Source organism: Carassius gibelio, chromosome B2 (genome assembly GCF_023724105.1).
Source record: "Carassius gibelio isolate Cgi1373 ecotype wild population from Czech Republic chromosome B2, carGib1.2-hapl.c, whole genome shotgun sequence".
In the NCBI taxonomy this organism is placed as follows: domain Eukaryota; kingdom Metazoa; phylum Chordata; class Actinopteri; order Cypriniformes; family Cyprinidae; genus Carassius; species Carassius gibelio.
In genome coordinates, this window is record NC_068397.1 from 20,712,749 (window position 1) to 20,784,837 (window position 72,089).

At 37.1% G+C, this 72,089-nt stretch overlaps 4 protein-coding genes across 6 annotated transcripts in view; 2 read left to right on the forward strand and 2 right to left on the reverse strand.

The window, feature by feature from the left end:
• Positions 1–2,556: 2,556 nt before the first annotated feature.
• On the reverse strand, positions 2,557–36,825 carry LOC127951467 (translation initiation factor eIF-2B subunit gamma-like). Its single transcript, XM_052549343.1, has 12 exons — positions 36,527–36,825; positions 36,146–36,302; positions 32,310–32,467; positions 23,524–23,683; positions 23,138–23,249; positions 14,109–14,198; positions 12,063–12,196; positions 11,752–11,942; positions 11,586–11,648; positions 11,335–11,483; positions 6,516–6,619; positions 2,557–2,733 (listed from the first exon to the last, which is right to left on the reverse strand). The coding sequence occupies exons 2-12, from the start codon at positions 36,291–36,293 to the stop codon at positions 2,681–2,683; spliced, it is 1,362 nt and encodes a 453-aa protein (XP_052405303.1). The 5' UTR covers positions 36,294–36,302; positions 36,527–36,825; the 3' UTR covers positions 2,557–2,680.
• A 16,374-nt stretch (positions 36,826–53,199) lies between these two features.
• On the forward strand, positions 53,200–61,125 carry LOC127951135 (kelch-like protein 20). 3 transcript variants are annotated; one of them, XM_052548806.1, is made up of 12 exons: positions 53,200–53,351; positions 54,376–54,742; positions 54,823–55,029; positions 55,793–55,951; positions 56,383–56,477; positions 57,112–57,227; positions 57,329–57,512; positions 57,676–57,831; positions 57,924–58,057; positions 59,179–59,387; positions 59,466–59,572; positions 59,936–61,125. In XM_052548806.1, the coding sequence occupies exons 1-12, from the start codon at positions 53,257–53,259 to the stop codon at positions 60,018–60,020; spliced, it is 1,914 nt and encodes a 637-aa protein (XP_052404766.1). In that variant the 5' UTR covers positions 53,200–53,256; the 3' UTR covers positions 60,021–61,125. The 3 variants fall into 3 exon arrangements, with proteins under 3 accessions (XP_052404766.1, XP_052404767.1, XP_052404765.1); XM_052548807.1 differs by having other exon boundaries at positions 57,676–57,819; XM_052548805.1 differs by having other exon boundaries at positions 57,676–57,819; positions 59,179–59,572.
• A 363-nt stretch (positions 61,126–61,488) lies between these two features.
• Positions 61,489–64,659, reverse strand: LOC127951136 (centromere protein L). Its single transcript, XM_052548808.1, has 5 exons — positions 64,560–64,659; positions 64,055–64,214; positions 63,716–63,967; positions 62,475–63,026; positions 61,489–62,387 (listed from the first exon to the last, which is right to left on the reverse strand). Exons 1-5 carry the CDS (start codon positions 64,574–64,576, stop codon positions 62,313–62,315), a joined length of 1,056 nt encoding a protein of 351 aa, XP_052404768.1. The 5' UTR covers positions 64,577–64,659; the 3' UTR covers positions 61,489–62,312.
• A 194-nt stretch (positions 64,660–64,853) lies between these two features.
• LOC127951685 (aspartate--tRNA ligase, mitochondrial-like) overlaps positions 64,854–72,089 on the forward strand; it is a 16,100-nt gene continuing 8,864 nt past the window's right edge. Inside the window, exons 1-11 of the mRNA XM_052549705.1 lie at positions 64,854–65,386; positions 65,483–65,582; positions 65,668–65,734; positions 65,874–65,975; positions 66,062–66,157; positions 66,939–67,062; positions 67,152–67,198; positions 68,542–68,648; positions 70,321–70,390; positions 70,857–71,036; positions 71,645–71,752. Of these exons, the coding sequence (XP_052405665.1) occupies positions 65,209–65,386; positions 65,483–65,582; positions 65,668–65,734; positions 65,874–65,975; positions 66,062–66,157; positions 66,939–67,062; positions 67,152–67,198; positions 68,542–68,648; positions 70,321–70,390; positions 70,857–71,036; positions 71,645–71,752 (1,179 nt within the window). The 5' untranslated portion in view covers positions 64,854–65,208. The remainder of the gene's footprint in view (positions 65,387–65,482; positions 65,583–65,667; positions 65,735–65,873; positions 65,976–66,061; positions 66,158–66,938; positions 67,063–67,151; positions 67,199–68,541; positions 68,649–70,320; positions 70,391–70,856; positions 71,037–71,644; positions 71,753–72,089) is intronic.

Consider the following 72,089-nt stretch of genomic DNA (forward strand, 5'->3'; position numbering starts at 1 on the left):
TATAATAAGTACATAGTATGTAGATGAGGAACAGGACTGTAAAATAAAGTGCTACCAGAAAAGTTATAAAAGTTACTTTTTGGTTGGCAAATCTCAAAGCTCTTCTCACATATAAGCAGGCCTAGAAAACCGGGCTGGAAGCTACACAGAGACAGTGAGGTGGGCCTGATATACGATCTGCCAGTTGACATCTGATCCCAGGCCCAGGAAAACACAAGCATCTGTCACATTTGGCCCAAAGGCTGGGGAATGACACTGAACACAGCTCTGCACAGCTCCAAACCAACACAGCCATGGGGACTCCAACTCTGAGAGGCTTTGTCTAAATATACAAACCTTTGAAAAACAACGGCTGCCACATCTCCCGAGCCAGGTCTGGTGGTCCGAGCGTGGACACTGCAGCGAGAGGGGCCAAAGGCCACGACATCTGATTAGTTATCACACTGACAAAATGGAGGACACATGTTTCATATTAGTAGACGACAGGCATTCAGAAAGGTCCTGGGGCATTTGGGGATTTTAATCATTTCATTTCTACTTAACGTGTGCAATGCATCATAGCACCAAACAATTTAATGAACATTATCCGTCTCCAGGGAACAATTCATTATTTAAAAAAGTTATTATTAAGCCATTTGGGAAGAAATCCCAGCACTACCGCGGATCCCAATGAGCTTAATCTGCCAAAAGTCTTGAAACATAATGAAGAAAAAAAAAAAGGGAGGCCGAATGGAGCAGTGACAATCTCATAAATACACAAATTATTTTATGGATTCAAAGACAGAGAGGGGAAACACGAAAGAGATGTCACTATAAAATATTTCATTACGCCCAAAAACAAAACGTACAATCATTCCACCGCTGACACTAAATGACTTGGATTGGCCCTAAAAACAATCAGTTGGAACAGTTATAAATCACACAGAGCATCTTCCTCAGGCTCTGAATCCATCGTCACCAGGGAACCGGGGACCTGTAATTTAAGAGATGCACAAGTGCTGGAATGCTATAAATCGTTGACAGCAAAGAGGAAAATCTTTAGGAAGTATTCCTTTTAGGCATTTTGTGAAAGCCTGTAAGTATGGGAGAGAAAAAGAGACTGTTAGTAGTCGCTGTCTGACTGGGTGGTCCATTTCTTTCAGTCTTTTTGTGTACAAATAAACTTCTCCCCATTGTGGTTATCTGTTCCTTTCAGCACCAGAGCATGCAGTCCCAGTCATGGTGGTCACGCAGATGGGTGATGGGATATCCACTGGACAAACAACCAAACTGCAAACTACACAGACACCCACCAAGATCAACACCTGCAACCAAACACACTTTATGAACTTGGTTTCAATACATCAAACACTTTATACCCATGTTTCCCACATGATAGTGCCTTATATAAATCAAATCCCTAGAGGAAGTGATGGTATCAGAGCGTTCTTTGATGTATGCGTGTGCCTATACACAGCAGTATCACAATCCATCTACCATGCTATCATTTTTAGGGCTGATAATCGATTTACAATTAAGGTGATTTTCTTTTATATCGCTTTTCAAAGGGTGTTTATATTTGCATAATATTAAATTGAGTTAAAACTAATTATTCGCAATAATAACATTTGCATATTAATAACAAAATCATAATACTACTAAATTGATTTAAAAATAGGGGAAACAAATCTTTATATGTATTTTTTATATCGCTTAAAATATTTTCATATTTTAATAATTCTAAAGTTAAAAGTGTAATAAAAGTGTAATTATTATTCACATTAATAATTATTTTCCCTAGTTTAAAATCAGTTTATTATTATTATTAATGCTAATGTTCATTTTAATTTGAATAATAATTATACTTTTAATCTAATTTACTCTTATTAAAATATAGGTATTTATTATAAATGTGGTAAGTTGATAACTTGCATACAGATATTAGCCTGTTTACTTTTATCTCACAAAAAAAAAAAAAAAAATATATATACATTTATATATATATATATATATATATATATATATATATATATATATATATATATATATATATATATATATATATATATATATATATATATAATTTATAAATAAATGTTATTATTAATAAACTATTAATATAAATAATACTAAAATAGGTTAAACCTATAATTATTATTCTTATTAAAAGTAACATTAGAATTAATAATAATAAAATAACGTTTCATTATTAAAGATTTAAAAAAATTACATTTACGTTAGTGTTAACGATAATTACATTTTTAAAGCTCAGTATTAACTGTATTATTAACAACATTATTATTATAATTAATTAGTTAATACATACACATGACTATTAATATTATTTATTAATGCCAAGTTAAAGTTAATAATAATAACACTTACATTTGTATTCATGATTACATCATTACATAATAAAAATGGCATTTATATTATTAATATATATATATATAAAAACTAAATCTATTGAATTATTTGTATTTCAAATGGTAAAAACACCATGGCACTTTTTGAAAAAGTGGCTGCAACCTACTAAACTGATGACATACAAAACACACACACACACAAAAACAGAAGTCTTGAGATAAATAAATCCATTTTTATTTGGACACATAAAAAATGGATCCTGTGTAGGGGTTATGCACATGGAAGCAGGTTGATCTGAGCATCTTCGGCTCTGTGTTCCATCTCCACCAAAGTTCTAGATCTCCATGAGTTGGTCTGATCCAACGATGACCTCATTGGTTCTTTCAGCTGTGAGGAGAGAGAACAAGATTCTCACAAAGAGCTGTCAGGCATCTGGCGATGACCTGTGTGTCCTGTTAAGATTCTAATGGTTGTTTCTATCAATTAAAAACAGGAATATACTTTTATTTTTATTTTTTTTAAATCTGGAGTTTACCTTTGTGGGCCACTCCATCAAATACTGACAAGCAAACAGTTTACAAATGTGTCAGGCTTATACACACTCGCTTTGGAAGGATGATATCCTCTTGCCGAATCTGACTATTCCAAACTAAACGTTTGAGAACAAGATTAATGATCCATAAAGACATATTTTAGTGTGAAGGAATCTGCACAAAAGCCTGTTTTTGTGTTCTGAGTTTGGGGAAAGACAAATAGAGCGTGCTATGCCAGAGAGAGAGAGAAAGAGAGAGCGAGAGGGATGAACACAAAGAGAGAAGGTTGGAACAAGGGTGTCTAAACAGTCTGAGGAAAGGTACACGTCCTCAGCCTCCAAAACACCTGCAAAACTACTGCACCTTACAACACTGTGCCGAGTGGCAGGCTGGGTGGTCCTGGACGTACAACCCATCTCCAGGGCCTGGGATGCTTTTAGCAGCCATAACCCAACACACTCAATCCCCTGAGGACAAGGATGCTGGGAACACAGAACCTTATAGAGAAAGCGTTCAGCTAGAGTTTATGAGATGTCTATCACTCCTTTGTGGCTAACACACGCCAACAAGCCAGTAGCAGTAAACAGACTGGGAACAGAAAGAGTGCGAGTGAATGAGAGAAAGACACTGAGAGGATGGAGAAAGAGAGTGTGTGTGGAGTTGACTGTATTAGACCACCATGGTGGAACAGCTATAAAGTCTACTAAGAGTTGTCTAATCACTCAGCAGCTGTCTAAAGAGATTAAAAGAGTACCAGAGTCCAATGTGGGGGTAACCTATAAGCTACAAGTGGACACAAATCTTGGCATGTAATAATTAGGGCCAATACTGGCATTTTTCCCATATATATTATGCTACAGCTGACAATATTTTGATGGATATATCAACACTGATATTTTAAAATTAAAATGTTAAATTTAAAATTAATTAGTTTTACTCAAAAACCAGGCATCAAAGTGAGAATAACAGAATAGATATATGTCCAGATACTGATTATTACTTAAAGGTTCATTTCAATAAATTAGAATGTCGTGAAAATATACATTTCAGTAATTCAACTCAAATTGTGAAATTTGTGTATTAAATAAATTCAATGCACACAGACTGAAGTAGTTTGTATTCTGAAGTCTTTGGATCTTTTAATTGTGTTTATTTGGGCTCACATTTAACAAAAAATCCACCAATTCACTATCTCAACAAACTAGAATACTTCATTAAAAAAAAAAAAAGCCTTCTGTAAATTATGCTAATTTACTGTACATTTACTCAATATTTGGTAGGGGCTCCTTTTGGTTTAATTACTGCCTCAATTCGGCGTGGCACGGAGGTGATCAGTTTGTGGCATGGCTGAGGTAGTATTGAAGCCCAGGTTTCTTTGACAGTGGCCTTCAGCTCATCTGCATTTTTTGGTCTCTTGTTTCTCATCTTCCTCTTGACAATATCCCATAGATTCTCTCTGGGGTTCAGGTGTGGTGAGTTTACTGGGCAGTCAAGCACACCAACACCATGGTCATTTAACCAACTTTTGGTGCTTTTGGCAATGTGGGCAGGTGCCAAATCCTGCTGGAAAATGAAATCAGCATCTTTAAAAAGCAGGTCAGCTGAAGAAAGCATGAAGTGCTCCAAGATTTCTTGGTAAACGGTTGCAGTGACTTTTTAAGTGGTGAGTGGTTTTCAAAACCAAACACCAGCAGATGACATTGCACCCCAAATCATCACAGATGGTGGAAACTTAACACTGGACTTCAAGCAACTTGGACTTTGAGCTTCTCCACCCTTCCTCCAGACTCTTGGACCTTGGTTTCCAAATGAAATACAAAACTTGCTCTCATCTGAAAAGAGGACTTTGGACCACTGGGCAACAGTCCAGTTCTTCTTCTCCTTAGCCCAGGTAAGACTCCTTTGACATTGTCTGTGGTTCAGGAGTGGCTTAACAAGAGGAATACAACAACTGTAACCAAATTCCTTGATTCGTCTGTGTGTGGTGGCTCTTGATGCCCCAGCCTCAGACCATTCCTTGTGAAGTTCACTCAAATTCTTGAATCGATTTTGCTTGACAATCCTCATAAGGCTGCGGTTCTCTCGGTTGGTTGTGCATCTTTTTCTTCCAAACTTTTTCCTTCCACTTTCTGTTAACATGCTTGGATACAGCACTCTGTGAACAGCCAGCTTCTTTGGGAATTAATGTTTGTGGCTTACCCTCCTCGTGAAGGGTGTCAATGATTGTCTTCTGGACAACTGTCAGATCAGCATTCTTCCCCATGATTGTGTAACCTAGTGAACCAAGGCTCAGGAAACCTTTGCAGGTGTTTTGAGTTGATTAGCTGATTGGCATGTCACCATATTCTAATTTGTTGAGATAGTGAATTGGTAGGTTTTTGTTTAATGTGAGCCAAAATCTTCACAATTAAAAGAACCAAAGACTTAAACTAAACTACACGAGTTTCACAATTTGAGTTGAATTACTGAAATAAACTTTTCCACGCCATTCTAATTTATTGAGATGCACCTATATATTTATATATATATATATATACACACATGCATACGCAGACACACACAAAGTAGAATAGTTCAAATAGGTCACATTCATAAAATTAAATTAAAGGAAATAAAAATTCTGTAATACCAAGATTGTTTCCAAACATTGCCATCTATATCAGTGCACAAATTTTTAATCCAGCATTACATTTAAGCTGAATAACCATCTTTTGTGCGTCTCGAAATCTTTCAATTTTCTAGCTCAACCTCAAAGGACAATCAGCCTTTTTATTTCAGGAGGGTACACATCAAAACCAAGCAGCGACTCTTTAATGAACTTAATTTCTCTCTTTGACTTCACTGTAAATTTGTGCATCTGTGAGCAAGTGTCAACCTCAAGGGTACAGAAGTGGATTTATTGCAGTTATTATAAGCAATGCTTTTTAAATAATAGGTTACATTAACCTCTGTTCTGGGTTTTTCTGAGATAACTTTGAATCGTGGTTTCTTGCTGCGCTGAAGCCGGAGGAGCGGGTGTACGTCGGGGGAAGTACAGGGGGTCTAGCTTGTAATTTGGGATTTCTGGGAGCACTTCAATAAGCCTCAGCATTTTTAGAGGTTATGGCCAACTAATCGAGTCCAGCTCGAGAGTGATGACAGAGAGGTGGGGGGTGGAGACGTAGAAAAGGTTTTTTTTTTTAGGGGGGGTGAGAGGGGGTCAGTCGACGCAGCAACACCCTGTTGTTCAGTCAATTAGACTGTGCAGCCTCTGGACATCCTAGGGCCGCCTTAAGGCACTGTCATTGATGGAGAGGTTAGAGACCAGGCACGGACCACCCGGAATACAAGAGCCTGAAGCCACACACACACAAACCTTGCAGTGATCTAAGACTGCGAGGATTAAGCATATTAAAAAATAAAGCTCAATTGTACACACAAGCTTAGGTTTTAATACGCTATTAAAACAGATTAAAACGCACATACACACACAAGATCACACAAACGAAAAGGCAGACATGGGCGTGAGAGTGCACACATAAACACAAACACAAAAGGCTGGATTTATTACGAACACTGCGGAACTACAGAAGTGTTGAGTGTGTGTTTCTGTGCGTGTAGTGTAACCCGCAGAGCGCTGGACCACAGCGTTCTTACCCTCTGGCTCTATGCGCTGGCCGCTCCCCACAAGACAGTACTTCATGTCGGCTCCACGTCCAATCACTGCATTGTTGCAGATCACGCTACCTTGAATGTTACACCTGGGGAAAGAGAGAAATTTTGTAGTGTTTTAGTGTTGTTTTCATGCGCATACAAAAAATGCATGCCATAAAATGTTTGGGGTCGGTAAGAAGTCTCACCAATGCTGCATATATTTGATAAAAAATACAATAAAAACAATAATAACATGAAATATTATTTTTGAATTTAAAACAACTGTTTTCTATTTAAAATACATTTTAAAATGCAATTAATTCCAGTGATGGGAAAGCTACAATTTCAGCAGTCATTACTCCAGTCTTTAGTGCCAAATTATCCTTCAGAAATGATGCTAATGTGTTGATTTAAATCATTTGTAACATTATGAATGCATTTAACTGTCACTTTTGATTCATTTACTGCATTTTTGCAGAATAACGGTATTAATTTCTTTTAAAAACAAAAATCATACTGACCACACATTTCTGAAAGGCAGTGTAAATCATGAGAGAAACAGCACTCGTTGTGTCCAAAATAGTGACAATTTGGACTAGAATTTGAGAGATGTTTTGAGACTGTCATATTGTTGACACCTAGGTCTATTTGGTCAGTAGTGTTGGCAACAAAAATCTTGCCTCTACCATGCCTCATTCAGTTCTTTTTTTAAAGAATTAAAAATATATATTTTTAAGTGAGTATTTGAATAAATACTGTATGTGACAGTGGACCAAAAAAACATTAAGTTGTATTAAGTTGCACTGGTATATTTGTAGCAATAGCCAACAATAAACTATATGGCTTATTATAAATCTATGGGCTGTATATATCTTTTATGCCAAAAATCATTAGGATATTACATAAACATGTTTCATCATGCAGATATTTTGTAAATTCCCTAATGTAAATGCACAAAAACGTAATTTTTGATTTGGAATATGCATTGCTTAGGACTTCATTCGCACCCTCAGATCCCATATTTTCAAATACTAATATCTCGACCAAATATTGTCCTATTCTAACAAACCCTGGTTTTGTGGTCCAGGGTTACATATTGTGTTAAATAACACTTTGGCTGTAATTTACTATTCAGAGATGTTTTTGATTTTGGAAGGCCCATATTGTTTGACCACTAGTCCCAAGCAAACCATTTTTATAGCTCAGTTCACATAACTGATCTCCAGCATTCGACTTGACTATTAATATCCAACTTTCTTTCATAATCCGTCATATTTCTATGTGAAACAGAATAATCAACATGAAACATACCAGAAAGAAGTCAGGCTTTGTGTGAATTTGCTAAAACAACACCCAGATAGCTAATTGCTCAAAACGAAAGTAGTCTCAGAGAAAGTTATTGCATTATGATTGAATAGCACAATGAATTCTTTGGAATAATACACCATGACCACATGACCACAGACCAATAAATCAATCAGAGATAGAAAGCAAATAGTCAATACTGATTTAGTTGCTTCTAACCGTTGGTCTGTGCACATTCACATCAAACCAGATGTCTTTTAAGACACTGAAAACATTGTTTCACATCAAAAGTAATTTAAACAGAATCAAGACTCCATTGCACTGCACTCCATCCAGCTGTTTTTGAACTCCAGAACACATCTTGTGTAAACACTCTATCCTTAACACTAGATATCAAGCAGTAAATACCTTGCTACATTAAAATAATACAGGAAGTATATAAGTAAAGAAGCACTGACAGTGCTTATATGCAACATGACTTCTTTTCAAAAAACATAGTTTATGTCTGGAATCTTTGAGCATATTAGCATAATTAAAGGCTGATATTTGTGTATGCGAAGTGCTCGGGAGCCTGGCTTTGAACTATGTGCACTTGGACGCACACAGACACAGACGCACACGCACACACACACACACATCCCTGTGCTGCTGTCTGTTTACATCATACAAAGAATAATATTTTCCTGGGATCGCTTTGGCACCATAAAACTTTATTTGCTCAGTTTTATGTTTACTTGGTTTGCCTGGGCCAACTCTTAACTTTTTCTGCACTCTCTTGCGGTGAAACATATTTACCACGAGTGTTCGGCTTTCATGTCTTTTTGCTAATTGCACAGCTGAGGGTCTTGTCCTTTCCTCACCCGACCCTATTACAACCCACCACCCCCCACCCCACACCCCCCCGCCATCACCACCATGTCAATTTGAAACCTGATACCTCAATGTGTTCCCCAGTTTTTATTTTCCTCTTGGCGACATTAGCATATATATTAAAAACAACATTGCCTTATGACGTACAGGAGCGCTTTAGTGCTACTTTTCTGTGGTTTAGTGTCCGGATGTCACAGGACCTACTGGAAGTGCCATTTCACACTTTCTCCAGCCATATAGCGATGCAGAATCTTAAACCACAACTTTTTATGAAAGATTTTCAGCTCACGGAACAGGGACAGCAGACAGGGCATCCCGTCTTCAAGATCAAGCAGCGTCGGACAGCGTGCCCCGTGTTGTAGCTGACGGAGGCAGGTTTCTATTGGCAGCTACACAGTGTGCTCTATTCAGGTGCACGGGTGTGTACAAGAGAGAGAGAGAGCGAGCGAACGAGCAAGGTTTGAAGAAAGAGAGGGAGAGGGTGAGACAGAGGGGGTAGATGGGAGATTACAAGGATTGGCGTTTTAAAAAGAGAGACCACCAAAGATGCAGTTGCTGAAATACCACTAATTACTGACACTTTGCTCCTCCTCGCTGTGATCCCCCCCTCCCTGCCCTCCACCCCCACAAGTCACCATCATGCTCCCCCCACCCTTCCCATCAACCCCAAACCTCCCGAGCTTTGTAAACAACCACTCCTACATGCAAACAAAGGGCCGAAAAATGCAAGTGGCGCTGTTAAATGCCAGGGATTTCCTAATCCCTTCTTACTTTTTTTATGTTTTGAAAGAGTTGCTGTTCCTTTCTTTCCTTCCTCTATCCTTTCTTTCAGTCCACTCTTCATGCACAGGCTAATTCGTACACGAGGGTCGCCACGTTGGCTCCAAGCTTGTTTTTTTTTTAAGGGAAAAACTGGTTTAAACCAAAGCTGTCTCCACTTAACAGGGTCCTTTTTCTTTACCACCCAGAGCTGATTTGGGACAGTTTGTGTTCAATGGCAAGCAGGATTGCCATGAACCCAAATCAGCTTACATCTAAACCGTTTAGGGTGAAGAAAAATAAAAAAAAGTGGTGGGCAAAGAAAAAAAAAAGTCTATGATCTCAGAAATAAAGCATGCAAGTTTAGAGAGGTATGAATGTTTGCTGAAGCTTCTTTGACTTGTGTGTTTAACACTTCTTTGGGAATCATTACATCTACATTCATCACTTTTCTGTTAATTTGTGGTACCGGGGGCCTGTTCGGGGTCAGCGAACACCTTTAGGGGTCTGACAACACAAGTTTCTGTTTTTGCTCAACACAACAAAAAGCAGAAGCATCAACCCCAACACCACCCGCAGGCAGAAGCTGGTCAGTCTCTCTGCGCATTATGTCTACGTCAAGCCCACTTTTAACCTAAAAGACAAAATCTGAACATTTGTTTCTACCTGCTGAACATCTGACCCAAACCACTAAATACTCTGGAGACGGTGAATCTGTCTGTCATCCTAGACTGTGGACGGTACAGGACGACAAAGGGGTGCATGAAATTGCAAAGGCTTTGTACAATACTATTTAAAATGTTGAAAAGTATACTTTGGGATACTTTGAACTGCTAAATGACAGCTAAAAACTTGGTACGAATTGAAAAATGTATTACTTAAAAGTAAATTTGTAACTATTTCCAAGATGCTTTTATCAAATAATCCCTAAAATGTTCATGGTTTCCACAAGAATATTAAGCAGCACATACATTCTTAGCATTAATAGCAGTAAGAAATCAGAATATTGGAATGATTTCCGAGGCATCATGTGACACTGAAGAGTAATGGCTGCTGAAAATCCAGATATGCAATCACAAGAATAAATGACATTTTAAAATGTATAAAAATAGAAAAGTTAGAAGTTTTCAAATGTAATAATATGTCACAACATTACAGTTTTACTGTATTTCCAATCAAACAAATGCCGCCTTAGTGAGCATTAGGAGATAAAATCCCAAAATTTTGGAACAGTTATATATAATACTTGATAAGTCAATCTTGCAGATGGGCTCTGTAAAGTCGGTTTCATTTAAGCAAATCATGTCATTTTATTAACATTTTTAAATCAAGGTTCCAAAGCTTCCAAATTCCCATGACTGTCCCGTTTTTTTCTCTTCTTCTTTTTTTTTCTAAATCATGGCAACTGCACTGAAAAATGAGTTAAGAATATGAATTGTATTCGATATTGCCATTTCCATTTTTTTAAAAAGGTTTTATTGATTCAAATGGCTTCTCTTGCTCTGAAAATCACCATTTTAAAATTCACAAATATTTCCAAGTTGTCCATGACCACTGGAAAGCTGCTAAAATAACTGGTAAAAATAAAAAATACCTTGACAGTCTGTGCTGGAAAGTGTGTTCCCAAAAGTCTGCAATGCATTTGACTTTATTTGATCTATTGCAGCAACATGATTTAGTTATTTATCTAAACTCTTTAGTTAAATATTGCGGTTTATTAGTGTGTTTTTAAATATTATTACATTTAACCACTCAAAGAATGCAAATGATGTTATTCTGGTCAAACATCCTGTCTGGGTTTGATTTACAAATAAATTACCCATAAAAAGACTCTTTCTGAATCATATTCTCATAAACATTTAGAACTCACTTGAGTAAGATCACATACCCTTCTTCAATAGTGACTCCATTCATGATGATGGAGTTGGTGATCTTCACCTTCTCCTTGATTATAGATGATGTGCCAACATTTGAACGCTTGATGGATGTCTTGTCTGATATCTGACAAAATGGCCCAATAATGCTGTCACTTCCAACCTAAATAAAAGAGACCGCATTACTTAATTTGAGGCGTAATGTATTTCAATGCACATTTTCAATATGCAACATGCATATTTTTGACACATCTATGGGACTCACCAAGGAGCGTTCTGAGATCGCAGCAGTCGGATGGATTGGAGGCTCCTCAAACAGCTTTGGAACCTAAGGGATAAAGGAAACCATAATTCAGTGCAGCCATAGCAGTGTCTCAAACGACTGTCCACTGTAAAGAAAAATGGGCCATGTTCTTTCAGTTTGTTCTCACCACACGATTGGCCTCTATATAAGCCGCGAGCGTGTTCACACGATAACACATGCCCTCCTCCATGATGTGGACATAGCAGCGTAGCTTTCCGCCATGGTAGGCCTCACTCATGTCTCCACGATGATCGTTCCAACATGACCTCTCTCGGGCGAGCTGGACCAGCGCCTCATCTTTACTAGTGCTGAGGAGCTCTGTGAAGGCATGCATGCGGTTTTTGAAAGGTCACCATTTATTATGTACACCAAACATTCTCTTAAAAGGATCGCAAATATGAACCGTGCAAATGCGAGTCATTACAAGAGGAAGCTTACCCAAATTGTGGTCAGCATCCTGTTGTTTTTGATTCCTCTCTGTATCCTCCGTTGCAGTTTTGGAGTTTAAAGACTTGGAGAATTGCTTACGCACCAAATACGGCACTAGTTCCCCTCTGATTGAGGTGACAGACCTGTAAATAAAAGCATATGGTAACAACACAGGTTTGAGCTCGGCCTTAAAGCAGGGCTGTCAGTCATTTAAGACAAAAATCATTTTCTCACCAGTAGTGTATTTGCTATTATTCTATCAATTCAAAGGCATTATAGTGGCAGAAGAGTAAAGTAACAAATATCCATTACATAAAAGTCTGTTAATCAGCACTACTTTTCAAAAGCTTAGTTTATTTTTATGCTTAATGCAAGAGACGTAAAAGCAAAGAGGAACATTTTACACATCTTAATGTCCAACTGAATAATGTATGGTCTCTTATATATAGAAGATATGAAATGTTTAATTACATGTTTAAAAAAACATGTTACTTGAGGAGCAATTCAAAATCTGCATCACTCCTTAAACTAGTCTCTCTCTCTCTCTCTCTCTCTCTCTCTCTTTATTTTCTCTTAGGCAAGATTAGAATTTCCATCTGAATGCAGAGACAGAAACAACAGTTACTATGTCCATTTTCTCCTTCAGTACTCCATGGCACTGCAGGCTCAAGGGCGACAGAGAGAGAGTGAGAGAGAGAGAGAGAGAGAGAGAGAGAGAGAGAGACGAAGGGAGGGAGGGAGGGATGGATGAGGAAAAAAGAATGCGGATGAGAGAGAGAGAGAGAAAAGGCACCATAAAAAAGTCAAACTTCTTTGATGAGGGAAAGTGGGGAGTTGGGGAGGGCTGGTGGGGGGCGGCAGATTAGATGAAATTATGTTTATATCAGGGGGAGAGTGAATTAAAATGTCAAAGCGGAGAGAAGCCTCGCGCTTTTCTGAAGTCTGTGAGAGGGAGAGGACCTAAGAGAGGCCATGCACCACACCACTTTACAGCGGGCTGCCTGGCCTCACAATGTCAGTTACAGGAGCACAAAGGGGACTGGAGGGGCAGGGGAACGGAGGGCTATTGGAGAGGATGAATGGAGAGCTGAGGGAGGAATGAAGGGGTGGACTGTAGAGGACACAGGCCCACTCCAGGATTAGAGACACTGCGAAACGACTAATTATGTGGAAGGGCTGCTGCTTAGATGCTTGCCATGAAGTACAGAAAGCTTCTTTTTTTGTTGTTTTTTTAAGTAAAACTTCTTATATTAACTTTCAAATTCAAGTGAATTTTATTATACTACAGTAAATAAAAATACAAATACAAAAAAAAAAAAAATGTATTCACTTACATTCCGCTCTCTCCCAATATAAACATAAAATATTAAATTAACTAGAACACCTATAAGTCCCACAATACAATAGAACAACAATAAATGAGCCACGTTATAAAATACATTTTCATGTTGTCTTTATGTGAGGAAAAGAAAAGTTGGAAAAGATTTTAATGACCTTCTGAAATCGGTTTGGAGGATACTAAAACCATATTTAATAGCAGGTGATGTGTTCAAAATTCACATGCGGTTCAGACACAGATTGTGCTTTCAGGTTGTACATTTTCAAACACTTTTACAGAAAAATGAATCTTTTTGATTCAATTCCTGATTCAACACAAACTTAGTTATTATAAAAAACTACCTTCATAAAAAATTGAGAGGAAAGTTGAATTGTCAGTATTTAGATTTAATAAAAGCAGCACTCAAGCAGCATGATCTCTAGAAGTTTGTGTAAAACCTTATGATCTGGATGTTATCCAGCACGATTTGAGCAAATTAATTCAATGGATGCAACATCTGACCTTGCGTTCAAAAGGAGTTCATGCGGCCAGTGTCATAAATGTGCAGACCTTATTATTTCTTCTTTTTTAGTAGTAACTTTTCCTTGTTCTAAATTCTTAAACGTTCAAAATAATCCTCATAAAGTGCATGCAAATTCTTTGGCACAGCACACACCTGGCAGACATGGACACAGAAAGCTGTGAAATTCTTCCTTCATTGGGAAATCTTCACTTACTTGTTGTGTACTAAGAAATCAACCACAGATCTCTTCAGGCAGTACAGGTGGGCATCCAGCAGGCCGGTCTTGATGAGCATTCTGGGATGTCTGGAAGAGGGATATACATATATAAAAAAAAGTGTTTGAGAAAGGGAGGGCAGTGAAGACGGGAATCTTGGAGTGCAAATAAAAAATAATCACAGTAAATGTGAGGAAGGAGGATGCGGCTGCTCCAGAATAAAACGCAGGGTAAACGTGGAACATGCTTGATGGTGAAACAAAGTAAATACATAACAGCTCTGCCTAAAAAACATTATAAGGCGCCCTGCTACCCCGGTTTCCTCAGATGTTTTATAATTAGATTATATAGCTTGCCTTTACGTCCCATGCAGTCTTTCATTTTCCTGTCTCACTCCCACTCTAATTGGTCTCTTTGAGGCACTGAGAACTATAATGACCCCCAAAATAAGAATAACAAGTGAAACACAAGTGAAGTGACATGAAAGAGAAGAATTGGAGGTTGTATCTCCATTTAATCTCAGACAAAACTGAAATAAATATAATCATTTCCATTTTTTAACATACATTTACATCACGGCCATGGCAACCTCAGCTGGATTACGCTTGCTGCCACAGCTTTTGAATTGTGAGATGTCAGAAGCACCATCGGACCCCCCAGGCAGTTTTATAGCCTGCCATTGACATGAAAATGCTCCCAGAGCCCCTCCACAGTGTCATGAGAGGCCCACAAAATGGCTGCCCCCGGGCAAGAGTGATTCACATGGAGAAAGAGTCCAGTGCATCCTGAAGAAACACACTAAGTGTTACTAAAGGTAAAGCAGACTAGAGCGCGACGCAAGTTAAGCTGTCAGATGTACGTGAGGACTTCCAGTCCCATGTTTGGAGAAAATAGTCTTTACATCAAGATTACTGGGTCAAGGTTTTGCTCAGTGGCCTCAATTCATGATGATTCAAGGCTATCAAGTGGCACAATTAGGGTAAAAATAAATAATTAAAGACTTCTCGAATGCAAAATATAAAATAAACCTTGAAATATTATTGAAGTATTTTAAGAAATGGATAAAAAAAAGTTATAACTATACAAAGAAATTATGAAATTCATTAAATTAAAAGAATTCAGTATACTGAACGTAATCATTTTAAATTAATATTTTGAATAAAATTAAACTGATAAGTTAAAAAAAATATTTATTTTTAATGAATCTTTTCACAAAAAATATAATTTGTATGTAGTATCTCAATATAATCTTATTATATTTGGTGGCGCTTAAAGAATTTCCTTTGTTTTCGCTGTAAACAAAGCAGTGCTGCACTTATGAACTTTAATATGCATTATACAGAGGCAAGATGAAAAAAACTTTTCTAAAGACAGTAAGTTTATACATTCATATAAACTCCTACCCCTAGCTGAATCGCAATTTGTTTTGCCTCTCAACCGATTTTAATCATCACATATTTGAATCGATTTTCAATCTGCTCACGGTTCATCGTTATGTCCCTATGTTTAGATACTTCAAATGTATCAAATTCAGTGTATAAAATATGATATTTGTAATTAATATTTTTAATGAAAATAAGTTAAAAAATGTACAATTAATCTTTACACAAAAAAATTGTAGATCATAAAAAAATATGTATTTTATAACATTTGTTAAAGGTGCAATAGTTGATTGTCTTCAGAAACTTTTTTTTCTTTTTTGTTAAGCTGTTTCACATCCCTAAAGCAATTATTAAGTTGAGTAGTCAATGTATATATCTGTATTTATAGATTCTGTGGAAGGCATAGAACCAATAAATGTATGTCTATTCAAAACGCTCAGTCTGAGAGTTTTTAAATGACTTTCCTACCTGCCTGTCAGTGTGTGTGTTTGCATACCTCTGCACACCCTGTTCACGCAGACAGGATATGTCATCAGCGCGTTTACACATGCTGTGCAGAAAGAGCGAGAATGGCAGATAAACATCAACAACCCAGTCTTCCTTCCTGGTATTGTTTTCGCGCTGATGAATGACACTTGATGTAGCCCAGCGGTTCACAATTCCAGTCCTCGCACACATATTTTTTCATGTCTCGCTTAACACACCCGATTCAGATCATCAACTCGTTAGAAGTGAACTATGTGAATGAACTGTGTTCTGATCGATATGATCCCTACACTGTGTTCATTGCTCCCTATTCCCTGAGCAGGGGTTTACTTCACTTCAGAACATGGACTGGAATTGGGAACCGCTGATGTAGCCTTTTGTAGTAATGTTGTCTCTGGTATTCTGGTATTTGAGTATAAATGCGTTCAGGTGATGTGGCTTTGGCCAGCGATTGCAGGGCGATTTCAGTGCTATCAGGCTAACATTTGTTAGCCTGTACACTCCCACCCATAGCGATGCACCACATGCAGGCTTCATGCCGGATGACCTCCCACCCCCCGTGACATTTACGAAGCGAGAACCTAAGAGAACCATCTCTTCTCTAGAGCTTTACTGTTTCCCTCCAGTGGATAACACACCGAGAGGCTGAAATGCTGCAGTGTTTATTCACTCAAATCTCAAAAACAGACTGGCTGTGTGTAAATCAGAGCATGTGTGCGTGTAGATACATTAGAAATAAATTATGATGACACTAAGCTGTTCCGTTAGCCAGCAGTGGCTGGATTCCTGAAAAGCAGGAAAAGTGCGTGCGGAGACAGAGGAACGTTCAGATGTTTTCAAGTACATATGGCACCAATGTGCTTGGCTCACACACGCAGACTGTAGGGAGAGATCCAGAGGAGGTGAGGAATGAACAAAGGCATGACACACTGATTTATGGGAACACCCAACATGTGACATCATGGTTTGGCACCTGCGGGCAGGAGAATGAGTGAATCACAGAGAACGATGAGTCGAATAATGGAGTGATGAGTAACAGATACAGATCCTTGCGGTTTCTGAGAAGAAATGAGTGTTAAAGACCGGGGAACAGAAGGTCAGGAGGAAGACGGGACTGCCAGACAATAAGGAACAGGTGCTGTTTATGAAGTGCAGACACTATAAGGATCACAGTGCAAAACATAACTACGAATCAACTTTTCCATCAAACTACTCACTTGAACGGGAAGTTGCTCTGAAAAAATGCTCTGAGTGGTTAAAAGATGTTGCTATGCCTTCATCAGAGCAGACTGTGCTTGCCGAAAGGAGGGGCTTTGTAGAAAATGATGTGTCTAAGAGAGGCGGGGCATAGAGAACCTACAATAATGTACAGTATTTTAAAAAATAATGTGTTTTTTTTTAACATTAAAGCAAATACACAAAATATGTGATCTTTAAAACAGCATCATATGAGTATTAAAATATATATATAAATTTAATATATAAAAATATATATATTTTTATTATTGTTTTTGTTATTATTACATAAATCTAACTCATCTATTGAACTATAAATCTAACTAAATCATATAATCTAAATTAAAATCCTAAATTGAAGATGAAAACTGACTTATTTTGGTTTTACCTAAACAATTGTTTTTTTGAAGAACGTACTATTATGGAATTCAGAACATAAATGTTTATATTCAAATAATCTAAATCTACTCAAATTGAAAACGCTAAAAATACACAAAATGAGATTGTAACCGTAATCATGTCTTTTGATTTTCTCTCAATAATGTGGTTTTATTGAAAAACATACAGTTCTGGAATACAAATTTAAAACGTTAATTTATGATCAATAATTGCAATATATCAATTTGTTTTTAAATAATAGCTTATAAAAATGAATGATAATATGTTTTAAATGTGGGACTTTTGGGTCAGAATGTTAAGAATCAATCCATTACTCACTCATCTATGGGATTGTTTTGGCAATAAAAACATTGACCTATAGAGCTCATGTGGGTGCCACAGGTTCAAATCCAACTTGCAACATTTCCCCCACTTCTAATTACTTAAGGTATTCTTGTCTGTGGGATTACAAAGAATCAGAAAAGTCAGAATTTGCTTAAATAATTGTAATCTTGAAGCAACTGTCTTAAAATGTGCTTTACTGTAATGCTCCAAGTTAAAACTCTGCCTGCAACAGTTTCCATCAATCACATTCCCTTGCTGTCTGCTTCCTCCTCAAGCTGACAAGGATGACAAAAATCTGGGAAAGGCCTCCAGGGTTGTGAGTGACTCACACTATTAATTTTAATGGCTTACTACTATAAAGCGCAGCACAAAGAGCAGCGTTACAGCGCAGTGAGGTCATACGTTACACAGTGCGCCATCGAATGAGCCCAAGCAAATTTATCCAGGCCTCTTTAAGCTCCGATGCATTGCAAGATGCGAGGCCTTTGTTCTGCGCTCACTGGTCTGAATCGACGGGTAAATAACTAACAGACTGACAGTGGAGCAGAAAGACAGGAGGATCTGATGGGTTGGTAAATCTTAGCACAGGACATATGGCTCACACCTTCCCCTCGATCATCCTCAGTCGATCTGGAGAGTGTAATGTTTGAGCAGCGTGTTTAGGAGGGGGAGCTGGATTGCGCACAATGTTAAACACTGCTCCTCATTTCGCTGTGTTAAAGCTGCAAGTGTTTAACAATGTTAGCATGCCTTTTCTCTGAGCCGTCTGAGAAAGTTTACTGCTTCCATAGCTGTCAGACTGAGATACATGCATGCTTCCTGTCCCATCTAGTCTTTCTGGATTTGTGTCTTTTAAAAAGTTGTAATGGTCTGCTATCTGTTCTGCAAACTATAACAGGTAGAGCTGTCATAAAACCAGAGAGAAAGGCTGCATGGCTAGTAACTGTATAAAAAGAAAAAAAATCTAATATTAGTATGTGAGAGACTGGTAATATCATTACATTCCTATTGGTCAGTGTAAGAGGAACTCAGCTTAGTCTGAATGTTAGCCTGATTTAGACCATAGTTTTCCAGCATAAGCTGCCACAGTGACTAAGCTTGATAGGCCTATGTTAAATTTGCTTTATGGAACCAAATCATTTGACAATAAGTCAGACTAACTGAAATAAGCCTGGCTTATTTGGTGGACTTGTTTTATGAAACATTCCTCGAGGCATTAGAAGTGATCATATTTTTTTCCGTTGCATCATATTGCGTCAAATCACATTTGAATTGAATCAAACTTTTCTTAAATCTTTTTAAAGATAACATTTTCTTTCAAGGCACTGAACCCCCAGCTGCCCCCCGGGCGCTGCAGCATAAAGGGTTGCCCACTGCTCCGGGTGTGTGTTCACAGTGTGTTTGTTCACTACTGTGTGTGTGCACTTTGGATAGGTTAAATGCAGAGCACAAATTCTGAGTATGGGTGACCATAATTGGCTGTGTGTCACGTCACTGTCACTGACACGGTCACTGTCAAATATAAAAAGTTAACTGATAAATGTTAATAAATACTATAATAGCATATAAATATTACTAAACAACACTAACACACGTTCAGAGACAATTTTAATTGAAAAAATAAAGTAAGATCAATGTGACTGAAATTAAAGGTTTCTGCTACTAGACCGCACAAAGATGGAGACACCAATCTCCAAAATGCGTTCGTCTCACATTTCAAGTCTTTGACCCTAGAAACACAAAGGACCACCAGTAAAGATGTACCACCAGTAAAGAGTACTGTTAGTGCCTCTTTTAATAATGCTACAAATGCATCAGTCATCGCAGAGTTGCCAACTCTGCCAGCTCACTTTCAAGCTCTGTCTAAGCTCTCACACTATCCGACAAAATCTCAGGCCAAATTACATCACAGCGCAAATTAAATCGCTAAATCTGCTCAAAGGATTTTCCTACCAGTGCAGGACTTGTTTGGTCTAACACAGATATTATAAATTGGACTGGTCTAAAAGAGGCAGGATTCAGCATCAATCAAATTTCTTCCAACACTTTCAAAGTGACTACTACATAGCCAGCTGTCAACAGCCGGATGGAGAACATGAAGAGTGTTTGTGTTAGTGGAAGCATTCCATTCAGCTGGTGAATTTCGCAGCGTCACGGACCAGGCAGGAGATCATTTTGTTGCGTATTAGATGAATATGTGCACTGTGGCTTGAAGATTCTCTGTCAGTAACTTTATAAAAATTATTTCATAAAATAAAAGATGCATTTAAAAATAGCAGACATCATGGAGTAAAGCACACTGAGAAACGGGCATGAACCAATTTATCTTTCACTTCAAAGGGTTCATGGATTCACTTAAAGGGATCGTTCACCCCAAAATGAAAATTTTATGTTTATCTGCTTAACCCTGCGGCATCCAAGATGTAGGTGACTTTGTTTGGGGTAAACAGATAAACATCAAAATTGGATGAACTGTCCCTTTAAATTTGAGCAACTTAACTGCTTTAACTGCTTAAACTGTGCTTTAACTGTTTAAAGCAATCAAGAGATGCTTTCCCCAACACATAACTTACATTATATTAAAATTTTGAAACAATTTGGTATAACCATGTATACAAAACTATAGCTTTAAAAATTGAAACTTATGTATGCATACTTTTCAAACAAATGTGCAACATTGAAATGAGCAACAAATTAGCTTAAAACATGCATTAAGTATAAAAGTTGATAATTCTGTCATAATTTACATACAAATGTACATTACCCTCACATTATTCCAAATTGGTATAACTTACTTGCTTCTGTGGAAAAACATCAGAAATTGAAAAGAACACTGGGGCCAAACAATTTCGGACCCCATTGACTGTCACTGTACGGATGAAAAAAAAAAAAAAAGAGAGAGATTTTTTTCCAAAGTATCTTTTGTCTTTCACGAAAAAAAAAAAAAAAAAAAAATTCACAGGTATGGAACAGCACTAAATTTGGGGTGAACTATCCCGTTAAGCCATAATAACAGAGAGAAGACAGTGTTTTTACAGGTCTGATAAATAATGAGGACTGACTTAACACATGTGGACTGCACATATAGGCTTCTCTGTGCCTGTATAAACACACATCCAGACAATGCCAAGGCTCAGAGACAACTCAAACAAACAGAGCAGTATCTGAAGTACTGTTAAACATTAGCAGACATCTTTCAAACCGCACTGAGAATTCCTGCGTCCTTCAGAAGAGCCCAAAAAAGAAATGGCCAGGTCATATTCCACCCAACATAAAAATATATATATATATATTTTGTGACATTATTATGGAAGCTTATTTTCACCACCAAATAATAATAAAAATAAAAAAATAATAATAATAATAATAATAATATACACCCCCCCCCCTCACAATTCTTAAATTTGTCTTTTCAAAATTTCAAGATATAAACTCTGAATTATGTGATATAAATGAATTATGAGACAAAAGTCACAATTACTTTTAAAAAACTTTCTTGCTTTTATATAAAATATTTTAAGTTCTTTATTTCGGGGTGCGATTTGTCTCAAAATCATTCTTTCTTGTTTATACTTTGAATACGTGCTTATATTGTGAGTATATATTTGCATTAGGCTGGTGCGATACATTACCAAACGTCAGATTAGGCAGTGTGTTTACATTCTCCCACTCACCAGACAGCATGCTAACAGCTGCCGCAACCCTTCTTTTACTGAACAGGATTTACAGTGGCAATGACTCTCCAAATTATTTATGAGCTCCCAACACAGCCGCATATGGAGCCCTATCCCACAGTCCTCCTACACCCAGACCACTGATCACCCCCCACAACCAGGAACGCCAGGACCTTTAGTCCATCTACATCGGAAGCGAATTGCATGGCAAAATATTATAAGAACCAATGATCTATAATAGAGATTCCTTATATATAGATCAGTCAATAGAACTCCTTATAATCAGTGATGCTGTCTACACTGGATGCGGCACGGCATGACACCACAAATTCCTGACAGTAAACTGCTGCCGCGTTCAGATTATGACATGCTGACACAAAATACAAATGATTTTCAACTGTCCCTTTGTCGCGTCCAGTACAGACAGTCTTTAGCTGATGCGGCGCGGTGTCACACGACAACTTTCCCGTCCGGTGTAGACAATGTGCAAGGAGAGATGACTGAGGACGATGGAGAATGATTTGCAGATCCTCAGTACCACTGAGAAACATATAATCTTGTCAAATGTGTGGTAAGTACTGTCGCTCCGTAGTATAAACAGTAGCCAACGTGCAATTGCGAATCTCGAAAGTGAAAGTGAAACTAAAAAGCGCACATTTTAAAGGGGGGGACATTGTGTCTATCGGCCATTGGTACCGTCTATCGGCCCAACTCTAGTAAAGATATTTAAATGAACACAAAATACTCTCTCTCTCTCTCTCTCTGTCTATACATACATCTAGTAAATCTAGTCGCAGTGTAATATGCATCATTAGCCAAGTATAAGCTATTAAATGATGTCGTTTGAAAAAGATAATATATCTGCACTAAAGCATGGATAAAACGTCCACAGATGAGGAGCAAATGGCTTCTGAAATTAAGTACTCAAATATTAAACACTCGTCAGATAAAATAGTCTAATAAAATGTACTTTCTCATAGTTCTGGGAAATAATACACACAGATCCAAAACCTCAGACCCAGAGAAAATCCAAAGAAAAGAGAAAGCAAGTGAGAAAACAGTAAAAGAAAGACAGAGCAGAAATATAAAAGTGGGTCGGGAAGGGGAGAAAGTTGAAAAACGCTTAGGACCAACAGTTAAGAGAGACATCAAAACAGAGTTGACAGGCAGCATTTATGACAGGCATGTGTAGAGGAGGCTCCAGTTTTATTAGCCAGCCCACATAAACAACAGGTCATCGCCCGTGAAACCACCATTGTTCTGAGGAAGCAGGACCACTCTAAAGACAGTGGCTTTAAATTCTATTTAGACCAATCAAGTCAGATTTTCAGCATAAAAAAAGATAAGCACAAGAGAACACAAAATGGACCAATGCATATCCCCTGAACACCAAGCCCAAAGTATTGGAAAGCAATGACCTATCTGTTTTCATTAAAAGGCCAGATCAACATATTTTGGTTAAAATAAAATAAAATAAAATAAAATAAAATAGACTCCAGGTTAGACCTGACTGACATTGACACTTACTTGCGCATGATGGACTTCCGGAGAACAAGGCCTTCATCCAGGTCTGCCTCATTGGCCATGAACAGAAGCCTCTTTCCCGTGACGTCCACGCCTACAAAGTCCCGCTGCTCTCCTGCCATAAGGCACAATTCCAATCTGTCATAGCCAATTCATAAAATACGACAGCGGGATATTGTAAAATACAGTCAAACTGTATTTTGGCTCAAGACAGATGGCTAGTCAACAACCTGGATGATTTGCAGGAATGCAAAATAATACAGTCCACTGGGATGCATTTTTTGTTCATTTTGGGAAAAGAGGAAATAGTCAATAAATAGGTTTTGGAAACCTATTCCAAACCACACCATCTTTTTACTGCACAATCACGTTAGTGTGAGGGATAGTACCTGCTTTCTTCTTGCCCTTTTGGCCAGGGACAGTCTCTGTGAATTCATGCACTTTGCTCATGAGCATCGACAGGGTGGCGTTGTGTGCACGAAAGAGGTCCACAACTTCATGCAGAGCCACATCTGTTATCAAATCACAGCTCACCACCAAGATGTCCGTCTGTGGAAGAAAAAAAAGTCAAATCCTATTTAAAACCAGCATCAACACGGAACAATCCAGCTTTTCCACCCACAACTTGATTATAATGTGTTCCCTACACATAATTACAATGATTACTTTCAGGTTTTGAAATCACCAGTCAATTTGTTGTTTTGTGCCAATGGGCAAGTATTTCCAAGTACTGTATTTGCTACAGACACTCAGCATCCTCCCTGTTCCTGTGAAATAAAAGAGTAAGAAATACTATACAGATATATTTGTTCACAACAACCCAGGTCCATCCAATCTAGTCATTAATTGTCATAGCTGTAATGTCACAACCAATGACAACTGCAACGATAATATTACCACCACCACCATTTATATAAAAGCAATTTAGTCTTCAGAAACTACATTTTTCATATTAATTACATATGTGACCCTGGACCACAAAACCAGTCCTAATGGTAAATATTTATTATTTTGTAATAATAATTTGGCCGAGATACAACTATTTGAAAATATGAAATCTGAGGGTGCAAAAAATTTTTGGCATAAAAGAAAAATCAACAATTTTGACTCATACAATGCATTTTTAGCTTTTGCTACAAATACACCCCAGTGATTTAAGACTGGTTTTGTGGGTCAAGGGTCACGTATTAAAGAAGCTAGCATTGTCCTAGGAAGTGAAAGAAACATGGTACCAAGCTTGGAAACTGAAGTAGTAAAAAAAAGTGGGCCAAAATTCAACAAGTGCCAGTGTTCCTGGAGCACAAACTTGTGCTGAATGGTCAAATGAAGCTTGGTAAGGTTATTTTTATGGATCGGTTTCATCTGAAACCGCTGTGATAGACTACCATCAGCATCAGGTCAATATTTCATACCTCAAACTTATTTCCTCAGCTTGTCAGGCTATTATTTTCTATTTTAGCCCTACATACAGACTACTTACTGGCATGCTGATCTCCTAAAACTGGCTGGTATATTAAATAACACCAACAACAACCAGGTTTTCATATACTCCCAAGAAAAAGAGGTTTTTGCTCATACAAAACACTGCCACAATGTTTCAGATGACATTTTCATGGCGTAATGTTCTATCTTCACTTCATGTATGAAAACTCCTGACGATGGTCAACAAAAGAAGAACATGACATGAGAATGATGTGAGAAAACGAGAGACCCAGTCTCACAAAAAAAAGCCCTGTGCTCTGCCACAGTTTGCGTGAGTGTGTGTATAAGTGAGCGCAAGCATGGAGGGGAACCCAGCGATAAATCCTGCTCTCCTTTGCCATTGTTTCTGTTTGAGTTGTCTGGTTCCCATCTGGTCTGTCCATCTCAGGCCTGTGGATAAATAAACATGGGAGCAGGAGTGGGGAACGGCCCGTTAGAGCGTGCCTGGTTCAGGCAGAGCTGCATGCCTCATTGGGGAGGCCCAGGGAGAGGCCCTGCCGTGACGCTGTGCTCTGCTCCGCTCCAATACAGTTCCGGTTCTCTTGCACTGGCCCTGGGGCAGAAGGCCCAGGAGCCACCGGAGGACACATGCTCAAAAGATAACAGGGTGCACAGCGCTGTCTGTTTAGAATGAGCTAACTGTGCTACTGAGAAAAGAAGAACAATCCCTCCCCATTGACCACTGCAAACTCAGAATGACTTCAAGCTAACAAACTCACAGCAAAGTCAGAACCACACACAATCCGCAATCATGTATACATATTCTGCACAGAACTGTGTGTGTGGGGGGGCGGGAGGATGGGTCTATGAGAAGCTGCATTTATTATTACTTAAAAGACACCCTTTGGATGACAGGACTCTCAAAATCATACAAACATTTCATAGAAAAATTACCTTTCAAAAACCAAAGAGACATCTATATTTTAAAATAACTTACTTCAAATGCAATGAATATAATTCTTTAATAAACAAAGATTTCTGTAAGATCAAATTATAAAACCTGATACACATGCAGAACTCTGATCATACATCTACTTAAATTACTACATTGCCTGCCAACCATAAACGGTCTAGAGTTAGACTAATGAACTACATTACTTGGCAGTAGAACTGTTTATTCGAATTATTTATATTGAGCATATCATAATACAGTTGCCAGTGTTTAATTAAAGTAATCAGACCCGTGGGGCTGTGCCTTTCAGCAATGTCTATCCCAGTGGTTCTCAAGCCAGTGTTATTTTACTATCATTAAAATACTATTTGAGATTTTAAAAATATATTGTAATACTATTTTAGTATTTTTCCCCCCAGTTAGTTATTTTAGTTCATCATGTTAAATGTAAAGATAATGACATTTTGCCATGAATATGTTGAGAATATTGAGATATTAAATATGGAGAGATATTGCCATGGCCACTACCTGAAATAAAAGAAAGCTCAAAAAAGTTAAAGTCCATTTTTGAAGGTCCAGGCCCCATGATTTTCCAGAGTTTCATGATAAGGAATTATAGGAATACAAAAATAAAATGTTTACCTCATAAAATATTTACATTTTTGGCATATCAACAAATAAAAATTATTAAAATGCCTCTTTTATTAAATTTACATGACTTTCGCACGTCAAGAAACCTCACTTTCAGAATGATGCTACCTCATATATAGATTTTCCAACACCATGAGAATAATGGTGTTGGAAAATCTCAAAGTCATCTCATGGACCCCTTGGAAGTTTGCAGAGGCCCCTAGGTCCCCAGTTTAAGAGCCACTAGTCTACCATGGCTTGTTTCTCTTTTTTTATGGCCCTATGAATTCTGCAAATACCTAATAAATAAATATATATATATATATATATATATATATATATATATATATATATATATATATATATATATATATATATATATACATATATTGAGCACACATTTTACACACGGTAGTTCACACAAAAACTAAAATTGTGTAATTGACTCATACTCATTATTCAAACTAACTTTCTTCTGTAGAACACAAAGCGATATTTTATAGAATGTTTTTGCTATTACTGTTTAATGAATGTCAGAGGATCCAAAACAACACAGAGGCATGCAAAAGAATAAGAAAGACAGGTTTGGAATGATTTAACTTTTTTTTTTTTTTTTATTCTTGGGTGGACTATTTCTTTTAGACTGGTCACTGCTGTGGTTCAAAGTAGCCAATAGACAGGCATTGTCTGGAAATGTGTACTCCAGTCCCAGAGTACATAAAAAGAACACAGAGCGAAAGCAAAGCAACCACATAACGGCTATCATTCAAACATCCAAACATTTACCATGACTTCACAGTCAACCAAGAATGAACACAGATGAAACGTAAAAAATGTGACCAATGCTAGCCCACCCATCGTAAACCACCCAAGTAAATCGATCAGTCGCTGCAGCTCCAACCACTTAACATTTCATAGCTGGGGTTTCTATTTTTGAGGGGACCCAAGAAGTGGCCAAATGCCTGAAGCCTGACAACGGCAGTGCCCTCTTGGCTGCTGGGAGGGGAGGGAGTTATGAAGGCTGGATCAGCGGCCTGCCTTAGCCACAGAGCCTCTGAAGGTCTGGAGTGGGCGTCAGCTGTTGGATCATCTGAGAGCCGCTGACGCTGACGCTGGGCCATTCAGTAGGCCTTGGTGCTGCACTGCACTGGAGGAGAGGCACAGGGAGGTCAGGCCACCCACAGACACTTCCAGTTCTGCTTGGCTGCCTCCTGGGTCAGCCAGGTGAGACCACCCAAGAGCAGAGCAGAGGAAGAGACAGGAAAAAGAGGGTGGAGAGAGTAGAACAGGATAAGAGGGAATAAAAAGGAAGGGAAGTAGAAATGTGGCTCATACTAGTATGCCACTACAGACACGCTTACTTGCAAACAATTAGCCTGTCAAGACTGCGTTAGGTTGTATTGAAAAACAATACACATTTACTTCTCAAATTCAACAATTTGAACTGGAAAAATAAATATATATTTTTTGGGTGGTTGAAGTTGAGATTGAGGTATTATTTCTATACAAGGAGGTATGTGACAAAAATAATAATAAAAAAAGCCAAAAAAAAGTAAAAAAAAAGTCTGCATACTACAAAAAGAAAAGAAACTGCTAGTGCAAACGAAGATGTACTGTATTAGTACATTTTTCTGGAAAAATGAGTACACAAGTTGATCGAGAACAACTTGATCCCAGTGAAGTCGGAGCCTTATTACTAACAAAAGCCAGCAGAGCACTATACAACACGAAGATTATTCAGTTTCTGTACAAACATTGACTCAATGCATTAGTATGAACTCAAACACAGGTTAATGAAAGAGAGTTTTAAGAGTCAGGCACTCTGTCAGATGCTTCCATTATGTCCACGTTGTTTGCTGAAGCAAGGGAGTAGACTACGTGTTTAGACCATACAATAAACGGGGATTTAGGGCCCCTATTGCCAGCACTCATCTCTCAACGCGTAGTGGGGCTGTTCGTGCACTGGAGGGCTCTGCAACTCAATGCTTTTAATCTCTCATTTCTCTCTAGGATTAGAAATGAACGCATCTGTGCTGTTAGCATGCTCCAGCAAGCTCTCCTCCTCAACATTCCCTTTCCACCGCATTGATATTTCTTGTCAGTTAATCTCCAGTGATAAGCGTTCGCACATGTTCAAGACATCCCTCTCTCAGAGATTTTATACTTTCATAAGTGTTTTGTGCAAAGATATGATGCACATGAACAAACACAGTAATGCATCTGATAGACAAAACATTTTGACCTTTCTGAAAGAAATTAATTAACATTTTCGCAGCTGCTTTAATCCAAAGTGAAATCCAAAGAGAGAGAGAGAGAGCGAGAGATATAATGGTAAATTTTTTCTCATCTGTCCATCAACTCAACTACTGGCTCACATATGTGAAGAATCTTGCCTTTCTATTTTTGGTGTTGACCTATTTTTGCTGTAGATTGTCAGAGCATCACCTCAGCTTTCTGGAGGCTGTTGGTGATTTTACAGACATGTATTTTAGAGTTAATTTTAACAGCTTTTATGAATTGTCTGTCATCAACTACTGTTGTTTTTCTCAGCCAATCAGGCCGTCATTAGTTGCTGATGTCGCCGGTAGTTTCCAAACTCTTGATTTCTCCATGCCTTTTGTTTTTCCCATAGTTCTAATTGACTTCCTCTTTTCTTTTCACATCTATATTGCTTGCTTTTCTTTCAGAGTCAGCTCCCTCATCTTCATCCTGGTTTGTTTGTGTCACCATCGAATGCAAGACTTAGAATGCAGAAGCAACGGATATAACTGATAAGACTGATTTTAATATCTGAAGAATTAATCCAACAGGACACAACACTTAGAAAGACCTGTTCCAATACTTATGCTCACATCAGATAGGGAGATGAAAAACATCTTTGTGTTGAATCACCCAATAATAAAATGTGTCACTCTGTAGTTTTGTCTCATATTCATCTTTTAATCAGATTTTCAGGTTTCTTGAAGAATATGAAATGTATAAAATAAATATATCAGGATTGTCCTGAATTTCTTGGGTCAAATTGTGTAGTTGTGCCAGTAAAATTGTCAGTCTAAAAATCGAGCTTTCTAGACATTTTATTGACATTGGGGATAATTGTAAGTAAACTAGCATTTTTTGTATTTATTTATTTATTTATTCAATTTAAAATATCACTCCCCAAACTGACCAAAATTTCTCCTTTTATTTAGCATCAATGCTTCTTTGTTCAAAATATTTCATAATCCAAAAAGCTTTTTATTTCCAGAAATGTCAGATTTTCAATGTGGTTTCAGACATTTTCATTCCCCACTTGTACTTTCTAAACGTGTCTTGCTCAAGGATACGAAGCTGAAAGCTCATGGATCATAGCTTGTGGGATCTGAACCTATAACCTTTTGGTTACTAGCCCAGAACTTTAACCACTGGTTTACACCACACCCAAGGAACAGAAAAATAATGTTTTTGTGACGTTTCAAACTACCTTAATTCCAACAGTGACCCTAAAAGCCCACCAGGATGTTTCCTTACCGCCCAATTCCATTTACATAACAACTCTTACACATGTCCTGCATGCCCATGAACGCCAGCAAGGGTTCTGACATCATGTGTTTGTGGAGTTAGCCGTCTCTGGCCGCTGGGCTTTCAACAGGTGAAATGAGGCACTCTGTGGAGTTAGACCCATCAATGAGGGGCTGTACAGATCAAAGATCCTTCTGTAGCACACAGGATCTGCCCCTCACATCATTCCACTGACCCCAGGCCAGCTCACATGGGAGACAGGTGAGGCTGTGTTTGCCTGCCAGGCTTTTACACGCTTCTGGGCACACGCTCATGCTTACATGAACGTGCGTGCTCAAGCTGTTATTATGTTTCTTCCATTTAGTCACCATGCTATGGTAAACTCTGAGCACAATGATTTACAGTGACGAAAATTCATCACATCATTGTGTTGCTAACTCTTTTGTGACCCTCCTTCATCACTGAGCACTTCTTGCATGTCAAATCAGTTGCTACATCATTACTGGCTACAAACCAGTCCACAAATATTATTCAGGCAGTTCTATGAAACAGTGAAATGCTGAAATTCATCATTAGATGAATATCTTCATCACATTCAAAATCATTCCATGGTATTTTTGTGTTAAAAAAGCTGAAATTAGGTTTAAATTGTGATTAAAACGAAGCACAAATTAGCCTTCCAGAACTTTAACACTCACTGTTCTGGGATGGTAGAATAATAAAAAAAGAAAAACTTTTTTTTAAAATAAATGCTGAACAGTCATTACTATATTAATTTGCGGGCAATGAGGAAAAAGTGCTGGCAATTTAATAAGAATAATAATAAAAAAAATAAAAAAAAAGTTTTTACCAAAACTTGTCTTTCTGTCAGTAGAGTGTTACAAGACTAGAGAAAACTGGACTTTTAGTCCCTTTTGGAAGTTTTTTCCTTTGCCAAAAAAACTTCCAACATCCACAATGCACTTTTAATTCTAGTGCCATCCCTCTGTTGAGCCGACTGTCCATGAGTTGGAATACAAAAATATGGAAGTTTGATCCGACTCTGTATAGTTTAAAAAATATATATATAAACTGAGATATATGTCTGCACAGAAAAAAAGTATACACTGTTCATTTACATATACTATAGAAAGTTGGTTGAAAATTAATAAATTTGTCCTTTAAATGTGGTTTCTCCTAAAACAAAAACAAAAATGTTTTATTGTTTCTTTGTCGCACATACATGTCTCCATTAGCCTCACAGTGTCCATGATTTTGCCAAGAAAAACATTTTCCTGGATCAACATCTTGTTCATTCCTACCAACCAATCAGATTAGAGTTAATATAATTTCACTCTAATTTAAGGCAGTTCATGTTTAGGGTTGTGGTTAAGGATATTTCCTTTTGTAGAAAGGTTGTTCCAGGACCAATAAAAGATTTTGATCCTATTAGCAAAATCAGTCACAATTCTGGAATTTTCCATTAGAGGGGTCATACAGTATGATGCGATTTACATTTTTCCTTTCTCTTTGGAGTGTTACAAGCTTTTGGTGCATAAAGAAGATCTGTAAAGTTGCTAAGACTAAAGTCTCAAATCCAAAGAGATATTTTTTTTTCTAAAAGTTAAGACTCATCCACACCCTCCTAAAATGGCTCTTTCTAACACGTCCCCACATCTCTACGTCACTTTGTGGGATGATTTGCATAAAGCTGGCCAGATGTTCATGCAAAAAAAGAAGGCGTACCTTTTATTCTCGTTGTAGTATTGCTGTTGCTGCTGCCGCCGTGATGTCGTATGGACACTGTGTGTTTCCCTGTGAAAGCGAAACTACTTTGTCTGGCCTTCCAAAAGAGGACAATATCTGCTTCGTCATGCCTGGAGCTGATCTGTGCTAGTTGCTGAGGAAATACATCAACTTTGCACTGTGGATTGTCAGATCAGCTTTCACCAAGGATGAAGCAAAGTCCAGCACGGGGTCGTTACATGTGGTTGCCGCAAGCCCAATAGACTCTCCGTCATAGAATGCGCTGGCCACGCCGTTCTCAAGCCTCCCGCCTCTGCTCACTCAAACTGGCCTTCACTCACTCTAGGCCTCCAGTCTGTGCTCACTCAAGGCCGCAGTGTGACGCTGTTTCGTTGAGAAAGCAAAACTACTTTGTTTGGCCTTCCAAAAGAGGACATGTCTAGAAATCATGTTTATATCACGTTTATAATGGGTTTTATGTTTATGTCTCATCACTTAGGCTGGACAGGGCATCACAATATGGGGCGCGACATTTCCATCACATGCTTGAGGTATTCGGCCAATCACAACACACTGGATAGCTGGCCAATCAGAGCACACCTGGCTTTTCAGAACGATGAGTCTTGTAAAAATCAAGGCGGGGCATAGAGGAGAAACAATGATGTACAGTAGGTGGAAAATAAGGAGTTTTTTTTTTTTTTTTTTTTTTACCTTAAACCGCATAAACATTTCATTACACTAAATACACCAAAAAAAAAGCATCATGTGACCCCTTTAAAGTATTTCTAAGTATTAAAGTAGTAAAAGGTCTTATCCTTCTTGACCATCCAAATATGAACAATTCAGGCCCTTTTTGGTGTCCTAGTATTTGGAAAGTGATAAATGTCAGTGAAAGAAATGTTAAAACTCCGTGTTATCCTATGATATTGAAACTTGTTGACTCACCTTGATCTTTTGCTGTATGTGTCGAAGGGCATCTGCAGTGCCCATGTCAGCATCCTCCTGAATACATACAACATCCAACCTCATCTTCACATCGGTCTTCATGCGCTGATCTGTGCTCAAGGCCTTCTGAACCTCTTTAGTGGTTATGACAATCACCTCTGGAAAAAGAACATAATGATAATGCTCAGATGACTCAAGGGTTTAACCAAAAGCAAAATACCTTGCACTCACCAAGGCAGCATTTCCTTGATACAAAATATTAAAATGGTAGAACATGAATACAATTTTTCAAAAGCAATCTTTTGCCAATTTTAATATTTTTTTTTTAATGTAATCTATTCCTGTAATGGCAAGGCTGAATTCTTAGCAGGAAACATTTATTGTGGAAACGGATATACATTTTTTAATCTTTGATTAATAGAAAGTAAATGGAGAGGATTATTATTTGAAATAGAAATCTTTTGTAAAATTATACAATGTCAGTTTTAATAAATTTAATGCATCCTTTCTGAATTAAATTGTACTTTCCCAAAAAGTTTGAATGGTAATTATGCAAGTGATAGAAGTTTAGATATGATTTGAATTTTGTGGGAAAAGAGGAGATGGTTTTGTTTCACTACACCATTGGTAAAGCACAGCACACACTTTACCTGTGATACAAAAATATATATTACACAAAACGTCTTCAACTGAGTCTTTGTGAACTATTTGTCATATGCCCAATGAGAGAAACGTTCAGCCAACTGGAAGAATGTCCCAGAATTCTGCTTTACTGCGTAAATATTTTCTAACGAAGGGGCTTACTTACCATAGTTTGTGCTAAGACTTGTAAAAGCTAATTGCAGGCTCTTGCTGGCTGGCACTCTGGCTGTTAACAGGACAGACTGTGCCACACATAAAGGTGCATACTGTACTGCTGGGCAGGCAAAGGGCCATACCCACAAACTCCACACCAGCTGGACCACATGGTCAGTCAATACAGCTAGGTGTGAACAATAAACCTTTAATTATCATAAAGGCATTGAACACAAATACTCAAAAAGGTACATGTCCCCTACTGGCTCTCAAATGTGGTAAAGCAATGAAGAGAACACAGGGCTGTAAGTTAGCGTTTTGGATTTATTTCCACAAAAAAACACCCTTATTTTAAATTGTTAAGGTATGGATAGGATTTTCCTGTATTATTAGCATGAAATTCTATAAATACAAATATGTTGCCCATGATTAGGACAGTCTCATAAAATTAAGTTATAGATGTAATAATTCAAACATAAAAAGTAAATAAATTGATATATTTAAATGTACTAAAACATTTAAAATGGTTTAATTTTCAATTATGTTTTAAAATGTAGATTTAAAAAAATCATAAAATTGTCTATTGATTTAACCATTTTAAATATTATTTATTTCCATTTTTATGTTTTTATAATATTAATTAATTATTAGAAATTAACTTAGCGCATTCCTTACTAGCACTAGTAAAATGCATATTGCTCTATGCTATGCTGGCCCAAAACAGTTTTTAAGGGTGGGCCTGCTGAAGGTCTCCTATTTCTAAGCTACGTGGAGGAAAGCTGCCCTAAAACATAAGGCACACTGCCATTTATCCTCAAGTACTAGACTGTAGTTGATTTATTACAGAGTTGAAATGATCCAACATTAGTTGTCTGGGGTGCATTTGACTCTGTGTAATTGCATCTTGGCTTTATTACATTTGTCTTTTACCAGTCTTGTCTTTCAACTAGGCAATACATCCACCTCTACAATTGTAATGTATAAATTTAGGACTTAGTCATCCCTCATTTTATTTATATATACCAATGATGTACAGCCATATAAAGCATAATACGCTGTCAAAATATGAAAACAGCAAGTCTTGTTGGTTTTATGCAGCTCCTGTTGCCTGACAAAAAGAGTCTTGACACTGAAAGCAAGATGCAACATAAGTGCTGGTCTGTGCGGGTGGCTTTAACATGGAAACCATGGCGTTAGAGTACGTCAATTGTTAAAACGGCTCTACCTTTCCTATTTAGGAAATAAGGACTTTATTAGCTCAATTTAAGCTGCCTCCGCAAATTATTCCCACCTGCAGCCTAAATGTGTTGTAAGCAATTTCAGCTGTTTTGTTAACTCCCACCACACACACCCACTCTCCAAAACCCACCCCAAAGACAAGTCATCCAAACTCATGTCAGCAAACCCATGCAAAATGATTCACAGACAGAGAGTTTCTGATTGGCTGTAAAAGCATGAGTCTGGCCTCAAATTGTTCTGGGTTTGTTGTTTACAGACCAAGATTGCTAGAGAGAAGGTTTCTCGGGACACCCATTTCAGTGATTTCTGTCTGAAACTGTTACTGCATTAATTCATTTCCTCTTCATCTTGATTTAATTATGGTAAGCATGGAAGCATACAAGTGTATTATAGAAATAATACGTGTTAATATGTATTTTTTTTAAATAACACCTTTCTCACGAGAAAAGCAGCTTAAAGTATTGTTTTATAAAAAAATATATATATATTTAAAACACTGGAGAGGACCGGTGTTATTTTGGTATCATTGAGATACTATTATAGTTTTAATTTAATATTTTGAATCAGTTAATTTTCATTTTCTCTTTAGTTCAAGTTTTAGTATTTGTGGTGTGCGTTTTTGTCATTTTATATATCTGTATAGTTTTTATTAATCTTTATTTAAATGTTTAGTTTTAGTTAAGTACATCTAGTACAAACTGAATTAAAATTAGAAATGTTTATGTATTTATTAACGCTGTCAAATCATTAATCGTGATTATTCGCATCCAAAATAAAAGTTTTTATTTACATAATACATAAAGTATATGTGTACTGTGTTCCATCGAGATGGTTTAGGGGTGAGCTGAACCACAGACAGAAGGCAAAAGGGCCAACAAGTGCTAAGCATCTCTCGGGGAACTCCTTCAAGACTGTTGGAAGACCATTTCAGGTGACTACCTCTTGAAGCTCATCAAGAGAATGCCAAGAGTGTGCAAAGCAGTAATCAAAGCAAAAGGTGGCTACTTTGAAGAACCTAGAATATGACATATTTTCAGTTGTTCCACACTTTTTTTGTTATGTATATAATTCCATATATAATTCCACATGTGTTAATTCATTGTTTTGATGTCTTCAGTGTGAATCTACAATTTTCATAGTCATGAAAATAAAGAAAACTCTTTGAATGAGAACGTGTGTCCAAATTTTGGTCTGTACTGTATGTATATATATATACACACACACACACACATATATATTTCTTTTTCAGAAAATGTTTATATATTTTAATGTTTAAATGTTTTATATATTAAATATATTTATTTATAATAAATTATATGCACATAAAGACATGTAAATAAATATTTTCAAAATATATGTATGTGAGTTTATTTATGTAGACATAATAAATATACACATAACAAACATATTATGCAAACAAAAACTATTTGAATGTGATTAATCATCTGACAATACTGCGTGCAATGAACTGCATTTTGCAGTTTTATTTTATTAAACACTTTTTTTTGTCCTCTAAACAGGAAAAGACAATTTCTATTGCCCTTTTGCCCTCAGCAAACCTAAAAAAAATGACCAAAAAAGACTGAGCAACATTAGGAACAGCCATAGGAGTTTACAGTTTAGAGGACAAGCAAACTTTACTGATTCATAATAAACGAAAAACCGGAATTAAATAAGTCTACATACATATCTACATCAGAATATACTAACACTAAACACCTGAAAACAAAACAACAACTTTTCTCAAGGGACAAAATGTATCATTTAATGAACTTTGTTTTCTGATATGACAGTATGTTTACCTTCAAAGCCCACTCTCTCCAGCAGGTTGAGGGGGTACCAGATGAGGGGTTTGTTGCCCACAGGAAGCAAAGGTTTGGGGGTGTTATAGGTGAGATCCATCATCCTGGAGCCTCCACCTGCTGCCATCAGCACCGCTTGCAGCTCCATCCTTAACACCTCCAGGACAAAATAAACAACACATTCAGTCTAACTACAATGGCTCTCACCACAAAACATCGCACTAGACTGACAGACAGAACCTTGTGTTGAATATTCCTTGGTCCAACATGCTTTTCAAAACAGGACCCTTATTTCATCATCTACACAACGTCAACCGAGACGCACTGCTATGTCGCTATCATTTATTAACGTTTAAACACGTTTAGAAACACTCGGTTTACCTGTATTGCTAGTCCAAATGTTTATGATTGTTCAAGTATCGATTCCGTGAACGTGAAGATCTGCAGCACTGTAGCAGACGCTCATGTGGATCAGACTCGCTGTCTTCAAACAATTACTGTTAAACCTAAGAGAGTCTACTTAAACACAAAATGAATAACTTAAAATATATATATTTATATAATAACTAAACGAATAACTAAAACTCTGAATGTTTTATATGTAGGAGTCTACGATAACTGACCAGATATTTCGAGATAATGACATAAAACCGCTACTTGTAAATGGGTCGTACGGAAATCATGACCAGTAACTTTGGTTCCGCACAGAAAATCAGAAGCAGAATGAGAAAGAGTCACTTCTATCTATCTATCTATCTATCTATCTATCTATCTATCTATCTATCTATCTATCTATCTATCTATCTATCTATCTATCTATCTATCTATCTATCTATCTATCTATCTATCTATCTATCTATCTATCTATCTATCTATCTATCTATCTATCTGTCTGTCTGTCTATCTGTCTATCTGTCTATCTGTCTGTCTGTCTAATTAAATATACTCTATATTACAAATATGCAAATTACAAATGTAATTTATATAATCATGTATTTTTTATTTTATTTTAACCTATGATACTGATAGATAAATCAACCATCTTTTCACGCTTTTTGTTTGAGTTTATGCATTTGGTGTTTTTTTTTCTTTCATTTTCCTATTTTATTGTTTGCATAACTTATTAATACAATTTTTCTTTGTACTCTATTTTTTTTTAATGTGCGTATCAGAAGAGTTTGAGAGGAGGTTGTAAAATATTTTTTATGTTTAAAGTAATATGAATATGACATGCTAAGTAGTCTACTGAAACCCCCAAAATATGGTACATAACCTATAATTTTACAAATAATGAAATATATCTTTAATATAGTTTACATTACATTGACCTATTCATTTTCTAGTCTCATAGCATCCAGCATCTCTTAAAAAATATAATACCCACAATAAATAGCTGTAATGCGGTATTACTCACCACTGTCATCAAGCAACAAATGACATAAACTGAAATACTGAATATATTTCTCAAGTGTTTGAATGTCCAATATTAATATATTATGGTTTTAGATCTGCAACAACAGTGTCTTAACTATCTTGGCAGAATAGTTACCATGTTACAGTTTTGTAATAGATTTTTCCTTCCCACGTCAACAATTCTCCCTTTTTCTAGAGTTCACTTGGAACCTGTGTATTAAGAATACATCCAGTTTTACAGTCAAATTTAAAGTCTTCTCTCAAGCCCAGTTCCCTCCACCCATATCCCCTCAGTCAACAGCCATGGCCCAAACCCCAATTCACAGACCTCCAATGTAACAGCAAATTGAACTCTGGGAATGTGGCTTAGCTTTGTTTTCTCTGGACAGGAGATGAGCTTCATTGGTCGCTGCCTGCAGAAGAAACATTGGAATAACAGGGCAGGCTGCCTCCATTAAAAAAAAAGAGAAAAGTTAAAGCAAAGGAAATATTGATGTTAAAGCTCTAACTGTTTCTGTGTTGAATTCACACCTTTGCTATGTTTCCTAACACCAACTGTTTGTGATTCACACTCTCCAAAAACGTTGGCCACCTTATCTTTACTTCTTTAGTAAAGTGAAGCAACATTTTTAAAGGATAACCCGAGAAATCTCATATGGATTACATGACCCAAGTTTAACATCTGGTGTACTGCCTGAATGGACTGCTGCAATTTCTGTGGGGTCATGTTAAATGATCACAAACAGAGAGCAAAAACAAGCATTCTCATTTACATTTTTATGTCCAGCTAAGCAAGCATATCTGTTTTTCTTTTAGCATGAGGGAAATGATGCTAAATATTGTTAATGTGCATCACTGAAAGTAAATTGGCTAAAACAGATGATGTGCACAACACAAATTAAGCCCATAAATTTAAACATTCATCAAATTCTGCTGAAACATGTTCACATACTGCCTTAAATGGTGTATTACTGTTATAAAACAGCAGCAATAATGTGAAGAAGAAATAAAACAATTAAAAGTAGGTTATACTTAACAAACATCTTTATATTGTTCATAAAAATGCAATATTGGTCAACCTCGAACTATTGAATGCATGCAGATTAAAGCTAAAAAGCCTGACATTTTTTTTTTATTTGACCGTTACTTCTCACAAATTTTGAAGTGAAGGTCAGGAGGTCCATTTTAACATCCATGCAATCTGGCAACCATCATCTCTGAAATCCAGCCATAAGAGTTTTAATGTTCTGTTCTAATACCTCTGATTCATCTTTATTTACAAGCTGTTCACTACATACAGATGGCAATATTTCCGTCGTTACAGCAGCGGGCTCTGGTTCAAGAAAAGACGGTAATAAAAGTCAGTCCAGGCCAATGACACTTCTCTAGTGATTATCTGCTCTTTTACAGCACTAGCCTGTGACCATGACAAACTTGGGAGGGCTTAAAAGGCAGACATGATTGTGCTAATGATGGCATGGAGGGATGGGCCACAGAGAGGAAATGTGGCACAGGTGTTGCATGATGGAACACAGTCCTTGATGAGCGATATTTGAGATGAAAATGAACAAAGACATTCATAAAACCTTTAAGAGGCAATCTACTCCGAAATAAACCAAATGACGCATATGATTAAAACTCTTTTGAAAAGTTTAAATTGTAACTTATGTATAGATAGATAAATAGATAGATAGTTTTTAAATATTCTAGATAGATTTAATATTTTAAATAAGGAAAATAATATTTAAATAGCAATTAACGTTTCCAAAATGTAAGAAATATGAAAATATTTATATGAATGTGTGAATATAAACAGTACAGTATAGCCTTCAGTGTGTATGTATGTATGTTATATATATATATATATATATATATATATATATATATATATATATATATATAGTAAATATCTATTGTATTCGTTTAACACATACACACACACGCGATTCCACTATTCCATGGCTAAAATGCATCTCATAAAACTGGATGTCTTGTTGATTATATGATTTCAATATGCATTTAGGTGTAAAATTGTAACATTTGTGACAAATCCTCTGAGCCTTATGTTATTAAGATAACTGATCCTGACAATTTGCCATCAGGGCAGTCAACATAAAGAGTTTCCAGCACAGGATAATGATTCCAGATAGATAGAACCAAAGCAGAGTCATAATGCTACCACAGACTTGAAGCTCTGCCTCGATTTCCTATTCCTGGCCATCGCAGCTCTTGTAAATCATTCTCAATTCCCCTAAACAAGCCAGTTGGATTAGGTTGGTTTAGATCATAAACATTTGCAGGGCCAGACCACCCAGGGAGTGAGACTCAGGCCTGACCGCTGCCTCGCTGCGAGCCACGGCCAGGCCGAAAGCACAACACGTTCAGTGTGGTTTGTGTTTGCGCCACTTCCTGGACAGAGAGAGAGAGAGAGAGAGAGAGAGAGAGAGAGACAGAGAGAGAGTGAGAGAGAGGGCCCCATCTGCCATGGAAACAAAAACACCCCCCCCCCCCCCACCACCACCACCTTATTCACGGTCAGCCACCGATAGACTGTGACATAGATAAACACACTGGGCTCCACGGGCTTCATACTCTTCTCTGTCCTGCGCGTCTCAGAAAGCCCTTTTTCATTCACTGCTCCTGTGGAAAAAACGAAATCTGCCACAAGGCTTTACAGGATGGCTTCACAGACATAATAATGCATGTGGAAACAGAAAAGGATTCTTGTTATGACAAGTGAAGGAACAGAAAAAAACATTTTGTGTTGTTTACTTGAGAGATTAAGGATTACTATGGTGTGGTCTCAAGTATGGTGTCCAAGTGATGCATAGCTCCACTCAAAGTATTGGGTTAAAAGACTTGAGGAATTAGCCTAGAGTTTGACAGAGCCTGGGCACATGGTTTTCATTAATGCACAATTGGACTCTGCTGTAGCAGGTCTCCCAGTGAGTGCTAGTTGACATGGAGGTTGAACTGTGAGAATACACATTCACAGTCCCATTAGCAACTGATAATGACGCATAAATCACGACCACACAACCGCTCGGTTAGTTTCACGCCAAACTGCAGCACTGTTTATTGGTGAAGGTATTTATGGTTGCTCGTTTGTAAATGAAGATGAGCAAAAAGACTTGTAGGCCCGAATGGCGTTGATGTGTTTGCGATATTATAAATCCAGGATTTTTCACTTTCCATGCAAACAATTTACTCTACACAAAATAAATAATACCAATCAAAATTAAAGATCTTTATCTGCATCTATGGTTCCACGAAGAACATCCATGAAATCTTTCTATTGCACAACAGGTTCTTCATAGCAGAAAATGGTTTCTAGATATTTTTTATGGAAAGGAAAACATTTTATTTTAAGAAGTGTTCTCTGAAAAGCTCATTAGGAAATGCCTGCAATGGACCCCCACACCCCAAGTTGAACTTATGTTATATGCATGAATGTGTTCATTATATTATTATTTGTTGATTGTGATTATTGATGTTTGTGTGTGTGTGTGTGTTTCACATAGCAGCATTCCTTCCAGCTGCAAAAAGGAATAAGAAACCATTTTAAAAGGGATGATCTAATCTTTCATTATTGGGAGCATTTCATTGTTGCTTGAAGATATCAACAAAGCTTTTTAAACACATCTACTAAATTATATAGCTGTTTGCAGTGCAATATTCACATATTTTACAATGTCCGATGGTGATAACAAGAGCTGGAAATGAATGGGTAGTGCTTTATAAGGCAGCTGTTGGAATGGAAGTCCTACCCTGTGATTAAATGAGCCAGTCAGGTTTTTAAAAGATGCAACACCTCTTGAAACACAATGTTTGCAAACTGTTCTGGAGTGTTTAGGAAGCCTCACACATAAAAAAAAGATGAAAAACTGTGGCAACGATTTTGTTCCTATGTCTTATTCAGTTATTCCATTGTTATAGTAAAAGCACGGCCATGATTTATATAAAATTATAGAGAACAAATTAGTACAACGTGAGGGAAAGAATTAATCTGTTGAATTTGTGGGAATAAACATTTAACAAAGATTTCGAACACATTTGAACAAATTTTTTCCCTACATGTCATGTGCAGTGGTCAGCTGTAGTCGTTCACCTTTAAAGCATAGGTGCAGGCCTACATGTTTGCATATTGCTTAAATGATGGGAAATGGGACCAAGTGAATGCTTTTTAAGAGTAATTGGAAATGGATTCTTCAGTAATCATTTTATTAAAAATCAGATTTTTAAAAAAGAATAAAAATCTTTTTAGTGTCTTCAAAAATAAGCTACGTTTGTCAGTGTAAGGATTGACAGGTGTGATCTCAGTTTCAGTTCATACAACTACTTTACATGCAGTATTCTAGTAGCTGTTTGAGTCAGAGAAAGAATAACCGATCCCCTGATCATGCCGCATCGCCACAGAAGGCTGCTTGGTTTGAAAGTGATTTCTCTGTGAGCTATGCTTCATTCGTTGATATTAACAGTAGATAATGGGCCTTTTTTTGCCAGCGAAATGTCACAAATGTCACCGCACTTTAAACTGAAGGGGCTAGCTCTGGTGAAAGGCAGTGGATGTTGATCTAAACATCCCAGAAAATATGGGTGTGAGACTGGCAAATGTTCAAGTGTAAGTGTAAAAACTGTTGTCCAGCATTTAAAATTGTTTTGGAGTTATTTGTTGAATTGAGGCAATTAGTCCAGTAGCTCTTTATAGTGGTTATATTGCTCTTAAAGGACTTCATTAATGCTGGTATCTCTGTCACACACTGAAAGACTGTGCTCCCCAGAGATTTGTAATTTGTGATAACAGCACCGACAGTCATCATTAACTCACTTGCTTTAAACACAGGATTTGCAGGGTGACACTTCATAAAACCCTTCAGATTCCTTGTAAAACTTGTGTAGACCATTCTCCACTCTGACACAGGTCTGGCTCTAGGGTGGCAGAGGTAGACACATCCCATTTGTCCCGAGCTATAGGCCGCCTGGAGGGCCGCTCCCTTGCTGGGCTGGGCCCCTGCGAGTGCCAGGCGCTGTGTGCTAGGTGAGTGTCTGTGGCAGGGTTTTGACTGTTTTACATGCTGTCTGGGCTTGGTTTGCCTCATATACTTGGTTAATGATTGCTATAACTCCTAATTGTGGCCAGCGTCCAGGCAGAAAGTCAAGGGCCAGCCCTGGATAATGAAAGGGTAAAAAAAAAAAAAAAAGCTAAAATTGTGCCACAGATTATGGGTACTTAATCTTAAGATTAATGGTGTGAATAATAAAAATTGGAATACGAGTTTTACTTTTGTAAAGACTAATTGTGTTGTAATCAGTTCTAAAATGGTTCCCATCACCCCCTTTTTTCTGTTGTTTGTGGCTGTTTATTTGGAAAGAATTAATCAAATGTTTTTGGGGAAAGAACGTGCTATGGAATTAACATCACACAGCCATAATCATACAAGCCCCCTATACAACACAATATTATCAGATCTATAGCTATGTAATATGCACATATAAACTATCATATACTAAGAACATTCATTTAAGTACAATTAACTGCAATTCATATTTTTATTCATCATATTAGATTGTTTTACTATATATTCATAATAATTAATTATATTAATAAATGTAAATAAGTAATTCTGCAGTCCCCTTGCAAGATAGCTACAAATGACCATTTACCGATGTTTACCGATGTTCTTGCTACATTTCTGTGCATTGATAGTGGTAATATCCTTTCTGTCTATGGAGGGTCAGAGAGCTCTCAGATATCGTAAAATATCCATACGTCTCAAAATATGTCTAAAAAATAACGTAATCGATGAAACGAAGTTCTTACAGGTTTGTAAGTAATTAATGACACAATTGTAATTTTTGGGTAAACTAATTTAGCCTTTTAACAATTTCACAAGTACTGCAATTGAATTACATTTTTTTTATTGCAGTAACTGTAAAAGATTACAGTTATATATTTAATAATCAAGACCCTGTCCACACGAAGGCAGTTATTTTTAAAACCACAGAATTTTCAATGCGGTTTGGCCGTTCGTCCACATGCAAACACAGCACCATTTTTAAAAAACGCCTGCCAGGGTGAAGATTTTCAAAAACTTCGGTTGCAGTGTTATCGTGTAGATAGTGAAACTGGAGTTTTGGCTTGTGATGTTGGAGCCTGTGCTGTTATCTGCACCTACTGGAAGCTTTTTTTGGGCTTCTGATTGGCCTACATGGCTTTTTGGTTGAGACACAAATAATAAATTTGTACTTTTACTTTTTTCATCTTTTACTGCACACATCAGTCCGCCTGGTTCCTGTGATCTCTGTGTGTGTCTGCTTTGCCCTTGTCCACCCCAAACCCACTGGTCTGTGACCACACATACTCCCCACGCCGCTTCAAATATCCCCGCTGTCTCCAGCGCTGTGCCCACACTCTCTCTGCACGTGGGGAGCCTTCCTGCAGGCATCAAACACCAGGACTTTCTTGAGAAAAAATTGTGTTATATATCTCGCAGTGGCTCATTACTGTTGGGGAATTTTCTGTTAATTATGAGCGAGGCGCATCTAAGCAGTGTTTAATCACTATTTTATGGCCAACTTGTCATAGTTGAGGCATCCTGTGATATCTTCCTCCCACAGTGGCTGATGAGGCAGTCACTGTTCATTGGTGGTTGACTCACGTCAATGTGAAACTCTGCCTGTTTATGTGAAACTGTGCCTGTTTTATCCAGCTGGACTCGGCCCATCTTTTAGAACGAGCTAAATCTGGAAGAAAAAAGAAAGCTTTGAGTAGATTTATAAAGGTTTTATTTATCCGTGGATGACAAGACAGGGAATAGCTTGCAGATTGCATGCCAAACACAACAGACTTAATGCTAGTGTGGTTTTGTGATGAATTTTCGATGTGTGGTTTGAGTTGTTGTATCAATAGAGCATCTTTCACCTGCCTGGATAATACTCTAATGCGTCTGTAATGAATTACTCAACATGCTTGGATCTGAACGTAGAAGATGAATGAGGAAGACACTATGTAATGATGACAGGTTTAATGATGCCCCTCATCGACAATAATTGTAGATTTGCTGTTCTGTATTTTTGAATGTCTAGTGCCTCTGGGCAAAATGCTGGTATTTTGTCCCAAACACACTGAAGGGCTTTTGATTCTCTCTCATCATAATTAGACCGATGAGTGTCAGACCAGTCCCCTGTGTCTCATTGTGGTTTGATGGAGATTTCTTCTGCGGGCACTGTGAGCGAGCTGTCAGACTCAGACACCCAGCTGGTTGTCCTGAGAAATTTACTCGCCGGCCCTGGGCTGATATCTGGCAGCATCTCCGCCATTCTCAGAGAATTCCTCATTCTCCCTGCAGCGGCTGCCAGGCTCGGAACGCTGTCGGAAACGCTGCGGCTTTGGCTGAGCGCTGTGTGAGGTCCACCTTCACTGTGCGAGCAGTCTGCTGGCAGAACAAATATGGGTGGAACTTCTTGCCACACACACACACACACACAAATACACTTCCTACACACACACAGGCTTTCTCAAATCACATTTTAGGATTTAATTTAATAGGCTAATGAGGCTAGGGCTCTGACTGAGTCACAGCTAACCTGTCTATGCTCTGCTGTGAAACGCTCTTCTTCCTATTTCTGTGGGACATGTGTTCAGCTCTCTTTTGGTTATGGATTATGCACTTTAGAGGTTGTATGTATACATTCATTACATTTTGTCAAATCCAAAAAAAAAAAAAAAAAAAAAAATCAGATGTTTTATCCAAAGCATTTAAAGTATATATATATTTTTTATCTTTATTTATTTAATTATTTATTTATTGTTTGGAAATCAAACATATGACTTTGGTGTTGTTAGGAGATAGCAGTTAGCACCAAGCTCTATTGTTTGAGCTATAGCAAGAGATGTTTTAGTAACTTAATGTATTCCCAATAAATAAAAAGTCTTTGTAATATTTCATGTTATTATTACAGTTTTTGCCCGTTGCTCGAACACATTTTGCAAAACTTCGCTCATTGTGCCAAAACTCTACACACAAGTAAACATGACACAACACTGGGAAATATACCATTCACATCTGTGTCAAATTGAAACTCTAATATCAAAACCTAAACACCTAACATTCCTTTGTCAAAGTGTAACTCTGATGACAAAATGACAAATACTTGCATCATATGCATACACTTTCAGATCAGGAGGAACACACTAGTCTACTTTATATAAAACACTGCAGTCTTTGATTTTCACTGTTTATTCAGAAGGCATATTTTCAGGAGGCACATTTTCAAACAACAAAAAAAGCAAATAGGCCTGCTCAATATTGTACATTGTAGCAATGTACATTGCAGTAACATGAATTCAGATAAAGCAAAAAAAAAAAAAAAGTATATATATATATATATATATATATATATATATATATATATATATATATATATATATATATATATATATATATATATATATATATATATATATATATAAACACTATACTGTAAACACAGAAAATCATGGCAATTGTGCTTTCGTGGGCTCATGGATCCCGCCGTCTGTTGGCCTCATCGACATCGCAAGCATTGTTTTCTCCCGCTAGGCACCGGGGAAAATATTCCCTTGCATGTCGAAACCATCGATGGATTGCTGTCACCTGAATGTCACCACAGTTCCATTGCCTGCAGAAGAGACATGCGGCATGTGGATGGACTCTCTGCCCACCTTCCCTCACAGTCAGGCCATGGTTGATGACATGGTCCACCAAAGTTGCTCTTATATCTTCAGAAATAGGGGTCCGTGCATGGCCTCTTCGACCTCCTCCTCCGCCTCCTCCTCTTTCTCATCCTCATCATCATCCTCATCCTCATCCTCATCCTCATCCTCATCCTCATCCTCCTCCTCCTCCTCCTCCTCTTCCACTTCCTGTTCTTCCTCTTCCTCCTCTTCCACTTCCTGCTCTTCCTCTTCCTCTTGCTCTTCCTATTCCTCTTGCTCTCCCTCCATCCATGCTTTCAAAGTTCTTGAAATGGCTAAACTGAGGGCTTTTTGTAGCTGGCTGATTGGTGTTCAGTTTTGCAAGTAAGTGTCTTCAGTTGTATATTTGAGTGGTAGCAATTACTCGATGTGTTTTGTATTTTGGATACATTTGTTTTCCAAATGGCACTCTGAGATTTCATTTTTGAACGAAGTGTCTTATGTATGAAATAGAGTGTAGTATGCAGGACCAAGTGTGTTGCATAAAGGAGTAAGTGTGTCGCAGAATTGCAACTAGAGTGCACAGCAGCACTTTTGTTTAAGGTATGGGTTCATGTGTTTGAGGTATGGTAACAAAAGCTTCAAGTTGTGCTACTTTAGTCTAAGCATGGGTCTATTGTGTTTAAGCAAGGGGCAAAAACTGTATTATTACCACTGCTATCTCTCAGCTGTTTAGAATCAGAACTAGTGATGCCAGATGTGAAAATGAATCATTTATTCATCTTATCAGTCAATCAACTGCAAAAAGGTCCAATTAAGTTTGATTCATTCAGATAGTTCACTCATGCAATGAATTGTTTGCAGTGGTTTCTAACAGGATATTTTATAAGACTGGATGAGGTGAACATTACTTATATCCACTTAAAGCATTATAGTCCTCTAAGTCCTCTAAGGTTTAATGGGGGGCTTGTGACCAAATACTGAATGAAAGGCTAGAAACAAATGCCTCCGCTATACCTTAAAATGCTTCATATTATGGTAAAATTAGTTACAAATGAGGCTCCACATCAGTTTTAAGCAAAATAGTGCTATTCCAAAGAGCAATGCAGTCCATTAGCTAATATTTGAACCCATGTTTCACTGCAGATCTCTTTATTATAGATATACCTGAGCAAATATTAGTCTCAGAGTTGACTCTCTATTAGACTTCTTCAGTGTAAACGCACAGGGTGATGTTTGAAAAGCATCTCAGGATGATGCGCATCTTAAAATAATCATCCCCAAACTGTAGTAAAGCCACCCAAGCAATGTTTTCATGTTTTCACTGTGGTCGTTCACCTTCATGTTTATTATTGTGTTCAGTTGTAGCACGATGTCCCCGGAAAAGATGGAACCATTTAAGTTTCGGTTGAAATAAATGTTTACAGCATTCCAAACATTTTGTCTGAGAGACAGTATGTGTGGTCCTGTCGGCACCTAGTGAGAGGTGATGTCTTGTAAAGGTGTGTTTCTGCGCCTGCTTGTTTTACCTGTGTGTGTGTGGTTACGCGTGTGTATTTGGGAGAGAGAGAGAACTATGTCTGAGTCTATATGTGTGGGAGGATGTCTGCACATGTGTGAGTCCCATAACTTTTCAACCAAAGTTTACACACACACACACACACACACACACACACACACAAATTAAAAATAGGGGGACTAAACATCTGTTTTAACACTTACTGTACAATTGTGCACACTTCTTTTATTGTAAATGTTTATTGTAAAAGTGAAAGAACTGAAAAAAAAGAATAATCACATACATATTGCTTATTCATTGAGAACCTTGTTATGTTTAATTTAAGTAAGAATACATTTTCAACATTCTGGCTATTTATTTATAAACAGATTGCTTGCCTGTACGGAAAAGTAAGAAGGTTTCACTGAGACCGTTAAAGCAACACCATAAAATGTGTGGAAGCAATTGTGCGAAGTAGGAGACTTTTATTATAGAAGAAAGAAATATTGGCAGGATCCAATGTAGCATCTTGTACAACTTTGCTTCTGTAGCGAGTTTCACGATTTTCTGTTTGCACAGCGCCACTTGGTGGTACGTTTGAGTGTTGCATGAGAAGTAAACGGGTTGTTGTGATTTCCACCAGGTTCAAGGGTCTGCTCACACTGGGGCCGAGGGTCCTGAGGCCCGGAGAGGGGGGTCCGGGGATGAGAATTCCTGCTTGCTACGGCTGGTAGCAGCTTCCGCTCACTCTGGGAAATCGGTTGAACTGGAGCTATCCTGTGAATCCCCACGCGTTAATAAATCATTCTTAACTAGCCCCCTCACACACCATACTGCGGCACAGAATCAGGCATGTGTTTCAGCCCTCTTGGTGTGTGTGAATGTGCACATATGTGCCGGGTCTAGCAGTGTCTGTGAGTGTAGGTGTGTGTACGCAGCTGGATCTGTCTTTTATTCCACTCCCTGGAATAATGATCCTCTCTTACACATGGGGTGCTTTACGCTGTCCCTGAATAAAGACTCTGTACAAACGATAGCCTACTGTATGTCTTACAGTTTCTACCCCATACTGTCTTTTTTCATCTGTCTTGGGCTTAAAAGAAGGTAGCGCACCATACTTATAAATAACACATGCATGACAGGGGTGAGGACACTTTTAGTAGCTTTCATATGCATGTGGCCATTCGCAAAGTTCCAACAGAGTAGTATTTAAAAGACATTCAGTCAGTGACAAGCACACACAGATCGGAAGATCTTAGAATTAATGAATCTAATCGATTTTGAAAAGTGAATTCTGAAGTAGGCATCCTGTTTAAAGGGATAGTTCTTCCAAATAAAGACTATTTACTCGCTCTTATGTCTTTCCAAAGCTACATGACTTTCTTCATGCCGAAGATATTTCAAGTTATTTTGTATAAGTTAGTAAGCAGTTTTGGTTATCATTGACTTTCATTGTATAAAGAAAAAAAAAAGCAGTGTGACAATTCTTAAAGCATTTTCTGTTATGTTCCATGGAGGAAAGAAAGTCATAAAGATTGGATGTAAATGATGAAAGAATTTTCATTTTTGGGTAAACTATCCCTTTAAACTTTTACCTCATTATCATCTCATTATTTGTTTAAACAACAACATCCTGTCATAGTCCAAAATGAATGGTTTAACGTTAATTTTGTGTCAACAACATAATTGCAAAAAGTAATGTTTTAAAACAGGTTTCCTTATAGCTGTCTCTGTATATTATGCTTGGAAAATATTGTAATATCAAAAACCTCTAACCTGATACAATGGAGTCAGACCTGGCATGAGCATTGCACTGTATGTCCTTCCCTGCCTTGCTCTGTTTCTCGCTCTCTCTCTCTTTCTTGAATGGACCCATGGGTGCAGTGGGTTTGCTTGGCAGCTTGCATGCCAACAGCACTCCCATCACCTCGTTGACTTCATGCCAGTGGGAGTGACACAAAGACCACCCCAATGCAGTGTATCGACCCCCGTGCCATGCTCATCAACACACTGGACTAGAGAATAATACAAATCAAAAGGATATAAAGTTTCTTGAGTGCCAAATTAGCATTTTAGAATGATTTCTGAAGGATCATGTGATACTGAAGACTGGACTAATGAAAATGATGTTTTTTAGAATATATTAAAATAGCAAATAATGTAAATTGTAATTTTTTTTTTTTTTTTACACTGTTTTGGTTTGATTGTTTGTTTGTTACCCCAAAATATTTCATGCATAATACACCCCAAAATATTATGCATGAAATATTATGCATAATGCTTCAAATGATAAATAGGCTATGCATATCAAATTGTTATTCGTTAAGCATGGATGTAATAAGTAGCCTAATACAATATACAGTTCATTTGTCAATATTGCTACATAAACTATGACTATGTGATCAGAGCCTTGTATTATACTGAAGGAGTACATTTTTCAATAATGATTTTGAACATTGTGACCATAGTTTGTTAATATAGGTGAAATAGTGACCTTACATTATTATATTAGTTGATTAGTTTCTCTTGAGCTTTCTCGTTCTTTCTTTGATAAGCATACAGGCCCCAGGACTTTTATTTTAATATTTGCCAAGTTGAGAAATGCCAAGTTTCAGGCAGTATAAACACCAGAGTGAGTCTGTAAAATATATTATTTGCTTTAACTGACCACATTTACGATTCACAAATCGTCCCCAAGAGAGTGATAGGAGGTATCATATATATGCCTGTTACTGTCCACCTAGGACTCTGTTTATATTTTTGTACAAGTTAAATATACTTTTTGTGGTTTACTAAATGGTTCCTGAAAATCAAACGAATCATGACCAGTTTCCCTTTCAAACTGGCACAACAGATAGAGCGTTGAAGCTCAGCTGATTAAGCTCAGACTGAGGGCTGTCATTAGTGGAAATGGTCCACCAATCAATGGCTCAAATGTGGTCAGTTCAGGAAGGTGGATTTGCTCGGATTGAGTGAAGCAGCCGGGACTTTCCAGACTTGACCGTACACTGCACTTTCCAGACCCGATCATATCTTTGGCTTATTAAAAGTAATTTTATACAGAATTGAACTTTGTTTTTAAGTTAAAGTTTTGTTCGTGTAATTCTACAGCCTGGTTGTTCACGTAAAGCCATACTAAACATTATTGTGTGTTTTAAAATATGTGAACCCATTTTATTTGACAGTGACAAGTGACAGTTATTGCTTTTCCTTATGTGTATATTTATATGTGTGTGTCTATATTTATTATAAGCTGAATATATTTTGACACTAAAGCAGCTTTGAAGCTCCTTTGCCATTCAACATATCAATACATCTGTCTGGTTTCACATAAATGAACACTTGTTAAGAACTCCATTTGTTTCAATGTCTCCTGATTAATGATTGCCCTCTGGTGGGAGACTCAGGCGATGCCTCCAGTAGCTCCCCTATAATGGTACCTTCTCACTTCTCTGTTATTCTCTTTCACTGAATTTTATTCTGCAGCTCTTGGTTTGTAAAGTTGGTGTAGGGACCTAAGGTTTGGGATTTTTCAACTTTGGTTTATTATTATTATTATCATTCTCATCAAGGGTCCAGGGAAATACTGTATATATATATACCGATGTGGTCCTCAGGAAACATTTCTTTTTATTATTATCATGTGCTGCTTATTATTTCTTAGGAATATTTTTTTTGGGGGGGGGGGGATTGTTTGCTGCATAGAAGGTTAAAAGAACAAAATTTATTTGAAACTGAAATCTTTTGTGTAACATTATAAAATTCTTTACTGCAACAACAAATTGAAAGCATCCTCACTGAATAAAAATATTAATTTCTTGAAAAAAATCTTACTAACCCTAAACCTTTGATTATTTCTTTGATATCTCTTTCGCTCCACTTATTAAAATGTAGTTAAGGCAGGAGCACAGTGGAACAACCTGGTAAGAATGAGTCCTTTGGCTAATTACAACTCAGCCCTTCTATCCCCTCCAGTCCTCTCCTCAAGAGTGGGCCCTCCAGGTCCAGTGGTCCCTCCCCCCCACCCAAACCTCAGTTGCCTCCCCTCCTCCTCCCTCTCACCCTCATGCTCTTTTATCCTGGTTGCCTGGGCAATGCCTAACAAAGCCATCATTTCACCAATTTCCACAGAAACAGGTGCTGGCACAATGGCTGCTTCCTTCTGCACTGAAAGAGAAGGTTAGTGAGGTTCATGGGAACTCGGGCGGACAATCTCAGGGCTGTCCAAGTGTCGTCCTTAGGCTCTGACATAAAAGAAGGCTAATTTGTTGTCGCTGTTTTCCCAGGAGGTGGGGAGAGGAGGGGGGACACATTTAGGGAGAAACAGACTCTGTGATATCAATCTCAGAGTAGCCAAGAGCTCTTTTTCTGATGTGCTTGACATCCAGTGTTTTGCCTATGTGGAATGATACATGGTTTATGTGTGTGTGTGTATGACACAACAACCAGAACAAAAGCAGAAGCAATGTTATTGCTATTAGATGTGTCTTTGGCTATTTGATTCTGATATTGACCTGGTATTACACACTATTCCTGGTTCATTCAGCCTTCCTCACTCCGCAGAACTAAAATCCAGGGATCGGGTACTGGCAGCAAAGTAAGTCTGGATTTTGGGAGAAGGGGAGGTTCCCTTTTTCATTGTCCAAAATGATGAGATCATTTATGGTATTTGAGGAGTTCAAGCTAATTAATCAGTGACTATTGAGAAGGTCCTGTTTGCCTCTATTAGCGGTGTTGTTTTCCCCCACATCAGGCTCCAAAGCACTGCCTCCTATGGTTCAATTTGGGGGCCACCAATGCACAAAGTAAAACACTCTACAAAAGAGTATAACAAAACATGCCACAGAACTGAAACAGGGGAGAGAGAGAGAGAGAGAGAGAGAGAGAGAGGGAGGGAGGGAGAACTGAGCAAGTGAAGAGAGAGAGAGACACTTTTAAACCTGTCTGAAAGCATTCCAATAAACAGTGGAAGAATGTAGAAGGCTTATTAAAGTCTCATCTAGAATGTATTTGTCAGAAAACTACACACCTTTAAAGACAGACAGGCACACACGCACACACACACACACACACACACACACAAACACACAAACACACAAGACAAACAGGTATGTTAGGATAAAGTGCAAGCTGAAAAGAAAAAGTAGTTTGATTATTTATTTATAATTTTAGTATTACATATTATCTTATTTTATTTAATATGGCTGCCAGGGCAACATTTCAATTTGTTATTAATTTAAATATATTTTCACTGTAATTAAGTTTATAATAACAATAATAATCATTATTATTACATATTGTAATCGTTTGAGCTACTTTAACCATTATTGATAGCAACTTTTGTATATGATGCTGGTTTGATCATATAGGTATTAATAATGCTAAAATCCCAAGTATATCGTCTCCGAATTTACCTTCTCTCTCAGTGCAGTGCACACAAAGATGCAGGGCTTTTATTCTAAAACGTCCATTTCCTGTGACAGCCAGGAAACTCATATAAGAAAAATAAATAAAAGTGGATGGATGGTGTCCCGTAAACCCAGAGGTTGTATTGATATTATCTGGCCAAATCTCGACGACTTAAAATTCAACCTGGATCGTTTTAATGGACAAATAAGGTGAGGGAATCACGCCTCATCTTTACAATGCGTAACACCACCTTTGAAAAACTGCTAAAACACTAACGTTACAAGTCAAATACTTCGATCAAGCTAAGCTAGGGCTAACGTTAACAGTGAGTCTCGCTCACAGAAATACTTCAACCGTAACCTTATGTGTATTACACCCATACTGATTTTTTATAGCTCATGGCTAAATGATGTCGCTTCTGTTAGCGCGTAAGCTTTGCATTAAGAATGTTCCGGGCCCTTGATTGCAAACGTCACAAGACCAATCTTCAGTACGTTTCCAACGTCCATAACATAATTGAGCTGTTTTGTTTATATATTTACCTCACATTTAACTCGCGTTTCTATTCTGCTGCATTGTCACATTTCAACATTTCACTCTCCAGAGCAACCAGTTACCCCACATTAGTACAAGTTGTATTATAACTAAACTACGCTAAATAGGTCTTAAATAGAAAAACCCGGCGTTAAATGTCAATATGTAAGAACTCAAACGTGTTTTTAATTGTAAAGGAACGTACGTCACATTCTAATGTTCATTTGTGATGTTTACTATGGGTGTGTTTGTACATATTTGCCAGTCATGCTGCTTTCAAGCTTGTTTGCATAGAGTTCAGACAGCTTTATATATATATATATATATATATATATATATATATATATATATATATATATATATATATATATATATATATAAGATAACTCTACATTTGGCACATAGTTCAGATTGCTCTTGCATGCACAAAGCAGGTGTTTGAAAACATGTTGGCATGTTTTTAATTTGTTTTTAATCTTTTATATAGTTTCCATTTAGCACATACTTCCATCCAGATTGACTTCTCACAGTCAAGTCATCTTTATTTATATAGCATATAGTACAATGACAAAAGCTGCTTCACAGTTATAAGCAGGTAAATGACAGAATTGGTGTTGCAAACAAGTAAATTCCATCAATAATGAAACAAGTTCAATTCAGCTATAAGCACCACATAAACTATGACTTTTCTCCCCTTAGGGGTACCAGTGCCCGCACAGATACCACAGGAATGGATATCACAAGTCGCTGCACCCTTGGTGACCCCAACAAGCTCCCAGAGGGAGTTCCTCAGCCTGCCAGGATGCCCTACATCTCAGACAAGCACCCTCGGCAGACCCTGGAGGTCATCAACCTGCTCCGGAAGCACCGAGAGCTGTGTGACGTGGTTTTGGTGGTGGGAGCCAAGAAGATCTATGCACACCGTGTGATCCTGTCCGCCTGCAGCCCCTACTTCAGAGCCATGTTCACGGGGGAACTGGCCGAGAGCCGACAGACAGAAGTTGTGATCCGGGATATCGATGAACGAGCCATGGAGCTGCTCATCGACTTTGCTTATACCTCGCAGGTATGCATTTTTATGCTTCGTATTGAAGCTCAACATTAAACTTTTTAAACCAGCTGACGTAAGTTGTGTTGTGCCTTCAGGTGACTGTGGAGGAGGGTAATGTGCAGACTTTGCTGCCCGCTGCCTGCTTGTTGCAACTGGCAGAGATTCAGGAAGCCTGCTGTGAATTCCTGAAGCGGCAATTGGACCCCTCCAACTGCTTAGGCATCAGGGCCTTCGCCGACACTCACTCCTGCAGAGAGCTGCTGCGCATTGCTGATAAGTTCACCCAGCATAACTTTCAGGAGGTGATTGTTGATTTCCACACGCCCTCTATTGTGTATTGTGGACCATGACTTTGAACTTGAACCTTTTTGTTATCATTTCTTTTTTAAGCTGTCTTTGTGTAGCACAGGTCTAAATATATTCTCTTTACTAATCATAAGAGATATTCAGGGCTCGACATTAACGCTTTTCCGCTTGTCTGGGACAAGTGGATTTTGTGAAGGGGCAAGTGAAAGAGAATTGTACTTGCCCGACCAGAAAAGTAACTTAATCAAATTTTTACTATGAAAAAATGGCTAAAGGCTTTTCTTTTAAACTTTTCTATTAACACTAATTTAACAGAGATAAAAAAAGACCAAAATATTAAGCAACACAACTGTTTTCAGCTGTGATTTATATTCTGTAAGGGATGCACAATTTATGTATAGTCAATATAAATGTTTCTAATTGTGTTAAATTAAATATTACTTGGGTTAGAATTGACACTGGTCAGAAAGTGTTGGAAGTTGTGACTTCCCTGTATCTAATTTTAGCTGTGCACTCAACTTTTCCATCAGCTAGTTTAGGGTTTCCCTGATGACCGTGCAACCATGTTATTTTTGAGTTATGGGAGGAACCCCCACTGCTGATATCAAATTAACACCCCTGTATTTCTTTATTTCGTTTAAAAGGGTCATTTACACTACCATGGTTTTGACTCTGTTTTTACAAATAACTAATCTGTCTGGTGAAGTGAAAAATTTATACATGTCACATTAATGTTTTTTGATAATTTCTGGCTTTAAGGTGATGGAGAGTGAAGAGTTCATGCTGCTGCCAGCCAATCAGCTGATAGACATCATCTCCAGTGATGAGCTCAATGTTCGGAGTGAGGAGCAGGTGTTTAATGCTGTAATGGCTTGGGTTAAATACAGCATCCAGGAGCGCAGGCCTCAGCTGCCACAGGTCAGATATAAGCGTATAAAACACTAAACACATACTGCTTATGGTAGATGCTCATAATGTGATATAAAACAAAATGCAATAAATCCATGATTAAAACAGGTGTTCTGTTAAATATTATTCTGGAATGGTGATGCATAATTTAATGAATAGAAAGTTCAAAAGAACAGCATTTATTTGAAATTAAAATATTTAATAACATTATACTTGTCTTTACTGCAACTTTTGATCAGTATATAGCATTCCTGCTGAATAAATGTAACAATTTCTAAATTCGATTTTTATAATATATCTCTTTAATAATGACTAGCTAAAAAGCTTTTTAACTTGACAGTTCTCTGTAAATTACATGTAAATTAAGTTAGACTATAATCAAAGGGTTGCATGAGATGAATAATTCATAAGACTGCTCATCTGTTTTATCATGGCAACAGGTTCTGCAACATGTGCGTCTTCCCCTTTTGAGCCCGAAGTTTCTGGTTGGGACGGTGGGTTCAGATCCTCTAATCAAGAGTGATGAGGAGTGTAGGTGTGTTGTTTACAGTCACTTTTATTTTTTATTTTATAAAAACTTTTTAAAGTTTTTGTTAATGGGTAAAGATCCTCCTCCAGAGTCCAATATTTCTGAAGCATATTTTAATAGACTATAAGAGTTTAACTAATGTAGATCTCTTTACCTTTCAGATAAATCTTAGTGTTTTTTTTTTTTTTTTTTTTTTATTAAGGTGCTGTATGTAAGATTTGGTCTCTACCAAAGCATAAAAATAGCATAATATTTTTGCAGATATTTAAGAAACATGCTAAGTTAACATACTTGTTTATCTGAAAAACAATGCTACAGTCAGTTATTCTCCTTTGAAAATGTACGTTCCGGGCCGGAATGTCGGTCTCTGTTTTGGTTTGTGAATCCCGCCCACTGCCAGTTTACCCAATTGTATTGCCAATTGGTGGAAAACACAGCATATTTCATTTCATTCACCTTTTTGGAGACCCTTGCAAAATTCATATGTAATAGGTCACCTTGATCTTTCATCTTGCCTTGCTTAGCTTACAGCAATAAATCGTTCCGTATCATTAAAATATACGTTTTAATTTCTCTATTAACATTTAAATAAATATATTTCATTCCATCTCTAAACTGTTACACATGAATCAACATGTAGAGACTTGGTTGATGAAGCCAAGAACTACCTCCTGCTACCCCAAGAGCGCCCCCTAATGCAGGGACCTCGAACCCGGCCCAGAAAGCCTATCCGTTGTGGAGAAGTACTGTTTGCTGGTGGGTGTTTTAGCAGCTGTATCTTAGTTCTATTGGCTGATTTTTGGTTTGCTTTCCAAGATTTCCTCAATGTGCATCTGATTTCTGTTTGTGTGACACAGTGGGAGGTTGGTGCAGCGGTGATGCTATCTCAAGCGTTGAGCGCTACGACCCTCAGACCAATGAGTGGAGGATGGTGGCGTCCATGAGCAAGCGGCGCTGTGGAGTTGGTGTCAGTGTTCTGGATGATCTGTTGTATGCAGTTGGCGGCCATGACGGCTCATCTTATCTCAATAGTGTGGAGAGGTGCTGCTTGATTAACACCAGTGAATCCGTTGTGTTTATCCCGCTCCTAGAATCTAATGAATGAATCCTCAGAGGGTGAAATGAAATACATGAAATGAATTATGTATAAAAAAAAAGAAAAGAAATGAAACTCAACATGTCTTCCCGCTGCTGGTTTTGTCAGGTATGATCCTAAGACGAACCAGTGGAGCAGTGACGTGGCCCCTACTAGCACCTGCAGGACCAGTGTGGGTGTTGCTGTATTAGGAGGGTATCTGTATGCCGTGGGAGGTCAGGATGGAGTTTCCTGTCTCAACATTGTCGAAAGGTTAGTATTAAGGTAATTACGCAATTATCATCTAAATATCTAAATGGATATGGCTTGAAGTTTCCTTTAGGAGGGGATTTAACGAGATATTTGCTATTCTTTAGGTATGATCCGAAAGAGAATAAGTGGACTCGTGTTGCCTCGATGAGCACCAGGCGGTTGGGTGTAGCTGTAGCTGTGTTAGGAGGTTTTCTTTACGCGGTAGGCGGTTCAGATGGCACATCCCCGTTAAACACAGGTAAAGATGAAGAGGCAGAGCTCCGTGATATTGGATTCAGTTCAAAGTGATTCGATATTGCTATGTTTGTGGTTAATATTTTATGTGTCTTATGTATTTTTAAGAATAAATACAGGTGATGAGTTATATGATTTAAGTATTCGATTATTTTTCAATAAAGAAGAACATTACTTTATTTGCGTTCAAGGCTTGAAATCGTGAGTTTGGTGAAATTCATTATTGTTCAATGTTTTAGTAGTTTGTAGACAATTCAACCACCAAATTTAATAAACGTTGGGACTTTTTGTGAAATTTCTCAGTACTACAGTAAGAAAAGGCTATTGAATTCACTTTCTTGTTAAGATAAATATGAATAGAAGTATTAAATCGAAACCGTTTCATACTGTAACTGACTGTATTTACATTTAATATCTTGCCAAAACACCATATTTGACCACAAAGTACATATGAACCCTGAAGTGGAGCTCTATTGTTAATTCACTTCCTTTTGTCAAATTGATTTCAAAGTACTGGTATTTTTAACATCCCTAATGCTTCATTCGAAACTGTTCAAAAGTTTGTAATCAGTACTATTATATTTTAATAAATTCTTTTATTAAGCAAGTATGCATCAAATTGATCAAAAGTGACAGTAAAATCAGTTACAATGTTCTAAATCTATTTCAGTTACAAATAAATGTATTTCTTTTGAACTTTCTTTTCATTAAAGAATCTTTTCAAATTTATTTTAGTTTCAACATAACATGATAATAAGAAATGTTTCTAGAGAGTTGGATCAGCATATTCAGATTTCTGATGGATCATGTGACTAACAACTTGCTGAAAATTCAGCTTTGCCATCACAAAAAATAAATTACAAAAGTTTCATTTTATTGAAATAGTAATAGTATTTAATTACTATTTTAGTTAAAAATTGTATTATATTAAAATGGTAATGATATTTCACAATGTTATCATTTTTATTGTATCTTTAATCATATGCAGCATGGTGAGCATACACAACTTTTGTCAAAAACATTTACAAAATCTTGCTCCAGATGTTTGAGTGTAGTGCTGATTGCTGTCTTTCAGATATTATGCAGCCAATGCAGAATGTTTATTAACAGTGATTTTGTTGGCAGTGGAGCGGTATAACCCTCAAGAGAACCGCTGGCATACAGTGGCACCCATGGGCACCCGTCGGAAACACCTTGGCTGTGCTGTATACCAGGACATGATCTACTCTGTGGGCGGCAGAGACGATACCACAGAACTGAGCAGCGCAGAGCGATACAATCCCAGAACTAATCAGTGGTCACCTGTGGTCGCAATGACGTCCAGAAGAAGCGGGGTATGTGAATCTTTGAACTTGTTTCAGCCATTTAAAAAAAGGAATTGCCCAGCAAATCAATTCTCTCTGTTGTTCAAGGTTGGTTTAGCAGTAGTAAATGGCCAGCTGATGGCAGTTGGAGGATTTGATGGTACCACATACCTAAAAACTATAGAGGTCTATGATCCTGATGCCAACACATGGAGGTATGTACACGACTGTTTATTTATTTATTTAGTCACAGTTTCCACAAAAACATTAAGAAGCACAATTGATTTCAACACTGATAAAATGTTTGAAAAAGACTGTAAAAATGGCTGTTGAAAATGTAGCTTTGCATTTGACATTTTAAAATGCATGAAGATAGAAAACCGTTATTATAAGTTGTAATCCTATTTCAAAATATTTTTACTGTAATATTAAAACGAAATGTTTTTACTGTATTTTTGATCAAATAAACATTAAAGAAATCATAATACCTCGAGCTTTTGACTTGAATCGTATTCAAATCATTGGTGATTTTTGCGGTCACTGACTGTTTTGTTGTTGTTGTTTTGTCTTTCTCCAAGGCTCTATGGAGGAATGAACTACAGGAGGTTGGGAGGTGGCGTTGGTGTAATAAAAATGACTCACTGTGAATCACATATATGGTAACACATACAGTATCCATCTCTCAGATGCCTCACCATAGCTCGTGCCTCATAGAGACATTGTACATCATGCAAGAGGAAACTGAGTATTGTCTCCAGTTACTGAGATGGCAAAGGTACCATCTCCTGAAGCTGCTCTGAGGAGACTCACCTGGCCATAGAGCATTACTCCATTTTTGTTTTTACATTTGGTTTCTCTTTCATACCTGAGAGTAGCCAAAGGCAATGTTTTGAAAAGAGAAACGGCAGCTGGAAAAACATCAGCCAGAGTATTGTTTTTTTTTCTGGAAGGAATCGGGCTTCTGCCGGTCTGTTTGACTGCATTGAAGAATAACTACAGTAACCAGAAACACACATCACTGGGGATTGGTGTGAATGATGCTCGTTCTTCCAAATGAGCAAATATTTCCCCTGATAGATGCTCTAGTCTGAATTGGATGCACTGTGATATCTTTACCATTTCTTTAAGTTTAGGTTTTTATAATGAGTTGAACACTGAGCATTAACTGTTCCTCTGCATTTTACCAGATGTAAGCAGATAAGTTGATTTTTTTTTTCCTCTCTCTCATTCTTTGGTTTACTGAAAATGCAGTCCCTCCTGAAACATTGCAATCTCATGAAGGCTGTAAAAGAAGAAAATGATTATCGATTTGTTTTCTTTTATACATCTGAATGCATCATTGAACCAGTCCATGCACTTTAATCCTCTAAGAGTTTTTCTATTAAAGTTTGTATTATTATAATTATTTTAAATATTGTTGGATGTATTGTTTTATGCAAGTATGAGGACCCAAGGTAAAAATAGATTTTTCATAATCTGAAATTTTTGAACAAACAGGTTTGCAGTAGTAGCCTGCTCGTATGCTCAGAAACTTAATGTAGAGCGTGTTACTGAATGTGAGATGAATCTCTTAGAATTGTTACAACTGCCCTTACTTTTTTTTTTAAAGAACACTTGTTTTCCCACAGGACAGTTATGTGTTCTAATATTGGTGTTGAAATACGGTTACATAAAATATATCATCCATGATTTTAAGATGTACAACCATCTATACATTTCAAAACTCTGAAAGTGGAAATAAAATATCCCAAAAAGTAAAAAAAAATAATCCAAATGCTTGCGGTCATTGAAATTTTGTTTATTGTAGGTCAACCTTTTCCAGGAGGATTAGATCAGTGGTTTGCAACCGTCTCTACTCTGAGACCCTTCTCTGTTGAATACAATATTTCCTCTGATACTTCTGCTGTAATGATGACGAAGCATCCATTTTCATTACCGGAACTAGGAGCATCAATAGATACAATAAAAATACAGTGATTTGTGTAATTACCTCAATTTCAAGCACTCTGGTCTTAACATTTAACACGTTTGGATAGTCATTTTTAGCATTTAATTTAAAACCCCCATTTTGAGAACCACTGATTTCAGACTCCTTTAAATTAAATGTCATTCTCTCATATAAATTTGAAAATTCAACTTGGATGTATGCTTTATTGAGAGACAAAAGGTAACTCAATTCAAATACATTTTGTTATGCACATCTTAGGTCCTTTTCTGATGTAAATGCCTAAATGAAGGGTGTTTTGAATGTACACCACCAACAACAGTAATCTGCAACAACACAAACAGTCAATTTAAACTGGTTACAAGTAAGAAACCAATCAAATCCAAACTAATTTCTGAACTACCATTAGAAACTTCCGCTCGCCTGTTCTACCTACATGCTTTGTAAAATGTTCTATATTTAGACCGTTAGATTCTGACATTGTTGGGACTGCTAGCAAAACGTTATCAAATAATTTCAGAGGCCCCGAGTCAAAACACATCTAAACAACCAAAATTAAGCCACTATTCGTTTAGTAAAGATGACAAAAGGTTCACAATTTTTGTATAAAACATAAACATGTTACAATATACTAATAGACATATTAATGCCTGTTTGTGTGAACTATAAGAACCAATGTAGTAGTGATACATTTACACACCATTGATTATCAGGTTTATTTGTGATAAAGGAGTCGTATCACATTAACATAAGCCTAAGGCTGATATGTTATTTGTCTTGATAAAACTCTAGCAAGTTAAAGGAAAGAAAACAGGCATCCGAAAACAGAATAAAAAGTCAAATTTTAAAAGCTGGAAAACAAACATAGACAGCACACACACACACACACACAAAAACAAATATGAAACAATAAGCTTTAAAATATATAAAAGTTTAGATGTCATAGCAAAAAAAAAGAAAAACAACAACCAAAAATTGTATTTACAAATCTATAAAAAACAGAGCAGATTTTAGGTTGGCATTTTCAAAAGAGCAGATTCTGTCAGCAGGGTAAGTAAGGTGGTGATGTAATCACTGTTTCCAATCTGAAAGAGAGAAGAATCAAGTTTAAACAAATATGAATGTAACTCGTGCTGAATATACAATTAATAGGCATGACACATAGCAATTACCTTGATTTTCCCATCAAGATGTGCTGATCCCAGAGCGGTAGATACTTTGACGAGTGTACCAGCAGACAGGTAGATCTTAAAGTGTCTAAAAAAATGAGTTTCCAGCCCGCTGATGAAAGACTGGACCTCTTTAATATCAATCTTGTCGTCTGTACTCTCCTCTGGGTGAATGCTGTTCCAGAGTTCCCACGCATCCTGAGGATTAACTGTATACGAGACATCCATTGGTGGCTGTGTTGGAAGGCTCCAGGCCAGTTTCAGGTGCCTGATGTTACAGGTGGGATGGCAACCAGTCCACAGAGCAGCCAGCCAGTTGAGAGTGGTGGAGTTTAAAGCCAAAGAACCAAAGTTGCAATCAAACGCCCTCTCGAACCAGGTTTTTACCAGGGTTGTAAGAGACTCCGCTCCGCTTGTGCAAAACAGAGGTAAGCTGACAAAATCGGGAGGCAGTGACCTCAGGTACTCCGGATCACCATTGACGCATGTGAGCCAACCGCGCCAGACCACTTTCGGTGCATCTGCAGCTGCAGCAAATGCGGGTTTGGACTGGATCTGAGGGAATAAGAGAGAAATGAACATGAATGTGGCATATTTATATGCATTGTTCTATAAGACTTTTTGAAGGAGGTCTCATATGAAGAAGGTTGCATTTATTTGATACAAAATACAGTAAATATTGTGAAATATTATTTTAAATATATTTATTTCAATATTTTTTCAAATGTAATTTTATCCTGCGATGGCAAAGCTGAATTCTCAGCAGCCATTATTCCAGTCTTTCTTTCAGAAATCATAGTAATATGCTGATTTCGTGCAAAAGAAACAGTTCTTATCATTATGAAAATTAAAAACTGTTGTGCTGCCTTACAGTATTGTAGAAACTGCTATTTTTTCAGGATTCTTTGATGAAAGACATTTTGTAGCAAAGTCAATGTATATTTTGAGACATCAATTTAATGCACTATACTGATTAAAAAACATTTTTGATCGCAAACTTTTCACATAACCGTTTAGAAAGGATTCTAAAATGCTGATTTGGTCCTAAAGAATTATTAAGGTTGAAAACTGGTTTGCTGCTTAATATTTTTATTTTTGTGAAAACCATGATGCATCAGGATTCATTGATGAATAGGAAGAAAAACATTTGTTACATCATACATGTATTACTATTGATCAATTTAACGCATCCTTGCTGAATAAAAGCACAAAAATGAACTAATTACCAGCCTGTTCAGGCTTACCTGAATGAAAACAGTCTCAGCATCCTCATCAGTTTCAGCCAGTCCAAGAACTGCAGTAAATGTGACCTTGAATCCCGCTTCTAACCCAACTTCAACTGCAACTCCTTGCTGTTTCTCTGCTGCGATGAAGGCTGCGAGGTGTCTGGAGTATGATTTCAGCTGTGTATGTCTGAAGTGATGCAAAGGGGTGACATATGACAGCTTCCACTCATTTTTCACCAGAAGAGCGATATGCTCGGGGTCAACCTTATCCTGTAGAAAAAAATAAAGACATCTGAGTCTGACACTTTATTCACTCCATATCATTGAGATGCTGTATGAGTCTTTTGAGTCTCTTACGGTGATGAGTTGTGATTTGGCAGCCCCTCTACTGGTTGGGATCTTCAAGACGGTTAAATGTCCTGGTGTTTGCCAGAAATATGAGGGTGCTTCCACACAGCTCCGACCATAACTTTTGCTTCTCCGAGTAACAGGTCTGCTGGCGGGAGTGTTGACGGCACTGTATGAGTAATAAAAGCAACAGTTATTAATGACGACTCTACTACTAATGGAACCAACAATGATCAACAACTTCTGTTTTAATGAAAAAATATGTTACATATCGTAAGTGTAAGCTTACAATACACTACATTTTGGGGTTTTAGAACATTGAACTAAACAACATGATCAGAAAACATAAGACAACAGTTCAGACGACCGCTAACTTCTATTAGCATTTAGCTAAATCAGTAAATGATCCATATTCGTTGTATTAAGTGAGACCCGCATACGTGTTATGATTCAAATAAAAATTTTGCACGATAAAACATTTTAAAATAAGTCCACAATCTTAAATCTGCCATACCTGCCTCTCGCCTCCATGATGAACAAAAACAAACCGAGCCAAAAAAAAGCAGGAAGAAGATTTGAACATCCCGCTTTCCCATCGTGCAATGGGGCGGAGCAGGAATACTAATCGATTGCTGCTAGTAAGAGTAATATGTACCATTTTTTTTACTTTAAGTTGACTCTATATCATAATAACCAGGATGAGTAAATTATGTTGATAGACTTAAAATTATTGTACATAAATATAATAAAAAGTTATTTATTATCACGTTACAAAAGCATATATCGATTAGTTCTAATTTGATTAGTTACGTCACAGCATTCAGTGCGCCGGATACAGTTCACAACTGTCATGATTCAGAATGTCAGTGAAAAGACACATGGATTAAGATTTTTAGTTTAGTTAGTTTTATACGCCATGTGAGGCAAATTGTATATTTGTTTGTATTCTGTAGACCGACTTAGGTATACGATTAAGGAAAGGAGAGAAAAACAAAGGTGACCGTCATTGTTACATTCATTGCGATGAAGTACGTTAACGTTAACTGCATTTATAGGAGGACATAAACAAAACATACACAATTATGTTAAGGGACAGCTCTGGGAAGGATCTTTTCATTTTTTAAAGACAAAATAAAATACACCACGACCTCGCATACAGGACGATGGCAAACAAATACAGATTGTTTTTTCTTAGATCAGCCCAGCAGGTATTGAGATGTCTGTATAGCAGAAGATCAGCACCCTCCATCAATCATATTTATTTTGCAAAACCATCTCTACCTCCAAATTCATTTGCATGGGCTCATAACTTCTCCAGAAACTGCTCTACTTACTCTTCAGGTACTGTGACCTTCATTAAACTAGACAGTGTATTTGCGATAGCCTTTCCCCCCATATATTTAGTGTGATATTTCTAATCTGTTTTGTGTCTTGTAGGTCAAAGCAGCTTTTCACTGAGAAGCCACACATGTGGAGAATTGTGTTCCAGTAATATAGATGAAGAGGTCACTTTATGTGGCTGGATTCAGTACTTGAGGTATGAGACACAATGCTTATTCTTTTAAAAATTAACTGAGCCACATCACTATATCAGACAGACATATCTGTACTTGACTCTTTAGGCAAGATCTTTTTGTGATCTTGAGAGACTTCAGTGGATTGGTGCAAATTCTTATCCCACAGGATGAGGTAGCAATACACTTTTATTGCTTATTTTGTGTCTGATAATTTAATTCTAGTGCTGCTACAAACATGTATCGGTTCATTTGTTGCAGGAACATGTTTTTACTATCACAGTATATTTTTCTTTGACACTTTTTTTATTTAGTCCAAGTCTGAATTGAAGAATGCATTTCTTGGTCTCACTGTGGAGTCTGTTATCATGGTTAAAGGAAGGGTCAGGCGTAGACCAGAGGGACAGGAGAATAAGGTCTGTTCATGTGGACAATAAAGAGAAAACTTTGATACTGTGTTCAGTGTGACTTGTGTAACATTTAAATTTTCATTCAATATTAGAAAATGTCCACAGGAGAAATTGAGGTCTGTGCTGAGAGCATGGAAGTGTTGAATACTTCCCGAAAGCTGCCGTTTGAAATTAAAGAATTTGTCAAAGTAAGTAAAAAATAGTTTTGACTATATAAAAAAAGTGTTGCATGTATGAAATTTCAAAATGCATTATGAAGTAGTTCTAGTTTTGCCTACAGTAGTTCTAGAGTGAATCTCACAAAGAACATAACAGGGTCGCATGTCCCTACAAAAAGAATACCATTCCAATGTTTGGGCTCTTTCAAAAACATTTTTAATTTATTTTAAAGTCTCACCGAATGTCTTTTTTTTATTTTTTTTTATTTTTTTTTTACCAAAAAAATATAAATATTATTATATGTTTTCTATTTTAATATATTTTATAATTAGATTTATTCTTGTGATGAAAGCTGGTAAATACGGTAGATAAAAAGTAACAGCAAATAGTTAAACAGTTTTACATAAAAAAAAAAAAAAAAAAAATATATATATATATATATATATATATATATATATATATATATATATATATATATATATATATATATACACACACACACACACACACACACACACACACACACTCACACACTTTTTGCTGTTATTTTTTAACAGGGACAAGGACAAGACCTTCAGTATCATGGAAATTGTCACAATGAAAAAAACTTAATTGGCCTAAAAATTTGAAATATGACCTCGAAGTGTTTCTTGCCAGTGTTTGTGAAGTTCAACCGTTGTTATTACCGTGGAATAGCCAATGAATTTCATTCCAGATGGATGTTCTTTTCATTATTTATTTGAGGTAACACTTGTTGTCCAAGTAGGATAAAACATCCCTGATATGTTTATTCTTATGTTCACTTTGAAGAAATCCGAAGTCCTCCGGATGCAGTATCGTTATCTTGATCTCCGGTCGCCCAGGATGCAGTACAATTTAAGACTGAGATCACAAATGGTGATGAAAATGAGGGAGTACCTTTGCAATTTGCATGGTGAGGATTTTCAGTGGCATATTCGTACTTGTACGTACATCTGTTAATGTACTGGAATACTCACTGAACATTACCTGTCTTTTCCCAAGGATTTGTGGATGTGGAAACACCGACATTGTTTAAGAGAACTCCAGGGGTAAATATTTTTTTCTGTATAAGCCAAGTGTCATTCTTATAACCAAAATATAAGGCAAGGGTGCTAATTCAAATACAGACTATTCTTGTTTCTAGAAATCTTTGCATATTTAATCAATATGGAATCGTTCAGATTACATATAATATATGTGCTTGCAATTCAAGTGCACTCCAGATGACTTCAAGAATTCAGAAACGTGGCCATGAGTGTTTATTTTTTTGTTAAGTTTATTAAACTACCAAAATTGTAAATTGCACTCATAAAAATGCAATACAAAGATAATACCTACTGAGCCAATTCCAAAGAATGATTGAAAGTATGAATGCAGAATTGTTTAGTAATTGTATACATTTATGAGAGATTGTTATGAGAGAGAAACATGCTTCTGTTTCTTGTCTCCTGCAAGACACCCCGTAAGGCTTGCCCAAACATCAACAAAATAGAGCTGGTGCAGAATATTCCCAGATCATTACCCAAAAATTGTTGATCAATCACATCACTCTGGTTTCTTCCCTCTGGCTTTGTTGTTTTGAGAACTTTTACATGTTTTCAGCGAATGGACTTTTAAAGCTTTGATACATATGTATAAGCATCTGAATGCTACTCTTGGTAACCTCGCTTTTTCTGGACACTCCAGTTTGCAGAATAAACTAGCAAACTGAAGCTGTTCATGCTTGTCATGTGATACAGCCGCCACAATAGCACTGTATATGCTGATATAGGCTTATGTTTTATTTATTTTTTCCATTTTATTTTGAAATATTTAAACGTGGTAACTATATCAGGAAATATTCCAATTCTCTTATATGTGAGTAAATGCATGTTTCAATAGATTGTTATTTGATCTATAATGGGTGATGGGCAAAGTAGAGTAATAGTGTAATCTGTTAACTAAACATAAAAACCAGTACGTTTACTTAAGTGCCAGATATGTGTGTCATGCCATAAAATATTTTTAATACGACTGACTTTGTATTTAATGTGAATTTAATAACAATATTGTAAGTTTTCATTTTAAAGAGAGCAAAAAAAACATTTACATCATCAAAGAACATTTTAACTTCAGTCTAAGGGGGGATGTGCAGATAGATAGATAGATAGATATGAAGTATCACTGATATATAGATAGATCATTAGAAGTCAGTGAGGTGTTTTTAATGTTCTTTTAAAATTTGCATGTTTTTTTCTCCTTCTGCACTTTGCTAATTTATTTTTATTCTCGCTTTTGTATTTTATAATGTTACTTTCATTTCTCGGATTGGCTTGAGCTATGCTGGTTGATTCAGTTCTCAGTGAGAGGCAGGAATACACAGAGTTTATTCAAGTGTAACTGTGTTTTTCAGGGTGCCAAAGAGTTTGTGGTGCCATCTGGAGACCCTGGGAAGTTCTACTCTCTTCCACAGAGCCCACAGCAGTTCAAACAGCTTCTTATGGTGGCTGGCATAGACCGGTAAAAGTCAGATTTTCTTGCCTTTTTCTGTTTCCTTCATATTCACAGATTGTTGTCAGATGCTTGGCACGTTAACTAAACTCTGCCTTCACTGACTGGCAGCACCTTAAAAAAAAAACTACATCCTGCCAGCCAACATACTCCTATGAATCAGATGTATTCTTAGCTGCTAGCAGCTCTGAATTATGCTGAAGTGCAATCATTCAAATGCTGTGTGAAATGCCAGAACAGTGACATGCATGTGGAGTGTACTGCCTGATATGGATTAGAATGCTTCTTTGAATTCTAACCACCTTTTGAAGATTTTTTTTTTTTTTTATAATTTGGAATTGAAAGCAACTCATTTTGAGGTGGTATTAGCACTTTAGTGTCTGTGTGGGTTGCTGCTGACATGTTTAGCTTTGTGTCCAATGTTTGTGTATTAAAGGGGCCTTGGACCCATGTGAGTAGTTAACATTAATAGTTATAATAGTGATAGCAGTTTACATTAAAGAAATGTCAGATTTCACGGGACCTAATATACGATCATTTAAATTTAAATGATGAAGACACTGAGGTTGCAGAAGATTGAAACTATAAAAAAAAAATATTGGAGCTTAAAAAAAATGTAAGGATAAAGGATTGAGCATCTACAGCATATTTTGCATATGCAGTGATTCTGTCCAATACGGTAAGCAGTATTTTTCATTTTAGATAAAATGCAAAAAACAAAAAAATCAGTCATTTTAAATTTGACAGTACATCTGATATGTTAAAGAGTATATAATAAAAGTAAATAATAACTTTTTAAGTGAGTTTGAGATTATGGCATATTTAATACGATGGCAGCTGTAATATGAATGTATGAGTAAACATAGATTAAATGAACATGCACAATTAACTATCAATTGATAAACAACAAAAAACATCTGATATTGACTAATAAACATTATGGGTTCCCCTGTTATGATTTCCCCTTTTATTTATAATGCAATTTTCTTTTATAATTATAAATATTCACTACTGTTCAGAGGTTTGCTTAAGTAAAAGGTATTTTTTTTATTTCGAAATAAATTTAATAGTTTTATCAAGCACCGCATCAGCATATTAGAATGCAATAAATTACATTTTAAATTGCTGAAATAGGAAGTTATTTTCAGTTGTAATAACATCTACATTCACAATATTTTTTCTTTTAAAGGTTTTTTTTTTCTAATATATGTAGCCAAGGTGAGCATAAGAGGTATCTTACTGACCCCAAATATTTAAATGGTAGTGTATATTATTTATTATAACTATTATAGTATTTTCCTGAGTGCACCTTTAAATACTTAAAATTAGATTTGTTTAGTTGAAGCAAAACCAGCTGAACAGAAGCGTGGGCAGCCACCCAGAACACACGAGTATTGTGTTGACGTTTTTGCACAGGCAGCACCTCTCTCATTTTGTTCAGAAAGCGCGAAAGTCTAGTTTCTATTAGATTTTGAAAAATGATAATGACCACAATGGTCTCATTTTCATTTCAATTTTGGCATTGAGCCTCTTTGAATTAATAGTTGCGCTAAGCCAGGACTGCAGGCTTGTTTCATGAAAAGTCTGTCAAAGGAAAATGATATGCTATGCATGATTTAAAAATGTCAGTCAGTATTGGCCCGCAGTCACTTACATACATGGTTATCTCCCACAATCTCAGGTACTTTCAGCTCGCTCGCTGCTACAGAGACGAGGGCTCCAAGCCTGACAGACAGCCTGAATTCACACAGGTAATGATGTGCTAATGGTTGAGGGGAAACATGCCGCAGCACGTCTGACAATATCTGCAAAACTGGGGCTTGGTTCTGATGCAGATGAATATTGAGTGTTTCAATGAAGTAGCTCGCTCTAACTTCCACTCGCGAGGGTGAGAGCTGCTAATAGGCTTTGCGGGATTCTCACTCAGACGAAAAATCACGAACCCCAAAAGACCATTATGCTTTTGTTCAGACAGGCAGCGAAAATCAGATTTTTTGTGTGCCTTTGAGTGAAATCCAATTAGTCTGTAATGTTCTGAATTTCGAAAAAACACTTGATATCTGAAACCGGATCCGAACCGCATTTAGGTGATTTGAAATCTGACTAAAAGTACATTTTATCCACTGTCTGAGCAAAAGGATCAGATTTTAAAAACAAATCGGATTCATGTGCAATGTGAACAAAGCTTTTTCCTTAATTTTTTTTTTTTTCTCCTAGGTGGATATTGAAATATCCTTTGTAGACCAGGCGGGAGTCATGAGTTTGATTGAAGGCTTGGTGCATTACTCCTGGCCAGAGGACAAAGGACAGATTAATGTTCCTTTTCCCTCCATGACTTATGAGGAAGCCATGAGAGACTACGGAGTTGACAAACCAGACACTAGATTTGGAATGAAGGTGACCCCACGTTCTTTCTTTGTACACATCATCCTAGATTGGACGTAAGACATCAGTGAGGTTGTTTGCATGCTGGCCGTCCTTGGCGTCACACTGTGCTGGCATCCTGTTTTCCCACACATCATAGATTTTCATGCGGTGCTCAACAATTAAAAAAGGAATCTCTTGTCATACGTTTTCTCAATGCATTCAGTTCTGCTCATAGAATTACATAGCCGTTTGCTGAATTTGAAGTAGCACAACTTATTTTAGCATTGCTAATAATAAAAAGTGTCTTGAGCACCAAATCAGCTTATTAGAATGATTTCTTAAGTATCATGTGACACTGAAGACTGGAGTAATGACCGCTGAAAATTCAGACTTGATATCACAGGAATAATTTACATTTCAAAAATATATGGAAATAGAAATAGTTATTTAAAATTGTAATAATATTTTACAATATTGCTGTTTTTACTGTAGTATTTTGGGTCAAGTAAATGCAGTACATTTATGTATATTCCATAAGACACATCAATAACTAAATATACACAAATTGTCTTGTTAATAAGTTTATATTCCCTTCATTTATTGATGTGTATTCTGAAGTTTTTTTTCCCCCCTTTCAGCTTGTGGATATCACCACAGCATTCCAGGGAACACAAATTGACTTCATCAAAGATGCACTTCTTAAACCAGGTGGCTGCATTCAGGCCATCTGCGTCCCAGAAGGAACGGTAAGGACAGAATCTGTAGATTCGGATTCTAATGTCCCAACACCGCAGCTGAATCTACAGTGCAAACAGTGTAGTCAGATTTCCAAATGAATGAATCTTTTCAGTCTGTTCTTTTTAATGATATGTAGCCTGGTATTCAAACTAGTAATTATTATGTTCTGAATGAATGTATCAATCAAGGAAATACTTTGCCACAAAAGTTAATTCAGTATTAAATTAATTTCATTTGCACCTCAAAATAATGAAATGAATGAATCACTGAATGTGTTTTGATCGTTACAGTTCCTCCCATTCATATATGTCATCCCCCATATGCTAACTGTCTGTGGCATTTCTT

Coding starts and splice junctions, on each gene's coding strand:
- LOC127951467 (XM_052549343.1), bottom strand. CDS start 36,293: ATGGAGCTGCAAGCGGTGCTGATGGCAGCAGGTGGAGGCTCCAGGATG. Junction 11,943..12,062: donor GGATGCTGACCACAATTTGG/GTAAGCTTCCTC, acceptor ATGCCTTCACAG/AGCTCCTCAGCACTAGTAAA. Junction 11,484..11,585: donor CGATCTCAGAACGCTCCTTG/GTGAGTCCCATA, acceptor TCTTTTATTTAG/GTTGGAAGTGACAGCATTAT.
- LOC127951135 (XM_052548805.1), top strand. CDS start 53,257: ATGGTGTCCCGTAAACCCAGAGGTTGTATTGATATTATCTGGCCAAAT. Junction 55,030..55,792: donor CCCAGCATAACTTTCAGGAG/GTGATTGTTGAT, acceptor TCTGGCTTTAAG/GTGATGGAGAGTGAAGAGTT. Junction 56,478..57,111: donor AAGAGTGATGAGGAGTGTAG/GTGTGTTGTTTA, acceptor ATCAACATGTAG/AGACTTGGTTGATGAAGCCA.
- LOC127951136 (XM_052548808.1), bottom strand. Junction 63,968..64,054: donor CCAAATCACAACTCATCACC/GTAAGAGACTCA, acceptor TTTTTTCTACAG/GATAAGGTTGACCCCGAGCA. Junction 63,027..63,715: donor CTGAGACTGTTTTCATTCAG/GTAAGCCTGAAC, acceptor TTATTCCCTCAG/ATCCAGTCCAAACCCGCATT.